At 51.4% G+C, this 70721-nt stretch overlaps 1 protein-coding gene across 3 annotated transcripts; it reads right to left on the reverse strand.

The window, feature by feature from the left end:
• Positions 1-7512: 7512 nt before the first annotated feature.
• On the reverse strand, positions 7513-59579 carry FERMT2 (FERM domain containing kindlin 2). 3 transcript variants are annotated; one of them, XM_082318141.1, is made up of 15 exons: positions 59287-59579; positions 40636-40869; positions 27342-27476; positions 23668-23700; positions 23003-23228; positions 22766-22868; positions 22319-22426; positions 20353-20487; positions 18252-18301; positions 15434-15558; positions 14101-14207; positions 13515-13736; positions 10552-10676; positions 10187-10328; positions 7513-8874 (listed from the first exon to the last, which is right to left on the reverse strand). In XM_082318141.1, the coding sequence occupies exons 1-15, from the start codon at positions 59441-59443 to the stop codon at positions 8701-8703; spliced, it is 2076 nt and encodes a 691-aa protein (XP_082174267.1). In that variant the 5' UTR covers positions 59444-59579; the 3' UTR covers positions 7513-8700. The 3 variants fall into 3 exon arrangements, with proteins under 3 accessions (XP_082174267.1, XP_082174268.1, XP_082174269.1); XM_082318142.1 differs by lacking the exon at positions 23668-23700; XM_082318143.1 differs by lacking the exons at positions 23668-23700; positions 27342-27476.
• Positions 59580-70721: the final 11142 nt, after the last annotated feature.

The raw sequence follows: 70721 nt of genomic DNA on the forward strand, positions 1-70721 counted from the left end.
TGTCCAGGCAGCGATCCCTCCTCGGTCCCAGCTGGCAGGCGACAGGGAACGTGCTCATCTGTGCCACGGTCATCCATGGACCATCTCACCCAGCCATCCCTTTTCCCTCTAGGTGGAGTTATTCCACATCAGATTTCATTTCACTCCGCGTCCGGACCCGCTCCGCAGAGCGGCCAGCCAGGTGGCGAGGTCCCTGCCGCCCTGCCTCCATCCTCATCGCTTGGGCGCTTCCCGGGAATTTAATGATGTGAATTTAACACAGGCCAGTGTGTCTTGGAGGGCTTACGCCTGCGTGTTGCGTGCGTGGGACGGGAAGGATGAGCTGTGCTCTGGTCTGCGTGGGCAGGGGGAGGATGGGGGTGGCTCCAAATGAAATGAGAACCGTAATGCAGGGACGTACCATGGGCTCTGCGGAGCATCTTCCCTTAATTCTGCTTTACGAGCTTCTCTTCTTTCCTCTTACCTTGTGGTGTCGTTGGAGGGGAGGCAGGAAATCCTGCAGGGCTATTTTTATACTCTGGGTTAATTAATGGCATCGTTAAGGGGCTGGGATTGGCTTGGCTGCAGAAAGACAGTTTGGGAAGCGTCGGTTCCAGATGTGCTTATTCCCAGGCCAAGTGGACATCTGAGATAGCGCGGGGTTTGGCTGCGGGTGCTGGGGGAGCAGTCGGGGCCGGACTCTGCACCGTGCGCCGCGGCCCTTCGTCTCCGCCACGTGCTGCCGCTGCCGGGCTGGGAAGATCAGTCCACTCATCTTTTAGGTCATTGAAAGCATTTTCTTTTTCTTTTTTTTGCAACTCTGAATAAAAGAAAAATGTTAGAAGTGCTGGCCTAGTGCTCTCCCTGGTGCTCAGCTTGTTCCCCCACCAGCGACGTTCCCTGCTCTCAGCATCTTTTCCAGTATCCGGCACTTCAGTGCTTTTGAAGATTTAACACCCCCCTTCTTCCCCCCGTCATTTCCCTGTCGATCTCAGACATGTTCCCATCCGCTCCTTCTGTTTATGGGAAGGGGAAAAACATTCAGGAGATAAAAGAGCCACTCCTGGCCGTCACCGGGACCCTGCGGCGGGGCGGCTTGCCATCGAGTTCAAGGGGAGCCCCTCGGCTATAAGTCCGTGTCCTTTGAAGTGCCTGACACATGATTTTCAGCTGCGAGACGATGTGAATCAGATGTGGTCCCTCCAGACGGCCATCCGGGCCGGGGCACAGCACGGACGGGGCTGGAGGTGGCCTGGGGACGGCTCTGTCCCTTTGGCAGGACAGGCAGAGATGGGGACACCTTGGGGTCTGGGCTGGCCGAGGGCGTTTTTAGCATCTGTTTGCTTTGGGGGAGCATCTTGGGGTGTTCGTCGTCATGGGGGGAGCCAGGCAGAGGGGTCGGGCTGGTCTGATTGCCGGGCCAGCACCCAAGCTCTAGGTAGGGCTGTTTGGGTGGTGTTTGGTCTCAGACCTGTTGCAGTGTCCCTCATCCTGCTTCGCTTGAGCCTGTGCGTGTCCCAAGCTCCCAGTGTTACACCTAGAGCCTTTCCAAGACTTTCTGGCCTGCTTCTTTCCAGGTTTACCATTCCCGAGAGCCCTCCTCACCCTTGCTGCCTCATCAGGGCCAAAGGAAAACAGCCAAAACTCTTTCCTCAAGGTCACCGATGGTGAACAGCGGCTCTTTGTTTGCCCTCCTGCCTAAATCTGTCGAGAGTCATTAGGGAAACCAGGAACCCAATTTTTCCCAAGCATCCCAGGTGAGGTCTGGCCGTCCCTGCCACCTGGGAGAGACGATACACACAATTACTGTGGGAGGGGGCAAGGGAAGGCTTCACCGCCTCTAAACACAGCCAGAAAGTCCCCTGAATGCACTGCGTGGCCCAGGTTGGGGTGATGAGCCCCCCCTCCTGCTCCGGGGCTGGATGTAGGGAGCGCGGCCAGGGCTTGCCGGGAGCTCCGGCCTTGCCTGACTGCGGATTGCCTTCGGGATGCTCGATATCGTGAGTGCAAAAGCCCTAAGAGGAGCCTGCAAGGAGAGGAGCCCTGTGGGGAGGTGGCTGGGGGCAGATGCGGGTGGCTGGGAGCTGGCTGCGGGCTCCCCGCTGCTGGGTTTGCCCCTCTGCTTTCTGCCCTGGGCGAGCAGGCAGCAGAGCCAGCTGGAAACGCGGCCGTGGATGGTGTGAGCAGGACTTAGACGGGCTTATTCTGCGGGGGACCAGCACCTCCTCTCCCACCGCTGTGCCAGCAGGGCGAAGCTAACACCCGAGACCAGCGGCGGTGCTCTGCCCCGGGATTAAGGAATTGCACAAGAGGAATAGCAGAGCTGCCGTTGTCCCATCCCGCAAGCCCTGGCCGGCGCAAGCCGGGTTTGGAGGGCAGTGCGGAGCCCAACTTTACTTTTTCCAGACTTCACTTTCTCCAGGCATCACTGCAATTCCCCTGTGGCCCCTTATGCTCGCCCCCGATCCGATCCGGTGCCTCCCTCTGGGACATGGCCCTGGGCAAGGGACGAAGGGGAGCGATTCCCAGCCGGGATCACTGGCGTGAGTCAAATTTCTAACCCAGATCCTCTCCCGTTTCTTTTCCGCCCCCTTTCCCAGGCAGGAAATCAAAGCCCAGCTTGCTCATTAGGGGCTGACCAGCTGCTGACCAAAAGCCAAAAAAAAAAAAACCCCCAACAACCCAGAGCAAATGCTTTATTTGCTCAAACTGCTGTTTTCTCAGAGGAGGGGGAGTGGGAGTCCTCCAGCCGGAGCCTTCCCACCAGCCGGGGATCCGCAGCTTCGCCGGGAGCCGACAGCGCAGGGGAGCTCCGTTTCCAGGTCTTTGTCTTAACTATGGATCAAAGGGAAAAATTCCTGAATGATTTCAGTATCTGACAGGTTCCTGCATATTTGAGTCACTTTAAAATATGGGGTTGGCCTTTCCGAGTCATTTGGGCTCTAGGAAAATATTTTGATGCTCCTGTGTCAAGCTAAAAAAAGAAACCCCCCCCGAAGTGCAAACGCTGCAGCCTCTTACACGGATCAGATAAAATCCTGATCAAACCGATGTCAGCTTCCCGCCAGCTTTTTGGGGCTGGATTTGGCACGTTGGGTTTTTTCATTCTTCTTAACCCGGTGTTTCCCATCCTCTCCCTCCCCAGCCCATCGGCATGGTTCCCCCGGGCGAGTTTTCGGCTCCCCACGTGGGGAAGGTCCGGGTTTGCATCCCCCAGGCATCGCAGACCCGCGGCCTCGATAACACCCTGGGAAAAGTTCCCGTTTGCGTTCTGCAGTTATGAAAACCAGACGGGGAAGCTTAAGAGAAACCAAAGGAGCAGTTTCTGGGGGGAGAGACTCAAGCCTGAAATATGTCGAACAGCTGGAGGGATGCAGGGGATTTCAAAGGGAAGGCTGGGATGCCAATCGAAACGGGAGCAGGCGTGAGCCGGGCCTCCTGGACCGCATTGCACTGGTGCTTACGGGAAAAGATGCAAGCGGGGAGGCACTCTTTTTTTTTTTTTTTTTTAATCTATAACATCCAGCAGATATTTATAGATCTGTTATCTCTTTAGTGCCTCGGTGCCACAAATAAAAGCATACAGTGCTTTTATGATACTTAAAGCAAACAAATAAAAACCCCACTGGTTTCCAGAAAGGTTTTGAGCCGTGTGAGCGTGGTCACCGATCAGTCTGAATTTAATTAGAGTAATGAAACCGCTCCTGCCGTCCGAGTTGGTGCCGCCGCCGAGGGCTTTGGCTCTTCACCATCCCTTCCTGCATGGGAGAGGAGGGTTAATGCGCTCCCGGTAATACACCCGGGCAGCGAGGGTTTCTCGGCAGCCGGGCCGAAGCAGGCAACTCACATCCGCATGTGGTTTCGTCTCTGGGCCGGATCCTGACTGGCCGTGGCGACGCCTGGTCTGGGTTTCTTGCGTCCCTGGTCAACGCCGGGTAAATCCCTGGTGGCCCTGAGTGCCCTCGGGGTTGCCCAGGGCCCCTCTCCTCCGGCTCACGCAGCACGTGGGGCAGGTCGGGGTGAAAGATGCTGCGGATCCCAGCCCCGCTGGGCTCCCGGCGCTCGAGGGGCTTGGAGGAGCCGGAGGAGGCGGGGGAAGGCACTCGCATCCCTCCGGGTTGTGGGCACCGGGAGCTGCCTTTGCACCCAGCCGGCCCCGGGGAGCTGGTGCCGGCCACCCGGGAGCCCCTTCCCGGCCCGAAGGCTGGAAAGTCCCCAGCGTGCTTCCTGCAGGGCTGAGACGCTGAAGTGACTCATCTGCCTTGGTTTTATTATGGATTCATTTGATGAGCTTTCTTCAGCCCCTGCCTGCTGCAGGAAAGCCTCACTGCCGGGGCGGCCGTCCCATGGGAGACAGCTTTCCCCTTGCACCCTTGGAAACCGGCGCCGTGCTCCCGCGTGTCCCGATCACAGGCAACACCCCTGTTTGGGATCATTTTGTCTTATTGCCCCCCCAAAAACCAACGGCTTCCCCAAATGTCCTCTTTCTGTCGATTCACGGCAGCGGGACGTGCCTCTGCGTCCAGGCCGTGCAGCTCTCGCCCCTCCTCGCTGCAGGCGGCAGCCCTTGTTTTGGAGATATTTCTTTTTTGCTTTGGTTTTAAAACCTCCATAGGTCTGCGAATCTCTCTCCTGTACAAAACTCTGCCCGTCCTGCTTTAAAACCGCTATGTAACTTGCCCATCTGCACGGTATTAACTTACTTGGAGCTTAAAAAGCTGGATGAATCCTAGCCGACACCCCAGCCGCTACCTTGCTCAGACAGGCATGCAAATCCCCTGCGTGCATTAAGTGAAGCGGTTTTTCACCCTGGCAGCCGGTTTGCATCAGTGCCTTTCGGTGCAGTGATTTATTTTTTCCTTCCCCCCGCGGGGTCCTCGAGCAGGGTCAGCAAGGGAGGAGCAGCCATCCCCTGGCCCTGCCCGCTGCCCTCGGGCTGGAGTCATCCCAGCTTCGGGCACCTCTGCCACTTGTTTTGGTTAAACGGGGGTTTAGGCAGCCCTGTTGGCTCTGAACCTCCCTCCTCACCATGTGCTTATCGAAATAAGTGGAGATAATTATTTTTTCCCCCCAGTTCGTGGATGCCAGACGGTTACCGCTCTTCCTCCCCAAGGCTGAGTCACCGCAGGGGGCTGCAGACACCCACGGGCTGGTTTCTCTTTGGGTTTTGTTTTTAATTTGGTTTACTTTTTTGTTTACCCAAAAGGCTGAGCCGCAGCCAGATTTCGCCGCATCAGCAGAATAAACCTCCGCATCTCCCTTCAGCGCTGGCGCTCTGGGAACCGGGCTTTGCATTGCCTTGGCTTGCCAAGACCCTCCTCATCCTCCGTTGTTGGCTTTGATCCCCAAACGCCCCCGAACCCCCCCAGCCTTCGACGCCTCTCCCCAGCACACCACTGGAAACCCTCTGCACCCACCGCACCCTGGTTTCCCTTTGACTCGGCATCACCCCGCCGGCGATCGCTGATGAGTACGGGAGGAGCAGCAGAGCCAAGAGCTACGGTCCTTGCCCCCACGCTGCCTTGCCATCGCCGCTGCCGGTCCCTGGGGTGGGTCCTCCCTCCCCTCCGCGGGCTCTCACCGCCTCCCTCCCCAAGCCATCTTGCGACGTGCTCCTCCTGCTCCCTCCTTGCCCCCGTGCCTGTCCTCGGCGTGCGGCCCTTCCCGGCCACGCCGGCCAGCCCGGCGCTTGCCATTAGCTTTGGGCTCTATTTTATCTGGTGTTTCTCCAGACTTCAGGTAAACCACAGATTTTTTTTTTTAATCCCCCTGCCCCCTCCACTCCAACAACTCATTTTCAGTTGCATCTTTTCATCCCAGGAGAAAGGAAAGACAGCCTAGAAAACCCGGCAGCCTCCTTCGGATCACCTCGAAGCCCCCTGCGACCCCCTCGCTGCTTCCCAGCCTCCCGTGAGCGCCCGCACCGCTCCCCGCTTCCCACCCAGCTTCTCCCGGCTCCCGTCCGCGGGGGCCGCGCGGGGAAGGGCTGCGGTTGAAAGCAGCCTCTGCCTTCCCATGCCCCTTCCCCGACCTCCTCTGCTTTTCTGCTCAGTGTTTCCCTATCGCCTCTCCCAGCTGCAAAATCAAGCCCCTGATTCAGCGCAGCAGGCAGAGCCCTGTGGAATCAGCTGGGGATGGACAGACGGGAGGACGGATCTTCTCCCTCCACCTTTCCTCTCCACGTTACACCTCCTCATCCCGCATAACCTCAGGCTGTGAAATAGGAGGTAAATTTTTTCAGCGAGCCATCCCCATCACACACCCAGCTTTGGTGCTATTCCAGGCCAGGCACGTTTTTATTGCCGGGCCTCACCCGTTCCCGCATCCAGCCAAAATCCCGGCGCCGCCTGCCAGGAGCGTGCATGCCGCTCCTCCGTTCGCGTGCCTCCCGGGACTGCCTGGACTTGCCGGGCAGCCGGGAGCTGCCAGCACCCAAAAGAACAAGCCCACGGGCGTTGGGCAGGGCTGGGAGCATCCCTGGCACCTCCCGAGCACCCCTCTGCCCCGGCCGCGGTCCCATTTGCAGTGGGAGGAATTGCCCGGCACCATCAGGCCACCCCTTCCCCTGCTTTTATGGAGCAAGGATGCAACCTGTCCAAGAGCAGCTGGTGCAAAAAAATAAGAGGATCGCTGCAGAAACTCAGCAGCGATGGGGAAATGCATGATTTCCCCCGAGCACCCGCCTGCGAGGGAGCACATTCAGCTCACACCCGGGGAAGATGCTGCAGGCGTTGCTGTCGCCTGCCCCTCTCTGTCCCCCCGGACCCGGAGGCGAGCGGCCGTCCTCGCCCGCCGCTGGCACCCCGTTCCCATCCCTCCTCACCTCCTGCCGGCCCCGCTGCGGCTGCGTGGGATAACCTGAAGCTGGGAGCTGGACCAGCTGTGGCCAAGCAGCATCCCCGGCCCCTCTCCGGGGTGTTTTTGGGCACGGAGCTCTCCCGGTGGGCAGCGGGGTGGTGCCGAGGGTGAATCCCTCGCAGGCGCCTCTGCCTGGGCAGCATCCCTATTCCCCCGCAGCCGCGGCGGCTCTGCCGCTTGCCCGCTCCCTGCTCCATGGGCAGCGGGCCGAGGGGCCTCCCTGGAGACAAACCCAATTTCATTTCACTGCCAATTGAAAGACTGAAATACGACATTTTAAGCCCAGCTTGCCAATAGGTTGATTTTCCTTCTCACTACCAAAATTGAGCCCAGGGTGCCGAGGCTGTTTTACACCCCAGCTCCATCAGCAGCCTTCGAATTAGGTGACAGCAGGCTACGGACGGCACAGCACCCTTCCCCGCATCCCCAGCGCTGCTTCCCCGCTACCTGCCTGCGCGGGGATGGGGGCCAAGGCTGCTGCCTTGGACTCTCCTGCCCCATCCCTGTATTTTGCTTTGGTTTTCGGTGGTATTTTGTTTCGGCGAGCTCGGGATACGGCAGCGGGATGGAGCGGCGGGCTGGCATCACTGGCAGGGGGTGGCTGTATCATATGGGAGCTACTTACGGCCCTGCCATAGCGCGGTTGAACCACAAAAACCAGGAGCGGCAGCTGAATATTAAATAAAAGATTTGACTTTTATTTAAAATAAAATGCATTTGTACATAGTCTTGAACCAACAGACTACAGGAACGCAACGCTGGTTATTCCTCGGCATTAGGTGGGGCAGGAGACGGCTCCCCGTTAGCGTTAACGCCGCGCGGGCTTAACGACCGCCGCGGTCCTGGCCCCAGGTATCGGTTACGGAGGGTGCTGTGCTGCAGCTCTGAAATCCTATTTAACTTAGATAAAAATTTACTGGACTGAAATTGGTTTTTTGGGGTTTTTTTTTTTGTTTCTTGGTGACTCCCCTTATCCCTTACAGGCATACTAGAGTTCATGCTGATACACCAGAGCTATGCAATATTCTAGCTGGCTTGTGAGACTGGTTAAAAAAACTGTACAATTTTATAAAATTTGTGTTTTTTTACATTAGTTACACAAAACCTATACTTCATAGACCTTTACTTCATATTGTAATGAAAAAGTTTGCATATCATAGGCAGAACAGTGACTATGCTGGTGAATACTAAAAGTGTCATAATACAATATGGTGTAAAAATAAAATAAAATTAAAAAAAAATATATAAATGATTATCAAAAGGCAAGTTAACAAATAAAACCAAGCTATAACAGACTAACAGAAGATCATTTTCGAGGCCACGCACAACTATCTTCAAAGTCACGTCAGGCACCTGTAGCAGTCCCGGTGCACGTAGTGTGAAAGGAGCGATGGCAGTTCTACTTATGGGAAGGACGACTTCGAAAGAGGTCAAATGTACAGAATAAAAAACACGCACAAAAAAAAAAAAAAAAGAAAGAAAACACTCATGCATTAAACATGATAAATAGACTTCATATAGGTTAAGCCCTGGATGGCTTTACAAGAAGATGGCTTAGAGTTCTCTTAGAAAATTGGCTATTTTAAGTCAGTCAAATCTTATGCTGATCTGCCCATCAGATTCGGTATCTAAAGGCCAGCGGCCTGGCCCAGATACGGTCTTGTTATAGCGAATTAACAGAAGTGCTCATTAGTGCACGAAGATTAACTGGTCAGGTAATGCAAAAATTTTCATGATTAAAAAAAAAAAAAAAAGATACATTTCAAGCTTACTTTATTAAGCAGCATATTTCAAAGAACAGCTTTTGAAAGTTAAATATTAATATGGCCATGGGGTTTCCTCTCGGTGTACAGTACGTGGGACTCACACCCAACCACTAGTCAGTTTGTAGAACATCTCTTCATCTAAACTCTCGTTCTGATCTTTCGCTCGCGTTGACAAGAAGATGTAGCCGCCGATGAACTCGTGAACCACTTTGCAATCCACCTCCGTGCAAATGAAGGACACCCGCACGTCATCTGCAAACTCCACCGTCACCTAGGGGGCAAAAACACAGGGCTTAGCCTCACCGGCGCCTTCCCAAGGGAGTTACGCTGACGCACGCTCTTCTGTTTTGCCTTATTTTAATTTTCTGCTAAACCAGATGCCTTTTCCGTTGCCTAAGCAAAAACCAGCGATGTAAATGATGGTTTGGGCTCCATGATCCTTACAGATCCTTTCCAACTTGGGATATTCTATGATGCAATGATTAGTGTTGAAACGTTTAGATACAGAAATACCTTTTATTGCTTTTTACAGTTATTTTATTCTCCCGTGACTCAGCGATAATTACCCAGCGTGCGTGCACCTCTGGGCAGTGAGCACCCAGCGCCGTCCCCTTTGCTTCAGGTGAAACAGAGCCCGGGCACAGACTTGCCGAGGGCTGGAATTGCTTTCCCGTTTTCCCTGCGAGTGTATTCTGGCTGCGTAAGGTGGAAGTTTGGCCGTAGAAATGCTTTACGGGGGCTGGGGGAGCTCGTTTTGGAGTGACTGAACAGGCTGTCTGCTTACTGATGGCCGTTATTTTTTTGTCCCCCCATCACTGACAGCTCTGCGGGAGGGACGGGGATTCCCAGCAGAGTATCCGAGCCGAATAACTGGGATATCGGGGCTTGCAACTAGGTCAAAACAAAGACTCTGCGGCAGAGGGGAAGCTGAATAATTTCTCCAGCCACTCTTAGCGGGCCGCAAACCGCAGGAGAACAGCCCTCACGTATCCCCGGCAATTTTCGTCGGCTGCCGTGCTGAAAAGGACCACAAAAAGTCTGTGCATCCACACGTAACGGCTGGGTAAAAGCCCATCTCGGAGCCTGGGGAAGGGTCTGCGCTCGCTTTTCATTGCTTGCATGAAAGTCTGAGCTGCACTGCAAATAAAACAAATTTTAGTACGGATAAGGCCCAGTACATTTCTGTTACTGGTTAGGATCAGGCCTGAGCATCAGTTCTGAAGTTTGATTTTATTTAGCTGCCTTTGAGTGGGTGTTCAGAGACCGGAGAAAATTGTTACGCATTAAGCATGTAACTGGCTGCGTTAAAGAATTTTAATTCTTCTTTTTAAGGGTCATACTGAACTCTACCAGCAGTGAGGGCAAGCTCTGCTAGATCTCCAAGGAGGGTGGAAAAGGGACGAGGAGCAACTATATTACATTAACGCAGCTGGATGGGCCACGCTTTAGGAACGAGTGATGTGAAAACCTGACTTTTTAAAAAAGCCGACTTGCAAAGTCAACTTAAAAAAAGCCCCGAGAGCCCCGTCCATCTCCCGTCACGGGAGCAGGGGAAGCGGCCGAGGCGTAAAACACCGGCTCACCATTTTAATCTCCCAGTTCACGTTCCACTGCTTCATGTTGCTGAACCGCCAGGTTTTGACGGCGTCGCCCGTGCTCGCGTCCATCCGTATCAGGCGGTTGTAGGCGATGCCGATCAGCTCCTCCTTCTTGCCCCCCTGGAACCTGCAACACGGCGAGGGATTAATAAATGCGCGCCCGCGATACGCGGCTACGCGTGTTAAATTCAGCAGTTAACTTATAAAATCGGTTTTATAAGTCGATGCAATTAATGCTTTTAATTTCGGTTCTACTGCAACACCCACAGCTAAGGATGTGCTGCGTATTTAACATATTCCACGTATTTATTCCTGAAATTCCCCCTGTTCTGCCCAGCAGACCCACCGACCTTGCAATGAAATGCGTGATGCCGAACTCCGGCAGCGACTGCCAGGCTTGAATAAATCGCATCTTCGCCTCGATGAGACTCATCTGAGCAACGTTCTGGTGGGCCTCCAGGATGCGCGCCGTGATCTGCGGGCGGCGAGACACACCGGCTTTAGGCGAGGGGGCTCGTTAGCGGCACGGCGACCGTCACGCGAACGGGTAACGACTCGGGAGGCATTTGGGAGCCAGCGCGGTTACGAACGATGCAGATAATCAATAATTTCTACCCTGAGATCTTATTTCAGTTACGACCGCTCAAAGCCTGCGACCACGGCTGATAAACGTGGAGCTGCTTTCGCTTCCTATCTCCAGACATATAAAAGCAAATATAGATCTGAGCTGTCTGGAGGCAAAGAGCCGCTCGGGCTCGTTTAGTTTAAGACGCGGGATGTGAGCAAACGGTGGGGCAAATTTCTGGTGTAGGGTTTCTAGTTTTGCAGCATAAATCACTGGGGACCGTTACAAAAACCAAACAGGGCCCAAGTTTCTCTGGGGGGGGTGGGTGGGTTTTGTTAGTTTTTTCATTGCTGCTCTCCAAACCAAAGGGGTTCTAGACTATTTTAAGTTTTATCTTAAATTTATCTTAATTTTATTGTTGCTGTCACTTACCAAGTCTCTTACATAGCCTGGCTGTAGATGGCAAGGCGAAAAAAAAAAAAAAAAAAGAAAAGGAGGCAGAAAGAAAAAAAAGCAATCAGAAATACGGCAACAAAGCAAAGAAAAAGTGTAAATAAACTGCAAACCAAAGTTCAAGCAAAAAAACCACATGCACAATTTCTTAGGCAGAAAAGCAGCCAAAGTGAACGTAAGGACGGAGAGGGGACAAGCGAGCAGAGGTTCGCCCCTCGCGCCGGCCCTGCCAGAGCTCCGCCGCGGTCCCGGCTGGCCGGCATCGTGTAGGGATGGTTTTGGTCCCGCTGGTGGATGAAGGGGAGGGTGAAGCTGCCGGCTCAGAGGAGAATTTGCGTCCTCACGCTCCTCTCCATGCCTCTACACAAACTCAAACCCTCCTCCCCGCAGAGGATGCTCAGTAGCTCACTGTGGGCCGATAGCTCAATGGCTCCTTTTATTTGAGATAGGCAGAGAGGCGCTGGGGACGCTGCTCGGGGTGACAAGCGGCTGGAGGATAACATCGGCTCGGGGTGACAAGCGGCTGGAGGATAACGTCAGCCGGAGCATGGGGGGCTGCCGGGAGGTGGCCTTGCCCCGAGGGTGGACAACCCCGGGGGCTTCCTCGGGATGCATCTGCCCTTGCAAGCCGGCTGAACACCGCTCCGACACCGAACCCCAGCAAGGCACCCGAGAGCTGTGAATACCTTTATTTTTGGGTTTTTTGGGGGTTTTGTTTGTTTGTTTGTTTTTTCTGCATTTAGGATTTGGTGCACCCCAAACCCAACCTGCCAACCCTACGCTGCCGCAAGGGCACCTGGAGACAAAACCACCACCGAGCGGGTCTGGTGTGGGACCAAGCACCTCCATAAATCCTCCAGCAAGGCCCACGGCCAGTTCCCATTTCGGCACCGTCTGTGGGCTGCATGACCTCCTCCTCCTCCTTACCCTGTGCCGGCCGCGGAGGGACCCTCGCGGCCGAATTCCTGGCATTCCCGCAGCCTCCATCCCTCCGTCCCTCCCTCCCAGCCCTGCCGGCAGCAAACATCCTCAGCTGCTGCAAGCTCTGCCTCTGGCCATAACAGCAAAGTCTAAATCTGCTCTTTAGCCGATGTCCATAGGGGACCCGGTGTTTGCACCGCGGCCGCTGGCCCGGCTTGGAGCAGGGCGAGGGCTCGTGCCCGTCCCCACGGTTCGATGGAGGTTGTTTTTATAACGAGGATACCTGCATGGTAAGCAAGTTCTGCGAGCTAATATTTTTCCAGGTGCCTCTATTTTACCGAGTTCAAGCCTAGAAGGTATTATATATGTTAAAATGGTATATTTATGCAGCCTCTCCTCCATCCAAGTGGATATAAAGGCTTATTCAGAAGAATAATAAGGGCTATATAAAATATAACTCCACTGCCAGGAAATCATCGTGCTGTGCCAATAAAAAGTTATATTTTTCCTGCTTCTTTGACTCGCAGCCTTCTTCTGGGTTTAGAGAAATCGTATCTAGCCACAGCCAGCCTGAAGCACACAGGCTGCGAAGCTACAGCTGAACGATTAAGTCACCGAAAGGCCACGAAGCAATGCCTTACTTATTTTTGCCCCGTCCTGACATATAATGTCTTTCAGAAAGTCCTGCATTTATTTCCAGCGCAGAACAGTTCAGCCCTGTCATGCACGGCCCGAATGCAGCGTGGAGTTCAAGCACAAGTCACAGCAACTCAAAATGAAGCAATGTTTCAAGGACTGGCATTTGGAAGTAGTGGAAAAGCAAAGAGAGAAATATGCAAACCGCATTACAGCCAAGTCTGGATAAAGCACGGCAAGCAACTGCAACTCCACTGATCCTGAGGATTTCTGCAGGGACTCTGTGCAAGGGAAGGGGTTTTAATCCCAGCACCGGGGACTGATTTCGTCTCATCGCTGCTACGTCTGCGTGGAGAGCGACGGGGGGCAGCTGACCCACGCTTTGCTGCACCGTCGCTCGGTATCAGCAGAGGCAAACACCATTCCCAAAATGTATTTAAAATAAAGGTAAATAAATTTAAAACGTATTTAAAATAAACGGTTCCCCGCTGCTGAGGCTGTGTACGTGCACCGTCGCATAATATACAGCGTAATTAAGGTCGTGGGTGCCATCCCCAGGTGCTGGATCGAAACCACACGCTTCAGTTGGCATTTCATTTTAGTAACCGCGTGCATCCGATTAAGTGAGAACATCCAAAACACGGAGTGTTAAACACCAGCTACCGCCGAAACGGGTGCCCGGTCAGCCCGCTCCACACCAGCACCGGCACCGCGCCGGGAGAGCGGGCGAGCACCTACCTGCTTGTTCTTGTACTTTTTCAGGTAGCGAGGAGAAACCAGACACTCGGGGTTAATGTCGGTGGTGATTTGTTCCGGGATCAGCTGCGGGTCTGGGTTCAAATGTTGCATTTTCAGGAAGGAGAGGATGTTCTGTACTTCCATGCCGTAGGAACTGTCGGCCATCGTCTTGCCCTTGGAGGCCAGGCGGCAAGCGGCCATCCAGCTGGCGTACTGCGTCTCCTGCCCCCCAAACAGAGACCCGCGCCCGTCAGAGCGGTGGGGATGCCACCTGCCCCCCCCAAATAAAACTCCAGGGAGCCTTTATTTTCCTTCCAGCCCCAGGAGACTCGAGCGCACACAGAGACGGGCAGAAGCCCAGCCAACGTGCAGACTACAACTTGGACAAAGCCAAGGAAGAGCAGGGGCTGATTTTCTACTCCCAGTTCACACGCGTGCTCACATGCAACGCTGAACGTTGAGACCAGACACACGTGGGTGCATTTTGTGGGTTTTTTTTAATTAACACCAGCTACACGGCACATCTGAGCGTGAGCTGATGGTGGGGAAAGGGCAAAGAGAAGGCCGGTCCAAGTGATAAACTCACATTATCGCAGCGAAGCCAGATTTCATTCATTCCCTCTGCCACCGGAATCAGAAGTTTGATGTTAAACTTCTGACCAGAGATGTTCACGTCAGGGGTAACTTCACATCCTGCAATGAGGGAGACGCTGTTTAACAGGGGTGTGAAGAACTATGCTTTAAAAAGGGGGGAAAAAAAAAAAAGAAAAGAAAAGAAAAAGCCGAACACTCCAACTAAAGGGTGTCCAACAGCATCTCAGTGCTGCAAAGGTCTTACACCACATCTCCAATGGGATAAACACTACATAGCACGGACAAAAACGGTGTCAGATGTCTCTTTTTCCAAGTGACAGGAAAAAAGGGGGAAAAAAGCAAGACCTGATCGGAAAGCACTGCAGCGACAGCTAATGCGTGACCGCAGGATTCATCTCGTAGTTCTGCCTGGCCTTGCGAATGGACCTGATGGCTGGCAAATACCCCATGACCCTGCAATGTTCATGAAAGGGTAAGAAAAGGTGGCTGGCTGGGTGCTGACTCTCACCCTGAAACCCCTATACGTTATTTCGGCCAGGCGCGTTGCCGCTGTAGTCGGTGGCGAGGTGTCAGCATCCCGCTTTCGGTGTCTGGAGAGAACTACAAGCGCTTGTATAAACACCGGGGGGTGATGAACCAAACCAGCCAAGTTAGCTCAGGCACCGCTTCAACGCTGCCTCCGAGATTTTTTAAAAGTGCTGTCACAGCAGATGTGTCAAAAGCTCCCAAAAAGGTCCTGCGGGCCGGGCTTCGCTCTGACTGCAGCCCGAGGTCGCTTGGCATCACATCTGCTCCTCCCTCCACGGGGAAAAAAAAAAAAAAGAGCTTTCTGCAGTTCGGTGGCTGCCGGAGCAGGAATGTTTAACTTGACATAAGAAACGCCAGCAGCTGTAGGAATTTAAAAACTCATGTGCAAGGCTCGCAGGGAGTGCTTCACCAGAACCAGGGAGAGGAGGAAAAAAAAGGCAAACGGAGGAAGAGAATGGTTTGTCCTCTCCAGCGCAGCCTGTGCTCAAACTTATTCTCTGCTGTGGGAGTTTGTTCAGTTCTTTTCAATAGCCACAACAAAAAGGAGAGCGGCAAGTTGGCTCCCCATCGTATTGGGGAGCTGGCGGCGCTTCCCCTTGGGGTCACGGGTTCCACCTACTCGCTTTCTAGGAGTCTAAGTATATGCCATGCTATCAAACCAGCCACCCTCAGTCCTTCAAACGTATCTCCCCAACCCTAGGATGGCATGCCGAGAAGATAAATCAGTGGAAAACCAAGATGCAAGAGGAGCAGCCTGTTACTGGAATAAAATGCAACGGCGTTTACGCCTCTCTTACCTCTCAGGTTCATCTGGTGGGCAGGAGTCCCATTGGATTCCTCTTTGCTTTTATAGCAGGAGATCGAGGTATCTTTGAAGGTGCACCAATACGGCTTGTAGCCTTTCAATGTCAGCTTCTTGGGCCTGCCAGACAGGTTGAGGGACATTAGATTTGGTTTAAGCTCCTAAACCAAGCTGCTGCACTGGGAAACTCATTTCACCCTTGAAAACCTGGTGTCAGCAGCCCCGGGGTATGCCCACCGCCGGGACAGTCCCTGCCTGGGAGCTCAGCCACCACTCACCATCCCTTCACCACAATGTTGGGGCAAGAAATTGAGCTGCAATTGCAAATTTGGACTCTTCAGTCCCATGGAGGTCCTACTAATTTGGGGCAAGGTGAGGGGAGCTGGAGAACTGTATTATAAAAATGGACGTGTCCACGAACTGCTGCAAAATATTCCTTTTCACCTGCCGCATTAAAGTGGAAGCTCTTTTCTCGAGCTCTGAAAGGAAGCAGTACTTCTAAAAGCCTTGTCAGTCAAGCACAGGCATGAGTACGCTGCTTGTTTTCTTTTTAAATACTCCACATCAGAAAAGGCTTGTTTTTTTCCTATGGAAAACATGGATTTTGCCCAACTGCAGAAGCAGCGATGGCCCTGCAAGCCCCCCCTGCACGGTGGTACCCTGAGCCTGCTCATCCCACCACGAGCCCAGGACCTTCACAGAGCTGCAAGTTTCTGATTTTCTTAAACCCTCTTAATTTCTAAACCTTACTCAAAGGCTGTATCTGCAGTTCCTCCCTGCAACGCATTCCTCGTATCTCCATCCCAGAAACAGCTGCTCAACCCTCATCTGAAGGCATCAAATACGCAATGACCCCAACTGCTTGTCCCTGGGGCTCTGCACTTTTCGTTTCCAAGCAAAAGCGTGCTGGGGGCTGCTCGGGGAAATTAGGGAGGTGGGGGAGAAACACGGTGTCAGCCTGAACCCCGCTGCTCCTACACCTCTGACGGACACCTGAGCTCGGGGCATCTGCTGCCTCCTCCTGCCGTTGCTGGTTTGCCTCCTCCTAAAGCCCTGGCACACAGCCCTGCCCCGGGCAAACTTTGCAACCACAATTTCCTTTGAAAGCTGCCTCCCAGTACAGAAGAAGTCACCAACCTCCAGCCAAGCCATCTGACACGTGCAGGTTTTTCCAGCCTTTGCTTTGCATCCTTCGCTAAAGATGCTTTAATACATCGTTATTGTCTGGAGCTTTTTGGGGGGCTCCTTTAAATTGCAGGCAGGGCATTTTGGCTGGCACGGGCAGGAACCTGGCTGGCAGGGGAGACAGAAACATCCCGAGTCTCTGCAGCAACACCAGGCACGTATAGGGACCTATATATAGGACTTTATATACAAGGCATACTAGGGACATATATTGCAGCTCCTCCCCAATGATGTGTGACAAGAGGCACATCCAAAACTGGACCAGCTCCTAACATGACGTCATTTATGTTGTGTTTCTGGCAGTAAAATACCGCCTGGCTCTCATTTTTAGGAGCAAACGGCAATTCTGTGCTTCCCCGCCGCGGCAGGACAGCCTCAAATCCCAACCTCAGCGTTTGGGCTTGCACCGGGCGAGGAACCGGCAGCTTCTTGCTGCTCCATCTCCTGCCCCACCAGCTGGCACTCCAATTTGCAAGCAATTAGCTCCCCGAGTCGTGCCTAATTTTATTGGCAAATAACCACATCAAAGGAAAGAGCAAGTTTTTTGTTTGTTTGTTTGTTCAAGGGGGGAAAAAACACCCACTCAGATGCAGGGCACAGGCTGCAGCCCTGTAACTTTGCCCCAGTTAAGCCAGACTGCAAGCCCAGATGGACGCAGAGACCTTATTACTTTGCCGTCGGAGAGGGAGAAAGAGTTTTTCAGAACAAAAGTGGTAGGCTCTGGCTCCAGAACTAAACAATTAATAAAATAAAGGCTTGTTCCAGAGCTATTTCGCTGCCTACTGCTTTTCTTCTAGATCCTATAGCTATGCTATGAAATCTCATCATTATTTCCAGTTTCCAGAACTTTCACCGTAACCCTCGCCGCAGCAGGCAGTAAATTGCAAAAAGACGGTCGCGGCTGCCAAAACGTTACTCCAAGTCCAGACGCTGCCGTTCCCGGTTTCCACATACCACCACCCAAGTCAAAGCAAACTAAAAAACCAAACCCTAAATCCCGAGCGAGCTGGAAGAGGAGCACAGGCAGCTTAACCTGCTCCTTTTGGCACGCAGAGGGCAGACGGACCGGGATCCCGGCTCTTTGGAATTCATCCAGCCTCTTGCAAACCAGGAGAAGTATCTGAGCAAGTTTTCTAGGTTTCACTCCTAATTTTAGGATGGCTTGATTACTTCATGGGCATTAATTGTGTTACGGAAATATCCTGACACGCGCTGCTGGCTACGGGGATGCAGCAAGCTCTCCCAGAGGGATGCAGCAAGCTCTCCCGGTGGGATGCAGCAAGCTCTCCCAGAGGGATGCGTACCTGCCGGACTGGTGATAGTGGGAAAACACCCTGGGTTTTATATTTATGAACTGATCAACTCCAGTATCGAGTATTTTGAATAGTGTGAAATACGTTGTGACCGTGCTACGGGATAAAGAAGTAAAATGTTTTAATAGCAAGAGATGCTCTGAGCTGTGGTATTACGCAGCGACTGCTGGGTGGCTTTTCACACGAGGTAACGTCGTGGTGTGCAGCAAGAGCTTAAGGCCAGGAGATAAAAAATAATGGATATTAGGCGGTGGGACCATTAATTATTCATAGACATTACCAGTTTCACAGGCACCTCTTCCCATCAGCACTTACTTGAAGACTTTAATGTAGTCGGCGAGCTCCGGGATGGAAGTGATGTCACCCTGAAAAGAAAAGATTATCCCGTTCACCCGCCGGCCGAGCGGAGCCGGGGTGGCGGGGCCGGGAGGGGAGGGAGGGATGCTGCGCAGGGGAGGCAGCGGCGGCAGCTTCACCCACCAACATCGGGGCTCGGGGGTCACGAAAACGCTCCTGAGAAAGCCTCACCCGCTTCACGGGGGAAGCAAGCGGAGAAAAAAATCTATCGCCCAGAAGCGCTGTTTGGAAACCAGAGGACAAGGTTTTATTTTTCTTTGAGGAATTCCTGCTGCCGCTGGAGCCAGTTCCCACCCGCGAGGTCACCGGCGGTCACACCGGCTCCTGTTCGCACAGGGATTTTTCTCCTCCCTTAGTTATTTCCTTACGCTCCCAACAAAAGGAAAAGATGCTGCTCTGCACCTCCACGGAGGACTGGGGAAGGGCTTTCTGACAGTCTAGAAAGGTTTTTTTCCCCCCCCAGCTTTTTTAATATCGAGTTTATCTTCACATTTTGCATGAGCAAAATATACAGGGCGGCACCTTCAAGTCCCACGAGCTCAAACGAAAGGATTTTCGAAGGACGGAAAAAGCAAAGACTGCTCCACTAGCTTGCAGTAGCAAGACAGCTTACTTTCTGCCTGCCATGAGCAATGCTGTTTATAGATACCACGGGGAAAAAAATGAAGAATCTAAACAAACAATCCAGTAATTGCCCATTATCTGTATTCAATTACTCGAATGCATCTGGAAATGGCTACTGCTAGCAACCCCTACGGAAAGGGATGGAGTTTTTTTGATGAATCATTGTCGTCTTCACTCCCGTCTGGCAGGGACTGTTCCTCAGTACTGTGCTTCAAATCGGGTTTTGCAAAGAAATTATAAAAGACCTCTTGGCGATAAAAACTTGCCGTTATTTCTGTCGCACCGAAGCAGCGCTGCTCTCCCCGCGGCGACGGGTTAATATCGTAAACCTCTGCCGGTATTAATGCTAGGAAAGCAGGCCAAGTATGGATGTTAACTTCAAAAAGACCCTTTGTAAACACTTAAAAAAATTATATGAAGTGTAAGACTGGAAAATTTCAGGGGTTTTAGGGTTTGAAAGAACTTAAAGTGAAACTCAGAGATGGTATAAATGTGCAAAGTGCCTGGAAAAGCTGTGCTGTGCCAAGTCTGACCAGACCTCCTCCTTTTCCTGCAGTTTAGTTTTTGGGCTTTACATTTTTAAAGGTGGAAAACCAGTGTTAAAACAGCAGATGAGAAAAAAAAAAAAAAAAGAAATCCTCTGAAATACAGTCATAGCACCCTCCAGGCTAAAATCCAGTCTAATAAAAATAGGGTTTCATAAGCGTAAGTTATTTCTGAAAATCACAGCAGCTGTTTTAGGTACTGTTAAACTTTGCCATAAATTAGAAATGGTGGAAGAGAAACCTCAGCATGAAGAATTCAGTCTTTTGGAAAGTCGGTAGCGAGAACAGAAACCAAATTAATTTTAATTTAGTTTTCCATTATTTCACTAGGAAGGTGGCTTGGGGCAGGGGGGAGGTTCAGTAAGATCCCAGCTCCTCTGGGACTTCTCCAACACCATTTGGTCTTATGATCCCAGTAGGAAAAATGCAATATTGCACCTGACTTCTGCAGCAATACAGAGCCGGGCACGCGGGACGGGCTGAGCTCTCCTTGCTAAATTAACTGCAAACACCCCAAAAATACAAGGCCGTCTTACAGCTTAAATGAAGCCTTTGGTTCAATACGTGAACGTGCTGAAAGAGGTTTTTATGCTGTGTTGGGCTCGGAGCAGGCACTGCCCGGGGTCCCCTCCCACCAGAACCACCCCTCGGTATTTTAAAAAATATTATTTTAAATAAAATATGATCGGGGTCTGTGTTCTGCATTGCTCCACTGGGCTGTGGGCAACTTTCTCGTGCTGTAAGAGCAGGAATAGAAAAAAAGGGAGAGGAAGGTAATAAAAAAGTTGGATGCCTGGAAAAATTCCCAGCTCGGGATGATTATTCCTGGCCTGTGCGAGGTGAGGAGGGGACGCGCAAGCACCCTGCCACCGCGTGCCTGCAATCCTTACCAGGATCGTCGACGTTTTGCCACCCTCCAAAGTAATTTCCAGATCCGAGAGCGCAGCATCCACCTCATCCACCTCCTTGTCGCTGTTGTTCAGGTGGTTTTCCGAGGACATGATGGACAGCTTATTGATGTGGTACTGAAAGGCAAGCCATAGCATTTCACCACGATGCTCCTGCGATCTGCTGGATGCCGTGGGCTCGTCACGACATAGCTTGGGAAGCGGGGTGGAAAACCAGACCCATACCCTCTGCGGGAGCAGAGCCTGGCGAGCGCTGAGACCTGAGCGCAGTCGAGTCAGGAATGACCACCTTGGCTGTTTTTAGGCCAAGGAGTCGGTGGTACGAATCCTGAAGGACTGCTCTGGACCCTGCAGGGCAGCGCTACTCTTTTCACAGCATCATAGACTGGTTCAGGTTGGAGGGAACCTCTGAAGGTCATCTCGTCCTACCCCCTGCTCAAGCAGGGCCACCTACAGCCATTGCCCAGCACCACGACCAGCTGGTTTTTGAGTTATCTCCAAGGACGGAGACTCCACAACCTCCCTGGGCAACCTGTACTAGTGCTCGGTCACCCTCACAGTAAAAAAGTGTTTCCTGATGTTCAGAGGGACCCTCCTGTGTTTCAGTCTGTGCCCGCGGCTTTTGGTCCTGTCCCTGGGCACCACTGAGAAGAGCCTGGCTCCATCTCCTTTACAGCCTCCCATCAGCTATTTACACACATTGACAGGATCCCCCTGAGCCTTCTCTTCTCCAGGCTGAAGTCCCAGCTCCCTCAGCCTTTCCTCAAAGGAGAGATGCTCCAGGACCTTCATCATCCTCGTGGCCCTTTGTTGGACTCTCTCCAGTATGTCCATGTCTCTCTTGCACTGAGGAGCCCAGAACTGGACCCAGTACTCCACGTGTGGCCTCACCAGTGCTGAGCAGAGGGGAAGAATCACCTCCCCTCGACCTGCTGGCAATGCTTTGCCCAATGCAGCCCAGGACACCATTCACCTTCTTTGTCCCAGGGGCACGTTGCTGGCTCATGGTCAACCTGGTGTCCACCAGGCCCTTTTCTGACAAGCTGCTTCCCAGCTGGGTGCCCCCAGCACATACTGGTGCCTGGGGCTGTTCCTCCCCAGGGGCAGGACTTTGCACTTCTCCTTGTTGAACTTCATGAAGTGCATGTTGGCCCGTTTCTCCAGCGGGCTGAGGTCCCTCTGGACAGCAGCACAACCCGCTGGCCTATCAGCCGCTCCTCCCAGTTTGGGAGGATGCATTGCATCTGTTTTTACCCCAGAAAACCAAAACATCCATAAAATCTCACATGACGGACCATGCCCAACCAACTCTGAACTGCTCAGAGAGGTAAACTGAGTCTTTGTGTTTCTGTTTTTTCTCTTTTTTTTCCTAGGAGGGGCCCTATGAGCAGACAGCCCTGCTCTTGCCGGGGACGCTCCTTCTGCCTCCTACAGCGACAAGGCGCGCCAGACCACACGTAGTAAATGGCCTGCCATCCGTCTTACAGAAGTCAATAGCAGGTGTAGTATTTACGCCAAATCACGCTGAGTATTTCATAAAACAGATAAATAAATAGTTCTGGGAAACCCACAGATTATCACCAGCTGTTTGGGGGGCAGCATGCCAGAAACACAGTTCAGTAACCTAGTGTACTTACTGGGTTTTTTTAAAAAGGGCAAAACTAAAAGTTAAGATAGACATAAACATATTTGGTAAAAGAAGGTCAAGTTCCTTTTCATGAGAAGTAACCAGCAGCAAATATTTAATTTACCTAATAAGCTCAAGTGAGGATTAGGAGACGGGAAATGATCTGACTTCTACCAGCACGAGAAGTCCAAGCTCCCACCAAAACCACCGGTCACAGCAGACTTCACTTACCGTGTTAATCAATATTCATCAATAGCGAAGTCTGCAAAGCTACAGAACCAAGTTTATTGACAAACGTAAGCGTATTGGGCTGTCTCCTACCTGCAGCGCCGCAAACATCATCATTTCTTCCTCCGTGCACTCGATCTCCTCCAGCAGAATAGCCCATTTGGACTGCTCGTACAGCTGGTTGATCCTGATCGCGTCGTACTACGGCACAGCGCAAAAACACGGACTGGTTGTAAACCGTATGAGCACGGTTCAAGACAAACCGCTTCATCTTTCACTTCAACGCAACACTTTAATCTGAGACTGAAAAGCCTCTGCCACCGAAGCGGAGCGGCTCTCAGCAACCCTTAGAGCATCTCTAGCAATACCTAAGCGTTAGCAAACCGGTACGTGGGAGCACGCAAAGCCAGGTTTGATGCCTGCAAGCCCAATTTTCAAAGCGATGGAAGATTTACCAACACAAAAGAACATTAGAGATAGAGGCATCCTTTGCTCAAAGCCTTTGCCTGCAAGATGCAAGTAAAATAAATAGCTCTGTACCTTTGGATTCAGGTCAAAAAAGCTGTAGTACTTGAACCGGAGCAACAAAGCTTCGTTTTCTTTCACCTCCTGCTCCATAAGAGATCGGGACGAATCCAGCCATCTGTAAATTGTCAACACGGGATAACACACACAAAAACCTCCGGCAAAGTCGCGATGACGCTTTCAAGAATGCAATTTAAAACCGCGTATTGAAAAAAAAAAAAAAAAGAAGAAAAAAGCAGAAAAACAACTCACCCTTGGTTGATTTTGGCTTTATCGAGCAGCGCCTGTGGCTTGTACATTTTTGCTAAGGACTCTGGGGAGGTGACGGGCTGGCTCACGGCCAGGATGCCCGGGTTGCCCTCCGACAAGGCGCTGTCCCCGAACCAGGCTGAAGTGGGTGACAGGGGACTGCCGTCGTGAGCGTCGTAGGTCGGTGTCATCGTTTTGCTATACAGTCCTGGGCTTGAATATATATTTCCTACCGGTAAGAGGAATAAAAGCTGGGTGTTAGCTCACAGCCAAGCCCTGCCTGCTCCCAACCAAGCCAACTCAGACACAAACCCGAAGCCAGCGGATGAAAAACCTTCCCTTTTTTTACCATTTTTTTTTTTCCCACAATGGGAAAACACTGCGCTGCTTTTTTTCCCATGAAAAGCTGCCCCTCTTTCTCAGCTCTTCTAGAGCAAAACTGATGGAAAACTCATTCCAGCCCAAATCCATGGGAAAAGGCGCTGGGAAACTCCTGCCCCCTGCGTTTCTGTGGCACCTGGGACACGAACGGCCCCCGACTTACCGGTATTACCTGTTGTTTAAAGATTTTGGAAGTCAAAAGTTTTAGAGGAGCAGGAAAATAAACTAAGGGCGCGGCCAAAGAGACCAGAGGCAGAGCGCAAAAGTCCTACTGAGATGGAGCTCACCTTTGACGGGGCCGATGTAAAGAATATCGGTGCCTATAGAGAGGGAAAGAAGAGGGAAGTGAGAAGGCGAGAGAAAGTCACTGGGAGAGTAGGAAAGGATGGAAGCCGAAAATGGGCGTTTTCGGAAGAGGGCAGAATAGCACAGGTGAGGTTTAACCACCCAAACGGAGTGTTTGCAGCAGCGCCGGTGGACTCGGCAGGCAAAGCAACCAAAGTGACTTCACGGTTATTTTATTCATGTTACAACAAAAGCCGGGCACGGAAACACGGCATTTCACGGACGGAAAAGCTTGCTGAGACGGCCAAACAAATTTGATATTAATATGCTGAGCAAGTGGTGCGATTTGGTGCAAAACTGATCCCGAAGCACACATTACTCCCAGGCCTTTTAAAGCTTTACAGCTTGTACAGACTCAAAGCAGACAAAAAAACCCCTTTTAAAATTACAAATTCGAAGAGAAGAAAGTGGACCCAGCTTGGTATCTCATACCCCAAAATAGCTGCGAGCTGAATAGTCCCTATTCATTTCATGGGAGCACTGATTTTTATGCTAAGAATATAAAATACGGATTTTTCAAAATAAGGGAGGTTCAACGACCGTATCCTAATGTCAGTAATTCCACTGCGTATGTACACCGGGCAATGAGCTCAGCATCATTTGCAGGACATAAACCTGCGCACCAGTACCGAGAAGGACCGATAACTGGCTTTTTGGGAAAGAGTTGTGTCCTTTCTAAATCACGAGCCTGTCCAGACGTGCAAGTCGATGCACCCAAACTCTACCTCCAAGAGCCCTGGGAAGGGTGTTGAAGGGGCGCGTGGCAGGGCTGAGATGCCAGAAGCAAGGTCTTCTGTGCCACCTCCTGCTGCTGCCCTGGACCACCCCCTCGGGCCACCCTCCAGCTCCTCACTCCAAACCATCCCTCCTCCCCGCATGCCCAAGAAATGACAGAAAGCTGAGCTAGACATCTGGAAAAATCGAAGACCAAATCAAGAGAAAAACCTTTCCAAACTCTCCTTTTTTGCGGTAGGTATCTCAAGGAGCAGTACAAATGGTTTGAATCAGCAGCATCGTACCAATGACAGCCAACGGCTTGGTTAGGAAATTTAAATAATACAGAAACGTGATTCCAAACTGCCTGATAGGATGGAAAATATAAGTGAAAACTGGATGCTTTTAATGCTCCTGCAAGTTTTGCCAGCATCCTGGTCTGGATTAATGTTTTGACAAAAAGCCCGGGGACCGGTAAGCACCGTGGGAACCTGCCACCAAGACAGACCCAGAAAACTGGGTGGGAGCAAAAAAGCTGCAGAAATGATGAAGGGATGAGATATTCACCTTCCAGCTTCACACTTGCGAGAAGGCCAGGGGTGACTTGGCAGGTACTTATACCAGGTACTTATATTTTAGGAGCTGGACTCGCTGATCCTCATGGTCCCTTCCAACTTGAGATATTCTATGATTCTACAATTATAAAAGCAGCAGAAACATGCTCTCCCCACGGACCGTTGTTACGTTGGAGCAGAGCAGTCCAACAAGAACCGGCAATAAACCACCATCACCATCCATAAACCGCATCCCGAAAGATGCTCTTGCCTCCTCCTCATCTGCCCTTGCAGCGTGCCAGCCTCGACCTTCACGTGGCTCAAGCAGACAGGGCTGAGCATGGACTGGACCAACCACAGCAAAACCCACTTTTTGCCCCAAACGGGGCAGGTTTTCCCAGGGACATCCCTCCACATCCCTCCGTTCGAGTGCCTGCTCCAGGGGAGCAAAGCTTCCCCTTGGATGTTCTTCTCAACACCTTCTCCAAACGTCTGAAACATCTCAGAAGAAGTTTCTCTTAAAAAATTTGCCCGAGGCAGGCAATGTTATGGAAAGTTCCAGTTGAAATAGCTATAAGTTTGGCTAACTTATAAACAAGTGAATACAGGTCTTCTAATGGGAAGTGTTGGGCAATGTGTACTGCGGGTGTATCAACAGCTCTGCCTACAGTGACTTAAATGGGTTTCACTGCCAGGTACGGGATGCCCGGTGACAAAACATGCCCGCTAAATCCACACGCACCAAAATAAGCAGATCCCAAAATATTAACTGGGTTTACAGAAGCATTCAGCACACCAACTAATGTTGGAACACCGCTAGAAATGGTTTATTCAGACTAAAAACATGACTCCTAACTAATGGGACCTAAACTTCACAGGTAGCTGCAGTAAGTAAACCTGCAGCAAAAGCAGTTTCATTCACATGGAAAATAAAACCAGCATGCCATTTCAAAGTGACTCACTGAAAGACCAATAAATAAATAAGATTTTAAAAGATTTTTTGTATACATTTCCCCCAAAGCGGGCCAAGTATTTCCTATTAATCTAATGGAGATGCTCTCTGTGAACACTGACTTTTGGAAAGGCTAATGACCGCTTTTCAAGATGAAAATGCCAAATGAAAATGAAAATTGACTGGAGGCTTGCCCAGTGCAGAGAAAACTCCCTGCGCCAGGAGTGGGAGAGGACTAGCCCAGAAGTATTTTTAAGTAACTGAGAGGAGAAAGAGCGAGACTGGAGCGAAAGAAGGATTATTTTTCCCTTGCTACAGACCCGTGCCGACGGTTTGCTGCAGAGCCCATGGCTCACATCACTTTGGCACGGCAGCTCCTCGCCCGTGCTCTGCGCAGCCAAAACCTTTCTGCTTGCAAGCCCAGAGCCACCAGTGGCATTAACCACACTGCACGACCTTCACTTGTCCTTCAGTTAATTTAAGACCAATTAATACAAGTTTACGGAATTCCAAGATATTTTTTTTTTTAGTTAAAGCTGCCCTGCTTCCCTCTCATCGCTGGATTTAAAACCAAAAGCTTTGGCAGCCAGACACGTCTCACCCGCCCGGCAGCGTGCATCGCTGCGGCTTTCTCCGCAAGTCCATTTGGGCTAAAGTGCTCCCACTTGACCGACTTTATGGTTTAAGCTCCTGCCATTTGCCTTCAAACACCAGACCTCCGGCAGCCGCGGAGCAGAGCCGAACACCCGCTCCGCTTGCAAACACCTCCCCGCATCAATTTGCTGCCTGTGGCAAGAGATGTTACACCGTCAGCGACGTTACTCCGTTAGCAATTCTCTTAGTAGCTCTGCTCAGGTTCTGTAAGCCAGGCTGGCAACTACCCCTCTCAGCAATAAAAGGGGTTTTTTTTAGCATTACGATCTACAGCTACGCCCTTAACATAAGGCAACGCTACCGCAATTAATAAAATACTGTTTTTGCTGGGCTGTAAATAAAGAGTAGAACAGTGGTACTGCCTAAAACACACCTGGAATTTGACATTAGGAACGATTTTCCATTTAACTCCTTTCTTAATAGGGTAAGAAAACCTTTCAGTAACACAATCTGAGTGTTAAAGTGGTCACACTTGGTTTCTGTTTTATTTTATGAAGTCTGGCGTTGGTCTGCTCCCCTCTATGCGTGACAGCTCCAGGCATGCATCTGTGCAACCGCGACCGAGTGCTGCAGCCCCGGAGGATTTGTGGAATTTATCTGGGGTCCGTTTCTCGCACAGACCTTAAAGAATTAGGTCAGACCGATACCGCTGTGCTGTTTTTTGCCCCCATTTTATTATCTGTTTGCCTCCTGCCGACCCCCTCCCTGCAAGCCCATCCTCGCAAAGCAAGCCCTGGCTCACCAGACCCTGGCGTGATCAGCGGACCCTCCAGCTCGAAGGCATCATCTTCACATTGATCATCCAACTTCTTCTTTTTTTTCTTTGACGGATCTCTGGGTTTCCTTAAAAGGGAGAGCTCTTCTGGATGCCTGATGTCTGGGGAGAAAATGGACCACTTTTACAAAGGCAGGATGGAAAAAAAGGGGAAAAAAAGAATATCCTTCCTTTAGGAACAACATCCAGCAACATGCAGTATCTCCCTCGGCTGATTTTCCTGCTTTGCAATGGTTAAAAATCAAGTTAGAGAACATTTTCCCTGCAAGCCTGTTGGAAACAAGCACCGTCCTTGGCGGGAGAGGTAATATAGCATTTGGGGAAAATGCAGAATTTCCCAGGCACAGCCACTCAAATGCAAATACAAGCACTGCTAGACCCTGTGACAGAGCCTAGTACCATTCCCACCCATTATCTTAAATATAAATAATATAAATATAAATATAAACATAAAAATATAAATAATTATATATATTAATCAGCATGTAAACCCCTATTTAGGCACCTAGGTAACAGGCCAGGTACTCTCACTTCCATAGGAGCAATCCAAGAGTCAAGCCATTTATTTACATATCAGACTGGAAAATTTTAGAGCCCATATTTAAGGCACCCACTTTTTAAAGAGATCTTGGCCAAAGTGTTTCCTGTTCGCAGCAAATCTCTCCCATTTCCCTGCCCAGAACCAGCCTGACTAATTTTAAAACCATGTTATTTAAGACAAAGAGCATCACAGCGTGTTTGTGTTTTAAGCCATGGGAGTATGGGGGGGTGATGAAAAAGAGAATTTTAGGGCCGTTTCCCACTAAAGTGGTATTTTGGGTTTGCTTCTGCCTGCTGCAGTCACTTCCAAGCAGGAAGGAGCTTTCTGGGAAAGCGGAGCCCACCGTCCGTCGTACCCGAAACCACCGAGGGACCGGAGGGGAGCCCAGAGCCCCTCGCCAGCGCTGCAAAAACCAAGAGGGGAGAAAAAAACCTCCATCTCCTCTAAACTGTCCTCAGTCGATATGTGGGAACTGACCTGGAAAAGCATTCACCTGGGCACGAAGCCATCCTGTTGCAATGATGAAAGGCTGCAAAAAGGTCGGAGAGCTTTGAAATACAGCTTGGATTGGAAAAAAAGGAGACTATGGGTCATGCTTGAGCCTGGAAGGAAGAGCTTTGGAGCTCTCCTCTGCAGCTGGCTGTCCATGTCCAAGCCCCTGTGTTGTTTCTAGCTCTGTTTTTTGCATGTATCGCCTGAAAATGCTCAGCTGCATGGAGACGTGCAAAGCTTTGCCTTCGGGATGCCCTAAGGAAAGCAGCCCCCGGTCCCATCCCTGCCGCACGTCGAAGCCTGCAGCTGTAGCTGCAAGGGAGGCCTGGAGACAGAGGAGAGGGAGCTGGCTGCATTGCAGCCAGGCTGTATTTTCCCACCAAGAGGAATGCTGAACGAGACAATAAGTCATTATCCTAACGAGGAGAGGTTACAGGGTTTGTATCTCACCCTGGCCCCCCGTGCAGCTGCCGCCGCCGCGCCGGCAGCAGTGGGAGCTTGCTGTACCCTCCCAGCCATGAGAATATAATGAATATAATTAAAACCTGGAATTTGGTCGCTAGCACGTGACCCGAGCGGGACTCATCCCCACGGCAGACGCCTCTGCCCCGACTCACGCCCGCGGGCGCCAGCATCTTTCCTTACTGCAAATAAGCAGGGAAAATGTCAGGAGCTCTGCTCCCCCCTTGCCCCATCCAGGGACACACCGGGAGCCCATTAACCAGAAGTGCTTTTCCACATTTGTCAGGGGATGGCTGCCATTATAAACACTACACTCCAAAAATTACATTTTTTTTTCTTTTTTTTTAATTTATTAAAGCACGGCTTCCCTGACAGGTCCCATCCCCGGGCTTCGCTTCCCACTTTGCAGACACGGTAGCGTCCCGGGGCCGGCGCACGGGCTGTCCCCTCCTGGGGAGGACACCGCGACAGCCTCCCTGCCATGCTATTTTAAAGAATAACCTGTGCTTTGCCCTTTTTTTCCCCTGCTATTTTAAATAACAGCCTCTGCACTACCACCAACCCCGCTGTGCCTGTCACATCTGGGGGATTTGATTTTAGGCAACCTCCAGGGATGGATCCCGCTAGCCCCGGCGTTCCTGAATCCAGAGGTTGGGCACCTCTGGATTTAACTGTCTCTCGTATCGCGGGTCTCCCATCCCAAGCCATCATCCGGCACAGCTTTAATTTAAGCTTTAATTTTATTCCTAGATTTATATCTATTTATTTATATAATATCTACATATTTTATTTATTTATATAATATCTATATGCTTTATTTATTTTTATATATAAGCTTTATTTAATGTAAGCTTTAATGTAACACCGATTTATTATTACTACCTACACATTATCAGGCCAAACTCCATCCCTGTACCCACTAACCGACAGTTAGTTTCACCGCACAACTTTTTGACCATTTCTAGCAATAAATACCTAGCGTATGAACCCAGAGAGCTATTCGCATTCCCATTTATCACAGCCAGCTTACCTCACGAAGCAAAAATCTGCTGGGACAACCAGGGTCATGCGCAAGGGACAACACGCAGCAGAGCCGAAAATGAGGAGTTCCCCTGGTATTTTGCTAGCAAGGTTTATGCTCTGATGTTTATTTATGGTGCATTAGCAACTGATACAGCCTCTCAGCTGAAATCATTCAGAGAGGCCAAGAGAAGGGCTTCGGGCCAAGCTCAGCTCCTGAAAGCAATCTGTTGGAGATGGCCCAAAGCTTGACCATCTGATTTCAAAGCGACTTTTTATAGTCCCTCAGTTGTTCGTGACGCTATCGTCGGATTACAAAGGGTACGGGCAAGTTTTCGGCAGCTGCTTCGAAATAGCGCAGGGCCGCGGGGCACGGCAAAGGCAGCGGCATCCTTGCGATGCCAGAGCATCCCTGCTCCCCTGCAGCCGAGCACGCTTCCCACGGATAAGCTGCAAATTTCTCCCCAACAGCGGTCCGCTGGCTATACCATCATCTCCCAGACTTTACAAACCCACCGAAGCCAACCGAGGGTTGCAGGGGAAATTTAAAATAAAGCCCACCATGCTAAACAGCAGAGAGCAGAAAAGCAGCAGGAGCGTGATGTTGCTTTTATTTCCCACCCCAGAATTCGAGAAAAAGCGAGAAGTAACTTTGCACGGTTTCTGGCTGCACGTTTCAATCTTTCAGTAAACTGCTGCTGAAAAAAATGTTTGCCGCTGCTTATGATTAGTAAGCGTACAAAGGGTCTTAAAGTGTGTTTTGAACCGAGCCAGGCTTGGCAGACATGGTGTTTAGTTACTGTAGCTAAAGCAGAGCCTATCCCAGTATCCCAGGGTGTAAGGCCTTGCAGATGGTAGGACTCCAGTTAATTGGAAACTGGGACAAGGAACTGCTCCAGAGTCCCAGCCCCTGTTTTCTGGCCATAAGAGAAAGATCCTTAAAACATCCAAGCGGTGCAAAAAAAATTCAAGTCCTTTATATAGGTTTGGGCTTTTTACTGTGTGCCACTGCATCTGGAGAAGCCCATGGGGTTGCTGGAGCTGTTCACCTGGGGTAAAACATCTCCCCAGAGTTTGACTTCAGGCCCAAATTCCCACCCGAAACCCTCCGCTAACTATTTCATCCATGTTTTCCAGCTGAAGCCAAACTGCTCCTGCCAAAGGTCACTTTTTGAAGGAAAAAGGGTCTGTGAAATGTGGGTGGACCAGGAGAAGTGCCCTTCTCAACAAGGCTAATGTGTTGACTCTTCAACTGATGCCTTGGTGAGGGCTGTGTTTGCTTTAAAAGAGACTCCTTGTCTGCATACACGAGACAGATGGCACTGGCAAAGTCTACTAGAATTAACTGTAAATGATCCTTTTAGCATTTTATTTCTACTTATTGTGTAAGCGCGTGAAAACCCAGCTATCCAGCCTCTTACCGAGCCTCCCCGGCGTTGCTGGTGGCAGCCACCAGCAGAAACCATCTGCGACAATACATGGCACACTCCGTACGGAGGGGAGAGCACCAAACAAAATCTGGTCCCAAACCATTTTTCAGCTGGATCCGACTGGGAACCGTTCATATTTTGACATCTCCTCCAGCCCACGCTGGACCAGCTGCAGCCGCGGCTGAGCCCTAACATCGCTGCAGCTCCACGTCCACCTCCCAGCAGAAGGGCTCCGTCAAACTTAGGGGATCTGTTGCCCAGAGAGGTGGGAGATGCCCCATCCCTGGAACCATTCAAGGCCAGGTTGGACGGGGCTCTGAGCAACCTGGTCTGGCTGAAGACGTCCCTGCCCATGGCAGGGGGTGGGACTGGGTGGCCTTTAGAGGTCCCTTCCCACCCAAACCATTCTGTGACCCTATGATTTTATCAAGTGAGGGAAAAGCCCTTTGGCGAGGGGAGCACACACATATGCATTTCATAGGCGGTATTTCAAAAATGCGACCGGGAAGGCAGCTTTCAACCACCAAGAAAAATTTTTCCAACTGTTGGATGAAGCCAGTTTACTCCCTACAGCATCTTCTTTTCCATCTGCCTGCAAAAGCCCACTTGTGCCTGTGCTTCGTCCCGCTGAAGACAAACCCATGGCCTTTTTTTCCCCGTGTAATCCCTTATTTCACATCCAGCCCCTGCACAGCTCACCCAGCCCAGCTGCGCCCATTCATCTCCCACCCAGAGACGAACAGCAGAGCCGGGATGAAACCCTCCTTCTTCACAGGACACTGCACCCAGAAAACTGGCTTTAAAGAAAAATATCCACCTTGCAGGGTGTAAAATTCACAATTTATCCTCTTTTGCATTGAATCCACCAAGTAAATCTGGCAGCTGCTGCATCTCTGACCACCGAGGTGTATCGCAATGGGAAAGCGACTGTGGTCAGAGGTGGGACTGAAATCCATGTTTTTCAGCATGGAAGAAGGGGTGATTTTCTGCTTTGTCCCCATCCAAGATGCAGGGCCCCCAGGCCCCACCAAGCAGCACTCCAAGGGGTCGGGGGGGACACAGTGACGATTTCGGTGCTCCGAGGGACGAGCTTTCACTCCCACAAGAAATCAGATTTGCGGTTTTCTTGCATCACTTACGTACCCAACACAGCATCATCGACTGGAAGCGCTGTCTATGTACCAACTTCCCCAAAATGTAAAATGATGGGAAATCACGCTAGTTTCAATATTCAGTGTTGATATATGAGAAAAATTAATTTTCCAAAGAAGCTCTTAGCATCCTTTTTTCCACCCTATTTCTGGCTCCCTTAAAAGGCCAGAGAGCTCGTTCACCTAGTTAGCTCTTGAAGCATAAAAACTCCATAATTTTACTTGTAGCACAGACAGCATTTAGGAGAAATCCTCTCTTTAATGCTGATCCAGTTACCCTCCGTTAGGAAATGTGTTTTGAAGTGGGATATTTCTGCACTGGATCACCGCTGTCTCGAAGCAATGACTCATAAAAATTACAGCCTTTGCGCATCGACATGACGATTCTTAGGAAAATGAGACCTCAAACCCTGCTTCTCTCCCGTTTCAGACTTTAAAAAAAAAACAACCCAACATATTTTTTTTTTTTGAATGAGTGAATTCTATGAATGGTGTTTCTTGAATTTACAGAATTCCTGAGTTTACAGAATTAAGTATCCGACTTATCTTCAACATAAATTCACTCCAGATAAAGTTTTGCAAAACAGACCAGAGGCAGAAAAAAAAGAAAAAAGACTTCGGTAACTTTTGAAGTGCCTGGAGATAAGGCCGTGGTTGTATGGGACACTGGGCAATATCTGATGGCGGAGCAGGTCCTCACCCCCTTAGCACAGTTTACTGGGTTTGTACACGCACCTACATTCAGAACATTTTATTATGGGTTCTTCAGCTGCCTGGTTGCTTAAATATTTATTTGGGTAAAAGCCAAGTTCTCCACTTGCTGCCCCGGGCCATGCAGCTATGTCAGGACATCCCACAAAGCCTCCTGAGATGCCCAACGAGTGCCACGGGCGCAGATCAAACTGGGGCTGGCCCTGGCAGGGGCTTTGCCAGAGCCTTCCCAACTTCAGCGTGGAAAACCCAAGTGCCTGCTGACTTACTGACTTGCTGCTGGAGCGATGATCTGCAAAACCACTCGAAAAATGAGGTTTGCAGCGGTGCGACCGCTGCTTGCAAATGCTGTCTGTGCGAGTGGTACCCACAGCCGAAATCAGGGACCATTGGCCAGGAGGGACCCAGGAGGAGGAGGAGGAGGCAGCCAGCGGCGATGGAACCAAGCGTTATTACAAGGCTAATAAAAAGGGCTGTCGGAGAGACAGAGTCACCAAATGCTGAGTGTCTGGATGTTTTTTACACAAGTGGGATGAAATCCCCAGACTCCAGTTATCCGGATGCCTCTGAGAGCACAGACAGCACTTAGAGCCTTGCCCCCGAAGTGTCTGAAAGTCGAATTAAACTCAATTAAATTAAGCACCACAAACAAAAGAAAAAATCCACTTACACCCTCAGCATCGGACCATAAAGAGCAATCAGAATAATCTTAAGGAAGGCGGTGGCATTGGGTTTGCCAGCATCTCCTAATGTCTTCAGGATGCAAGTCTATTTAAAGGGTCTCTGTCAACAGCAGAGTAAGGATGAAAAAATTCACTGACTCACGCGGTGACATACAACCTGATGCTACTCGACAGGCAGAACAGGGACCAGGGTGGGGAGGGGGGAGAAAGAGGAATATTTTTTTCCATTTCAGTCACTTTGCAATTAAATCTTGTTATTTCGCTTACAGTCCCAGTTTCTGGTGTTCGTCTGGATCCTACACAGCAGCTGCGGCTGAATACAGGCAAGCAATAAAAGAGGAAAAGAGTGAAATGAAGAAGTTGGCAGCGGTACACTTGGGCCTCGCAATTTAAAAAGCTGAGTACATTGCAATTTGGCCGACTCTCTAAATGGTAAGATTTCCTTCCACACCCATCCCCTAGACATATTTAGAAATAGCTGCGCTACTGCCAAACCTCGCTGCTCGTGGCAGCAAAAGGCAGCAAACCCTTCCTCGGCATTTCTCCGGGTCTGTCTCTGTGCCGCTATGCGAACGCCGTCTCCAAGCATCTTCACGGTGCTACTGAGCATCCGGAGACCGCATCACGAGATGCTGGTGTCACCCCCCAAATATCCCCCGAGATGCTCACAGGCATCTACCAGGACTCTGTGTCAGCCCCGCTATTTTAGGAAAAATGCTACTTTATTTTCCAGCGGGGCATGAAGGAAGAAAAAAAGGTTTAAAGAGCTTTGCAATGGGGGTTTGCAACGGCGAGGAGTAACTCCAGAGAGCTTTGCCTCCTGGAAAGCAACCGTGCCGGGGCTGCGGCTCCACGTGCTAACCGGCACGGGCAGAGCCCTGGGAACGCTGTGCATCTCCGAGTACCAAAGGGTTTCAGTTTTGCAAAAAAAATAAAAAAAAAAAAAAAGAAAAGCAGCTTTTTATAGAAGTTTTTTTGGCAACTGAGGGCGTGGAAATATTACAAATACTTCAGAAGTCAGAGGACGTTCTGTACTGGAGTGGAGACCATTTATAATGAAAAAAAAAAAAAAAGGTAGGGTCATATTTGGCGTCTAGACTGCTGGATGGTGTTGCCTTGCTTGGGCTGGGCTTGCTTCACGCCGCTCCCAAATGCCACCATCACCTCGTCTCAGGTTGCGTTGGGTGGCTGGAGGCTGAAGCAAGGAAGATGGACTGGCTATCCCTGTCCCATCAGTCACACAGCCTCGGGCACCGTGTTATTTTGGGGCAGGGAGAGGCAAGGGGAAGCAGCCCATCACCCTCACGGGACTCTCCGCATCCCATCCCTCCTCCGCCAGCCCCACAAGCTGCCCGGGATGGGCCCACCCTTACCCTATGCAAGAGGGGTCCCAATTTCCCGGCGTCCCTCGCCCCCGGGGAGCTGGGGACCGGAGCGGGACAGGGTGCGGGCACGGAAACTGCCGCTGCTCGACACAGGATGCTCCGCAGACTTCGTTTTCCAAAACAGGTGATTAATTCACACAAAGTTCTTTGAGGATTACGAGGCAGGGGCTGGGTGTGATGCCCTACCAGCCTCCGGGGAAAAAAAAAAAGACCTGAAGGGAATTTCTTCATCTTGCACAGCCTCAGGGCGGGTAAGGGAGGGAGCAGTCATGAATTTTGGAGTGCTTCCTCCCGGAGCTGCCTCCTCCCAGCTCCGCCACCACGTCTTCCTCCCAGTGCTCCCAGTTCCCACCAGCACCAACTGCAATGATCTCTGCTCCTCTACTCAGGCTGGAGGGCAGCGTAGGCCCCAAATCTTCACAGCCAGAAGAAGAGAAGGATGCAAGCTTCCCAACATCTCCCCTCGCCCTGCGGTTCTGCAACGTACGCTGTTTCCCCCCGAGAAGCGGCATCGCCGGGGCAGGAAACGCCGAGGCATGGGAAAAAAACCTTCACACTTGCATCTCACTGTTTGCTTTTCCTCTCCCACGTGCCCACACAGCAGCAGCGGATCCTGCCTGGAGTCCCTTACTCCTCCCAGGACACAGGGAAAAAAAATACAGGCAGCAGCAGGAGAAAGGGGATGCTGTAAAGAAGCAGCTTAAGGGCATGAGCAGATGCAAGGCGTCCGCTGTCCTGGAATCAAATGAAGCCGTTGTGGAGGAAAAGAGGATTTTTCCGCTTGTAGGATGATGGGTTAGCGGGAGCTCTGCAACGCAACCGTTGTGGAAGAAAAGAGGATCTTTCTGCTCGCTGTTATGTAGACGGGTTAGCGGGCTTTGCAATGCAGCCACATCTCCGATCTCCCCAAATCCCACTTTCCAGTGAGGATATTCCCACCCACACCAATAAAGCGTTGATTGCAGCCACATCAAATTGCATTTGTGTATTTGATGGGTTGCCTGCTGGGCAGAAATATCTCCCCAGCGGGACGACGAGAGGAGGGGGGCCCGCGGGAGCCCCGCAGGCAGCACCCCATCCCAACCTCCGTGCTCCGCTGCTGGCCAGGCAGGCAGCACAAACCCCTGCTATTCCAAAAAATAAAATAAAAAAAAAAAAAAAAAAGTGAAGTTTTACTTTCTCTTTCTCTGGTCTTTAATTGCAGATCAAAGCTGGCCCTTCAGGCCGGCGCCGCCTGCCAGCAGCTGCTCCTGGGCAAGCTTCCAGGCCAGCCTTCGGGTGAAGGCTGCCTATCCCATCCACTGCCTCGCTCCTCTCCTCCTGCCTGCTCCTGCCTGCTCCTACCGCAGGCAAGGTCAATCCGTGCCGTTAACCCTCCCGACTGGTTGCTGTGGGAATCGAGGAGCTGCAATCCAACGACTGGGAATGAGATTGGGTTTTTTTCCCAGCTTCGCACGACCTCCAAGAAAGCGAGGGATGTGCGAGCGGCTCCAGCATCTTCCCACAGCCACCTCCGGGCTGCCCCCGGGAGCCGCAGCCCTTTGCAGTAACTTCACTCTGCACAAGAACAGAGAGTCTTCTTTAAAAAGCAACCACGTACTGCAACGGTGACACCTCTGGCTACAATTTAAAGGGAATATAAGAAAAGGCACAACCCTAAATAATTCACCCAAGTGTGTTCCTGCTTGCGTATAGAGGATTTTATAAATGCAACCAGCTAGAGACCTGGCAACATGGGGAATTACTTAAATTACTCATTAATCATGCCATATGCTAAAATTACTGAAGTGTGCAATTAGATGCTCTGGGTGAAAAGACAGCAAACAGTTATAGCCAAAATATGAGCAACTCACAAGCGCAGTTCTGTCGGCTGGACGTTGGTCCGGGCCATGCTGGAGCCTAACTTTAGAAATCAAGGGATCCGCAGAGACAAGAGCTATGCTGTTAGAGCAGGGACTTCTTCTTTCCCCTCCTACCTTGAAATATCTACTCAGTTTTCCTTGGGGAGACAACGAGCATGATTAATACGGGGGCTGAGTGCTCTCAGCGCAGAGATGCTGCGGAGGCCAGGAAAAGGTAATGGAGAAAAATGGGGCAGCATGCACACTAACCTGGGGGGGAAAAAAGAGGGAAACAGGCAGGTTGGGAAAGTGTTACAGCAGGGTCTGCAAGACCCCAAGAGAGGGTTGTGTTGGCTGACAGCCGCCTGACCATGAGCCAGCAGTGTGCCCAGGTGGCCAAGAGGGCCAATGGCATCCTGGCCTGTATCAGGAACGGTGTGGCCAGCAGGAGCAGGGAGGTGATGGTGCCCCTGCGCTGGGCACTGGTGAGGCCACCCCTCGAATGCTGTGCTCAGCGCTGGGCCCCGCACCCCAAGGCGGCCATGGAGGGGCTGGAGCGTGGCCAGAGCAGGGCAGCGAGGCTGGGGCAGGGGCTGGAGCACAAGGCTGGGGAGGAGCGGCTGGGGGAGCTGGGGGGGCTCAGCCTGGAGAAGAGGAGGCTGAGGGGAGCCCTCATCGCTCTCTGCAACGGCCTGAAAGGAGGCTGAAGCCGGGGGGGTCGGTCTCTGCTCCCCAGGAACAAGCGCTGGGACGAGAGGGAACGGCCTCAAGCTGCGCCAGGGCAGGGTTGGGTTGGGTATTGGGAAAAACTTCTTCCCCCAAAGGGCTGTCAGGCCCTGGCCCAGGCTGCCCAGGGCAGGGGCTGAGTCCCCATCCCTGGAGGGATTTAAAGAACGGATAGATGTGGTGCTCGAGGACATGGTACAGATGGACTTGGCAGTGCTGGGTTAACGGCTGGACTCGATGATCTTAAGGGTCTTTTCCAACCTTAACAATTCTATGATTCTATGAAAACGAAAATGCAAGCTCCCCAGGCTGCCACCGGGAGCTGGGATGATCCCACCACCCTACAGCCACTCCAATTTTTGGCAAGCTGCGGTGGGCACCGAGGTGCGGGCAGATATCCCCCAGGCCTTCCAGGAATGAAACACCCTGTGCGAATTCAGCATGACACCCCTGGGATGATTTTGCATGCCAGAAAGCAGCGGTCCCTCTCGCCCGGCAAGCGCGTGACCTCCTGGCTGAGATTAGCTCCTGCCTCCATCGGTGCTCGGCTCCGGCACCCCGCGCTTGAGGACGTGTCTGACCCACGGCACGGCACCAAGGTCACATACAGAGGAAGAAAGGACAGGCAGTGACCGGGATTTGCATAGAGTGGTTTGGTGTTTGCCCCAAGTAGCTCTTGGTTCCTATATATCATATATATAAAATATAAATAAATAAAAATAAATATATATGTCATGCCACTACGAAGCTCTTCCCTGGATACCTATTATATACAGCTATAATAGCTGTATTTGGACACCTATTATATATAAATTTAAGTATATAAATTAATGTAATATAAAAATTAAATATATTATATATAAAATATATACATTTATATATAACTGGTGTCCAAATACAGCTATTACATATATACCTATGTATAACAGGTGTCCAAATACAGCTATTATATAGACACCTATGTATAACAGGAGTCCAACTACAGCTATCATATAGACACATGTATAGCAGGAGTCCAAATACCCCTATTATATCTATATCATATAGGTGTCCAAACACCTCTGTGGTCCAGGGAGGAGCTTCCCGGCCCCTCCAGCTCCAGCATCGCCACCTCCCTGCATCCCAGTCCCCGCTTCCCTCGAGCCGATGTTGTTGTATGTGTCCATCCTCCCCATAGCTCTGCTCAACATCTGGCTCCCAGTAAACACAAAGACAAGGGCTAAACAAGATTTAATCCCTGTATTCAGCTACGTAGTTTCTATCCATCCTCAAACAGCTCAGGCAGGTTAAGAGTCACTAAAAGGAGAGTGAAGCTTTCAGCAAAAATCCCGCTTTCCCCCAAATCGGGAACATTTATTTCAGCACGTCGGATGCCAGGGAGGGGGAGTCAGAAGCACCCTCGACAGATGTGTCCCCCCCGCCTGCTGCAGAGAGCTCCTACCACAGCTGGGCCGCAGCTATCAGAGTGGCTTTTCCCCCTTCCACATCTTTAAATATTAGCATTATTCCGCCGGTTTGTTCATAAATACACTGAGAGCCCTAGAGTTAAATAAATAGCTGCTTCAGGCCCATGTAAGGTTCTGACTGCTCTGCGGCGTCAGTGAAAGATCTCGTTACGTGATTAACTGTATCACAATTTCCTGACGTGACTCACTGTCCGAAAGATTCATCAGCAACCAAGAGGACGCCTCTGACCTCTCTGTCTGGCACAGCATTAAAAATGGCAATGGGAGACAGGGGGGAAGCAAAACCAACGGGGAAATAATGCTGGCTAAGCCTTTTCTATTTTAAGGAGAAATTGCCCAATATTTATATTTAAAAAAAAAAAAAAACAGGAAAGAAATAGCAAAGATTCATAATCAGCTATATATACCGACCTAACCACAGATGCGCCGGAGGCTGTGCCGTAACACCGCACGTACGGCTGCGCTCTTCCTGCCTCACGAAATAACTGGGTCAGCCAAGAGTAACCCTAGCTGCTTTTTGAGAGCAAAAATAGATTTACTACGGCCGAGGTCGGGTTGCAGGCTCCTTTCGGAGGGGAGCAACCGGGAAGGACACCGGTACGGAGCCCACGCCGAGCACTTGAGTTCCTCGGAGCAGAGTTACCATCTCCTAGGGGTTTTTTTGCAGGGGACAAAGAGGCACCGGCTTCTGGGATAAGAAATTTGTGAAGATGGGTAAAAAGCGATGGACAAAAGCAGCAGCCTGGGACAAGCTCTGTGTACCCGGTAGGAAACGATCCACCCTTTCTTCTGGGGCTTCTTCTCAACAAGGGAAAGGAGCACGAAGAGGAGCTGGGGAGGAGAGTGGGAGACTTGGTTCCTTCCCTCCACCAGACAGTTTTACAGTGAAGCATCATCACTTAATCTCTAATATGATTTTCCACTGGAAGAGAACCCACGGAGCTGGCAGGTTTCCTATTTCAGGGTTTGTTTTTCATCTAGCACATAAATTTGCAGAAATAAAATTACGACCCAACACCAGCAGCTTCGCCTCGCCTAAGACAAAACTGCAAACAGCCTCGCTAAGAAACAGAATTCAGCACCAAAACCATATTTCTTCTTACGTTTGCGGTACGATCGGTCCCCTTATTTAAGTATTTACACATAAAAGGTTAGATTCGCGAGGGAAAAATAGTGGATACCCAGGCTGCTTGATGCCCAGGTGACCGCCGGGTGTTTGAAGCTGGAAAATAACATTAATTTAGTAAGTATATGAGATGAGCACACATGCCGAAGGACAAGCAGGAGCCAAACCAAATGATGACCTCCCCACGGGCGGCTGGAAACTGGCGGCTTTCGGCACTTGCTACTTACTGAATGTTTTGCAGATGTCAGAAACCGCCTTGAAGACCCTGTCCGAGAAGTTGACTTTCACCTTGACGTACTTCATGTTGGGCAGCTGAAGGCGAAGCAGCTTGTGTTGAGGTGTGAACTGGAGCTTGGCATCAGCCTGTATCCCATATTTGTCCAACGTCCAGTGCGTTTTAAGGAGCCAAGTTTTCTTCTTTTCCCACCACAGCGCATGATCCGACCAGTCTTTCTTGACATCTAGAACAAAGAAACCATTTTACTATTTAAAACCGGGACCAGAATTAGCCTTCAAAAGACAAAAGCAGAAGTTCAAATGCATTTAACCAAAAAGCGACTATCGATCCAAAAACGCCGGCAGCCCTTTTCACATACAAATAATAGCTTGTATTCAATAGCATCTAGAATCCACCTTGGAGATAAAAGTAGGAAAGAACCCAAGAGGAATAAGGATGAGACACAACGTGTCCGTGGATCACTCAGCCTGGCAGCGATGAAGCTGGAGCATGAAACCAAAGGGCTCATGAACGACCCGACACCTTCCCTGGGAGGGATTTTACACAGCTTTTTAGGTTAACTATCAATTCTTGCGTTTCCCCATCCCCACCTGCGCTACCCGGAGGTGAGCCCAGCCACCGGGGCACACGCGGAAGGCAGAACTAAGAGGAGGTCTGCAAGAATTCAACACCGTGTTTTCTCCGGGTCTTTCAGTTTCTACAAACAAAACTGGAAAATTCCCAAACGAAACTAAAAGTCACCTCCCAAAGGAACAACAGTGCAAAACCCAACACCCACGTCTCCTTCCAGCAGGGACGTAACCATGGGGTCTTTGAAGGTCATGTCCAAGCCGGAAAGCATTTGGGGAACCAAAGCATGGTGATAACCCCAAAAGACAGCTGCGGTGCAATATTTTCCCTAACACCTGGAATATTTTTTGCTAACACCTGCCTTGCTCTCCCCGCAGCCCCTTGCCATTCCTGCAGAGCATCTTCCAGTCCGACAACCACCGACCGGCATTAATGGTGCAACGTCCCCCCACCACGCAGGAGAAAGGGAAGGAGAGGGGGAGGGAATCATCCTTGCATCCATGCATTTTGCAAAGCTCTGCTTAGCCTAAACCCTCCATCTCCAAAAATACTGACCAGGGGTTGTGTCAGCATCGACGGCGGCAGCCAAAGCTCTCATTTCAAAGGAAAAACCAAACGTTTCCACAGGATGGCATCTGGGCAGGCACATGAAAACCTCAAGAAGCTGCAGGACAAGTTACAGCGCAACTTTTGCACTTGATATTGCAAGTGATAGAGTTACCATTAAGTTTTGAGCTTACGGACTTTAAATGAGGATTATTTTAATTTTCATAATAAAAAAAGAAGCTTGAAAGCAAGGCGCTTTCCAGGTTAAGGCACCGGTAATAAAATAATTCAGTTTTCAGCTCCAGATCTTCCTCAGATCCCAGATTCCCAACATGAAACATCAGTTTAACCCAAATTAAAACTGCCAGCTGACGTTGACTGCAACAGCTCCTTCCTCCATCCTTCGGCATCGCTGCTCGTGCACGGCGGGGCACCAGCCAGAAAGCCAGGGGCAAACCCAGCAGAGTCCAGGGGCGAAGCCCCAGCAGACACACCACCAAGCAGGCTGAAGGTACCGAGGAATACGCTCCAGGACAGAAGAATTATTATTATATTGAAGATTATCCCCACCAGCCCCGTCTGAACTTCATCAAGATGAGAACAGTGTGACAAACGAACTTTTTGCTGTCCCTATCTGAAAATGGGATCTTGATCTCAGGGTTACTGAGAAAAGCCAGCAGAAGCTTTTTTTTTCTTTGAACTCTTGGTATAATGGCATAATCATACAGCCGGAAAGTGGAAACGTTCAGCTAGACTTTTCAACAGCTTTGTACAATCAAATTAAACAAAACCAAATATAGAAAAGCATGCGAACTTGCACAAGCCTTGGCTACTCTCAAAAAAATCTGAGAAATCATTACAATGGACTTTGGTAATGAAGTCCAACTTCTGCCCTACTGAAAGCTGAACAAATTGGTATGGAAAGTCTGGGGGGAGGAAAAAAAAAAGGCATTTTGAATCACTAACATTGATGCCTAACAGAAGGGGATTTGGGTTTACGCTGCAGATTAACCTTTCAGGCCATGGCACAAATATGCACAGCATCGTCTTTTGGCCTGAGAGCAATTAACGCTTTGAATTAACAGTGAGATGTTGGCTATGGCCAGAAAGGTAAAGGTCTGCGGCTGCCCCATGGGGTAGTTATATATAAAAGAGCTTGGCAAATGTTTAGCAGCTGACTTGTGGGGTTGAGTTTAACATGTTGACAAGAAACCTTCGGTGCTTTGCAAGGCAGCTGGTGTGACCCAGGGCTTGGAGCAATCCTTGCACACCGGGGAATGCCAACTGCCTGGTTAAATCTGATCAAAGGTCTATAAATCTTCACCAGGGTCCCAATTCTCGAGTTACTGATTCGTTCGGGTTACAGCTTTACGACAAGGCTTGTTATTTCAGCTCAGTCTTTTCCCATTTACTACTATCAGTCGCAGGACTGGGCCCTTTGGATTTATGGAAAGCAAGCTGAGAGCCTAGGTAAGTCTCCAAGAGCTGCAAACTCATTTTAGAGATCCCAAACCTCGAATTCAGAGGGTTACTACAGGTCCAAAACCACGCTGCAAATCTCAGCGGAGGTGTTTGCAGATTCAGAAGCTCCTCTGAGCTGCTAAATGCTACTTGCACATCCCTGAGCTGCTATTTCCAGCCATGAAGTGCACCGGCCTTACGGCAACGCTGTCACCCAAAGAAGCAGAAATGGTCAGAGCCGGCACGCGTTCATCAGCGTCTCAATCAAAGAAAATAGGAAAATCATAGAATCATGGAATGGTTTGGGTGGGAAGGGACCTCTAAAGGCCATCCAGTCCAAGCCCCTGCCATGGGCAGGGACATCTTCAACCAGATCAGGTTGCTCAGAGCCCCGTCCAACCTGGCCTTGAATGGTTCCAGGGATGGGGCATCTCCCACCTCTCTGGGCAGCCCGTTTCAGTGTTTCGCCACCCTCATCGTGAAAAAGAAACAGGCTTGTTCAGTGGAATGGGAAAATCCACCCATATTAGTCTAAATCAGGCTGATTCCTGCTTATGGCATAGCGGGGGGAGAGGAACACCAGAGCCACCAGGATTTAGGTGTCCTCAGTGCAATAAAATAGCATCCTCCCACCACCGTCATCTGGGGCAAAGGAGAGCACAGAGGGATCCTTGGAAATAAGCTGCACACTTTTGCTAGGGTCACAGCAAATCATGGCCACCGATGCTCCCCTTCCAGGCAAGGAACCTGCCAGGTGAAGGCTGCGGAGGCTGGAGCCGTCAGGATCAGCTGGAGCATGGGTTGGGGACAGGGAGCTCCGGGAGCCCAACCCCAGCAGCAGCGCCCGCGGGAAAGGGAAGCACGGCGCTTCCTTCCCGGCATCAAAAATAATCCCAGCTCCCCGCTTCCTCCACCTCCCCGCGCAGCCTGATCCGAAACCTCGGCTGCTGGGAGCCCGGGAGGGCTGGGGGACCTGGCTGTTATTTTTTTTTTTGAGGAAGAACCTGGTTTTGCATTTGCCTCCCAAAACCGTGCCAAGAGGCAGAGACGCGGCACGGGTGACGCCGAGGACATTTTGTACGTGGAGCAAACTTGCTGTCCACCTTGAAAAGCTGTTCAGACAGTCCTGCAAATGCACGAGGCATCTTAAATCACCCAGACTGCTGCAGAGACCTCTGTGAGGACAGAACATTATGAGAAGAGACGAAGAGCTGCTCAATAAAGTGTTTTAAACCTTAAACATCCCTAGCTTTCAATTCATGCCGGCGCCTCGCCACAGTCACATCGCACCAGCTTGTCCAGCATAATTGCAACTGCAGATTTTTATTCCCACAGTTACCACTCAATTCGCATCTAGAATTCAAGGAGCAGAAAATAAGTCTTAATTGAGATGCATACGAAGTGTATTTTCATTCTGGGCTTGCTACTGCACAGACCCACACGTACACAATTCCCATTTAGGCAACACCACTAAATTTTGGTGAAGTGCGAAGACCGAGGCGGCCCCATCCGCTCTGCCTGACGGCCCCTTTATCCCATTTACCCCGGGAGCCGGCTGCTCCGAACGCTTTCCCTCCGCCGATCTGTGGATTTTAAAAGGCCCTTTTCTGCTCCACTTCTGCAGCAGCTACTGAACCTCCCTTCTTCAGAAGCATTATCGTCACTTGGCAGGCTCTCCGTGCGAGCTTATGACTTACTAGCAATAGTATACACGTCTCCAGCATTACATAAACACTGTATTTGCCTTGTTATTTCAGGATATCCCCTATTGCAGATGGGCCCTCCTTCCGTGCACCACTCAGAACAAAAGAGCCCCGATACAACCAAATAAACCCCTTTTTTCCCCCCCACCTCCCTGGCAAACAGTTAAAGCCCACTAGATGGATGTTTGGAGAGCAGGAATCTCCAGCAGTGGTGGGCTCCACCTCTGGGCAAGGCTCCCGCGGGCTGGCACCACATCCCCTTTCACACACACATCCCTGATTAAATCCATCGGACAGCAAAGAGCCTACAAACGCCTCCATCACCTTAACATCGGAGAGAGATTATTAGAAAGCTCCTGGAGAAGCTTGTGTAGGTACGCAGGGAACTTCTGCAAGCCTGGCTGGTTTGCATCCCGGTTTTTCGTTTGATTTTTGGAAACAAAGATTTGCAGCTGAAGCTGGTTTCCCTGCAATACTCCTCCTCTGAAGAGGAGCGGTGGATGCAGCCAAAGCAGAGGTTTCAGCTCATTTCTTAATTATAAGTGGTGGCTTTTAGAGCAACAGATTCAAGTCTTCAGCCCTCCCGGGGGAGCAGTGCGGAAGGACCATCCTCCTCCGGTACAGAACACGGCAGAACCAAAGCCCCTGCATCCAGCTGGCTGTGTTTCTATAGGAGCACAATTAGCACAGGAGGCTTTTCCCCAGCGCTGAGCGTGCACCAGGGGTGCCTCGAACGATGATTATTCCTGCTCTGCTCTGGTCACGCTCGGGAAGTCGAGGGAGCAAAACACCTTTCCATTACCTACACAATACCTGAAATTGCTCTACATATATATAAAAATATATTATGCATATAAACATGCATATATACACACATCACATATATATAACATACATGCATATGTTATATATACACACAAAAATATGCATATATAAAATATATATACACGTGTCATATATACACAGACATGTTATACAGACACACACACACATATATATAAAAATTATATATATATATAATTATATCATATATATATATATAAATATATATATGATACGGTGCAAGGACCGAAACCAACTCACAAGCCAAGCATTTCCTCTTGCAAAAAGTGATTTTTGTACTTGGTAATCTACCGAGGTAAAAAAAGGCTTTCCAGCTTTTCAATGAGTTTGGGTGCAGATGGGCTGAAATTGGTCGAGGGCTTTTATAAAGAAGGAAGAAAAAAAAAAAAAGAGGGGTTGCATTTCTTTTTTTTTTTTTTTTTAAATTAATACGCAATACACTTTTTATTGAAAAAAAATAGATGTGGACAGCACATTTAAAACCCTGACTGCAGGCAGCTCGAGAGGCAGTTGGGAGATTAAAGTACCCTTAAGCTCAAATACCTGCTGATAACGCATTAATCCAGCGCTCGCAAGCCCCAAGGAGCGGCCAGGGGCTCTCCAAGGCAGAGGCTGGGTGTTGGCTGGTTACACACCCCTCTTGGGAAGCCGGCGGGGAAGAAAAATCTCCTTCAAAGGAAAAGAGACCTCCAGCAATAAATAGGTGGGGAGTGCTTCGTGGGTCCTGGGCGAGCGCCCTGGGAGGGGATGCAGCCTCCCCTCCGCCCTCCCGTCCCCTCAGGATGCACCGCCGTGCATAGAAAGCAAGGCAGAAGTATTTAAAAACTTGAAAAGGAGAGTAATTTAAGACTAGAAGTAAAAAAGAGGAGAGGAAAAAAACACCCAAACGACACCAAAAATCATTGCACGTAACTTCATGTGGTTGCTTTGGTAGGTTTTCCTTTTCCACATACCATCAAGCAGTGTGTGTCAATGAGGTTTGAAGGCATATCTTCACATCACTAAAAAAACCCGAGAATACTGCAAATGTTCCCGAAACATTTCGAAGTACCAAAAAAAATGGGTAATCCGGTGCATGGAGCAGGACGGAGGCGCTGGGATAAGGGCTGGGACAAGAATAAAGAAATGTTTTACAGCCAAGAGCGCTGCTGAAGGTCCCACTCCAGCCAGCGCCTGCTCTCGTGGTCATTAATATTATTTACTTTTCAGAAACGACTGATACAGCCATTAAATCCCGCTGCGTTTCCTTCCCCCACCTGCGGACGCTGGTGCGGGGATCGGCTTCTGCATCTCAGTGGATGGGATCCAGGCCCACGTGGTTTGCTGGGGATGGCTGCAAGATCATCGCTTGCTTTTGAAAAGTCCTCCCAACCTGTGCAGGGATTGGGATTTCATGGGATAGAGATGCGCCCAGGCTGCAGGGCTGGCCCGTGGACCCTCTGCGACCCTACAATGCCAGAGAGCTGACCGGCTCATTTTAGGCTAACATCGTTGCAGTCAACAATAAGGCAAAAAAAACCAAGCCAGAATTTAAAAAAAAAAAATTATAAAAATATATTTTCCATATATTTACAATTATTTATATATATTATATATAATATATAAATATACAATATATAAAATATATAAATATATATGTAATTTATAAATATATTTTTATATATATAATTTATAAATATATTTTTTATATATATAAATATGGGTACAGATACGTGTGTCTACGCATACATACACAAAGCTGTACCCATATTTTATGGGTATGTATACACACACATATATATCTAGATATCTGAACCCATTGCTCCCTGTGGGGAGGGACGGGACATCACCGCCTCACTGCTTGCGCTGACCTCTTTAAACCCAGATTCCTTCAAACATGCCAAAGCCACTCCTTCCAGGACAATTATGGAAAAAAAAAAATTAAAAACAGAGCTGTTTTCATTTATCTTGACTCCAACAGAAATGCTGATGCATTTTGCTGGGCGTCACGGTCGCAGTCTTGGGGCAGAATCTATTTTTTAGTGGGGATTTGAGTCTTTTGGGGTATGGTGCGGACAGGAGGAGGCTCCCCTCCACCCCCCAACGGGGATTTAATTGCAGAGCAAAGTTCAAAACAGAACAAAAATCCTTCCAGCCTCCGGTCACAACACTTGAAAAATTATACTTTGAAACACAGGGATAAATATCTTATGAAATTATTTTCAGACTGCTGTAATAAAGCTGTAGCCACGACAATCCAACGCTCTGGGTACTAACGAGATTTAACAGCGGGTTTTAATCACGTGCCCTCTACGTATTTGACACAGACTCTGAAAAACACGATGGACATCAGCAGCAGCCACCTGCGGAGGGGCTTTTACTCACCGGTGAATGCAAAGTGGTACCCTGAATTTTCCTGTACCTACCACCATGGGCAACTATCACCACTATTTTATCCCACTTTGTCTTCAGGAGAACAAATGGTCAGGAGAACATCTACACACACCCACAGAGGTGTCCAACACACATGATCTCTGCTGAATTTAAATCTAAGGAGAACATTTCTTGCATGAAAAATAGTTTGACTTGTTTAAAAAAAAAAAAAATATGGAAAAAAACCAGCCTTGTTCCCAACGCTGTGATTCCCGTGAGCGCGACCGAGCGCAGGAGACCTCCCTCTCGTCCCAGCGTGGCAGAGGACGCGGATGGTTCACCGCTGTGAAATCCTGACGTCAAAGCACGCCGTGTAGTTGCAGAGAGCTATTCAAAAGCAATGAAAAAAAGGAGGAGGGGAAAAAAAAAAAAAAAGAAAACAAACCCTGTGGAGGACACTGAGCCCATCAGGACACAATGCTGAACGCAGATGTTCAACGTGTCCTCGCTCAGAAGAATTATGGAGCATCTTCTGCTAACGAGGGAACGTTCTGCTGCACTGCGGGAACCAAGTGTCCCTTTTTTGGGTTTATAAGTGAGGTTTACAAGGGCAAGCCCATGTCTCGATGGGGCAGGGACGGTAACTGAAGCACCGAAGAGGTGACAAAAAAAAATGCAGCGGTCAATCTTTTTGATGCTCCAAACCCTCCTCCTGAAGAGCCCACCATGTACACAGCCATGAGGCACGGCAAACCCCCGCCCCGAAATTTCACTGCGTCATTTCTAAATCATTGGTGGTGTTTTATAACCCAGGTGCGGAGCAGGGACCCTGTACAAGCCCACACCATCGATGAGCATCTTTGCAAAAGCACGAGGCTGATACATCGAACCCAGCTGCCCCCGAAATGATGCTCCTGGCAGCGCAGGGCTTCGCTCCTCCGTGCTCCAGATGCTCAACCCGCGGGATGCGGAGCCTTCGAGCATCTCTGCACGAGCCAGATCCGCACACAGGCTTCGGGAAGAAGAGCAAATCCCGACAAGCCTGAAAGTTACTTTTTTTTTTTTTTTTTTCCCCCTCAAGTAAACTGTAGGAAGGAAGCTCTTTGCAGTGTTAATAGGATTACTCAACCAGCACTTGGAAATTTAGTTCATTCAGATGTGCTGGCAGTATCTACTACTTGCACTGCTAGTACTGAAACAAAAATACCCCCTCCTCCTAGGGCTGAAATGATTTCTCTCGTGCCGGCCACACCGACAAGCACCTTTGCCCTGAATGGATGCCACCGACCTGCAGAAAGAACAGCAAAACCCCCTTTAAATTTGCTTTACACCTCTGATGCTACCCCACAAACGCAAAAGGCGCAGGCAATCCGTACCACAAGCTGTGAGCCGAGCACATGGTGTTTGCCCTAGAGGTACCTACATACTTTTATTATGGTTTTATGCATAAATTTATTATACATATATCTATAAAATAAAATCTATTTTATTTCTCAGCATCTACTGCAGCAGGAGGTCTATGGGTTTCTCCAAGCTGCTCACCAGCTCAGTGCAGCCATACCCGACCCTGTTTAAACCCCTGAGCGGGCAGAGCAGTTCTGCAGCAATGCTGAACCCTGCCGAAACGTCAGGAAACCCTCTGGGGGAGCCGAAAGCCGGGGCCACCTCGGCCCCCCAACACCCCACGCTAACACGCGCCCATCGGCTCAGGAAGGTCTTTGCAAGCGCCGTGCAGACTTGCGTCAAATCCTTGCACCAGCACTCCAGAGCAATTTGGCTTGCTCACTTTTCTATGGGAGGGAATAAAGGAAAGCAAGGGTGGATTACTTTTTTTTTTCTTAATATTTTTTTTTCAAAACAGGATCTTTACAACCTGATTTTGCCGACTGTTTCCCCCCACTCATCAAGCACCCCTCCAGTGGAGGCTTTCACTGGCTGCTCCCCACCTCCCATGGAATCACGAGAAATGGCAGAAAACTCAATTAAGCAGTGCGGTTTCCATGATTCATCCAGCACAAAATAGGAAGCATCAGACAGAAACACAGCAGCAGAGGAAGGAAGGAAGGAAAATCACTTCTCCAGGGAGCACTCAACTGCCTTGACTACCAGCCCGGGTGCTCCCTCACCCTCCGGCAGTGTATCACACCTCCCTTCCCTCACCAAAAAGGAAAAGTGCCCCAGGGTGACGGTGCCAGCAGTCTGCAATCCTGACTCATCCCCCATGAACGTGCAAGGCATAACGGAGCCGGTCCCTGCCAAAAAGACATCATACCCAACAACGGAGCCAGAGGACGTTTGGCGGGACGGATGCATACGGCAGATAAAGGAGGATCCAACGGGCAATCTGAATTCCCAGCTTCTCATCTGAAGCTTCAGCGTCGCCAGGCAATTCCCCAAGTGCACCTTAACGCTGGTTATTCTCTGATAAAAGCTTAGCCCTCCGGAAAGCGAGGTTTGCAACCCTCGCGATGCCTCGGGCAGCCTCACCCCACACCAAACCTGTGAGCCAGCGTTGGTCCCTCTCCTGCAGACCAGGTGGGATCCTGGTCTGCAAGAGAGGGACACCAAACCTTCCAGGTTTCACCCAAAGTGCATTCCCCTGGGCAGAGTGTAAGCCATGGGGACGGAGCCTCATCCCCCCGGCAGCGACAGCAGCCAAAAGTGCTTCGCATGCACCAGCCTTCCCTTGCATGTCTTGTGGACATGCTCCCGGCTCAAAGCAAGATTTGGGGTGAAGCTGGTCTCTGCCCTAGGACCTTTGCAGAGCTATGGGGAGATGCCACACGGAAGGGACGAAACCCTGCCATTTTTCTTATTTGTTTCTGTATAAGTTAGCCTAAGCTCACTGATGCACACAACACACTTTTAAAGGGCTTTAAGACCTCTAACCTTGAGCTTGGGCCCACCTCACCCATCACACAACCAAGCTCGGGGACAGAAGCCACACGGCAGGACACGTGGGGTGGCAGAGAAGACAATTTCTGCCGCAGACGGCTCTCGAGCTGGACGTCGTGTCGAGCAAAGCTCTGTGTATTATCAGCGAGGAAGGGAAGCTCAGCAAGACAGGGATATAGCTCTTCCCAGGCAATTTCATAAAACGCAGACTTTCTAATTGAATTTGGAGTTTCGGCAATTAACCCTTCCAAATGTACATATGCCTGCAGGGAGGAGGGGAAAAAAAAAGAAAACAGCCACCAAACAAACATGTATAATCGGCTGGTAAGAGATTAAAATGTAATAATTGGCAAGATGAATTTTTGGTTGCTGTCTAGTTGTTTTGCAAGCTAAAAACCACCCGAGGTTATAAAGGGGAAGGTTTATGCAACTGCTGGTGTGCCTGTTTGCCTACACCCCCCGCCCCAACACTGTTCTGAACCTGCTGTCCAAATCCAACCACGTTTTACTGAAAATTGGAGGTCTCCAAGATCCCAGCTGGTCTGCAGGAGAGGGACCAACGCTGGCTCGTGGACCTGCCGTGCACACAGCTCCTGCCCGAGGTTCGTGTCTGAACGGCCACCCAGAGCTGCTGCAAACTCGCTGGAAAACGGGCGAGCGCAAGAAAAACCAGGGAGCGCAGTTCTCCGAAAATAAAAAAAGAAAAGAAAAAAGCTTTCCTCTGGTTTGCTGGGCACTTTTCTTCCCCTGCCCCATCAGTTCTACCTGGTAGAAGCTCCAGCCTGGACCACTGACACCGGAGCAATGTGCAAAAAGCAAACCTGGCCAAGAAAACTAAGTTACTGCAACTCTGCTCAAACTCGTTACTTCTCCATCCGGCGGGAATTTGCGGTTCTCAGTATTTTTCCGAATTATAACACTTGAAAAACCCTGAAAGCCACCAAGAACATTGAGAAGCAAATCCCACCAGCTGAAAAGTTTTGCTCGGGTTTGTTTCCCTGCCCCTTTCTAAACTATCACGATGTTAATTCACATTTCGGAACGAGAACAAAGAAATGCATCTTCTTTAGGATGTTTTAACAGTACGAGACCTTTTCCCCCAAGCACGCCCAGGGCTGGATGCTGGGCTGAAGGCGGTGTGCCATGAGCTCCACGAGTGCCGTAAATCTCCTTCCTTCCCCTTGCCTGTAAGAAAAAACACCACCACCAAAAAAAATAATCCCCTAAACACCCAAAATAGGAGCTCGCAGTGGCGGTGTCACCGGTGATGTTGAAACAACTGAAGTTTGCAGTGCAAATACTCCCTCTGCTCCTTCCCAGCTCGGTAAACACTCCCCATATCCCCAACTTCATGCAGTGATCCACAATCTTTCCCCTCCCCCCCCACCATAATCAGAGACCAAGGGTTAAAATCCAGGTTCCCGGTTTGCTTTTTATAAAGTCCCGTAGCGGGTTTGCAAGAAGTTGCTCATAAACCCGCAGCGGTCTGCAAGCTGCAGACTGGCGACTACCAAATGCCATTTTTCTAAGCCAAAAATCAGAGACGGGGCAGGATTTTATGCCGGTACCCAGGGTGCCTGCTATGAATGCAACCATCACACATGTAACAGCACAGAAAGAGGGTTCAGAAATCCCTGCTAGGGAACACCCGGAGACATTTGGCTTCAGTATAGAAATATTAAACTATTTTGAGTACAATTTGTTTGGGTTTTTATATGGTTGAAAGAAACTCAGCCAGATGCCTGGGCGAAACGCAAGCCCTGATGGAGAAGGGTGGGGAAAAGGAAAGGATGGCTACGGGGGGGGGGAAAAGAAAGTTAAAAAAAAAAAAAGGGAAGCGTGTGAATGCGATGATTTCTATCATTTTAGCTCCCTCGGAGTGACACGAGCGTGGCGAGCGCAGCTCCCCACGCCGGCTTCCCCGCGCGCCTTATGTCAAATCGAAACCTGAGGGAGCTGGAAGAGGAAACTACTGATTTGGGCTGGGTGGGAGCAGCAAACCCAACAATTTCCTGTCTGTGGTAGACAAACCCCGGCTCTGGTATTCGCGGGAACGCCGCCGCCGCCGCCTCTCGCCCCGCTCTCTTCCCCCTCCGACCGGGATCTGTGTCATTGGCCCCGGCTCTTTCGAACCAAAGCGGATGGTTCGTAGTGAAAGAATTAACAATAAAATAAAATAAAAAATTAATTCCAAATAAAATTTGGAAATTTTAATTTATTCTTTTGCTTCCAAAGAGTCATCGCCACTCTGGGGAGAAATATTAATCGCCATGACCGCAGCTTGGAGCTGCCTGCGTACGGCTTTTACCTGCCCCCGCCCCAAATTCCTCTGGTCATTGGCAGTTCGGATGAATATTCCACTTCGGCTAACAAAGAGGACATTATTTGAGCCATGATCCTGCAATTTGGCATGGGCCTACGTGGAAGCTTCCTGGAATCAAAAGCTGGATGTAAAGTAAAGAGCCAGCCCCACACAGATCAATGTGCACGGCCAGAGAGCATCTGTGTTAATAGGCACTTGCACATTTTCACTTAAATGTCATTAAAAATGTGTTATTCGGGGCACAAGGATTCAGCACAGGTCGCTAGCGAAGATATAAATCAAGTGGCAATGTGTAAATGCAGGGTGCATTAGCAGCTCCGTTGGTCTCCTTGAAGATGCTGCTGAAGCGGGAGCATCCCTGCTGGGAGCATCCCTGCTGGGCAGCGGCTGGCACCTTCCAGGGTACCACTTCCACCTCAAAATGGCCCCAAACCCTGCCAGGTTCTGGAGCAGGAGGATTTTCCTGCTCGGCAGCGTGCCAGATCCCCTCAGATCCCCCCAGCCTCTGTGCTCACCATCCCACCTCCCGCCGGCTATGCAAGTTTTGCTGTTTAAAAGCCGGGGATGAGGTTTCCTGGGGAAATCTGGAGCGGGGTCAGCGTGGAGCATCAGAGGAGTCCCGCCTGCCCAAACCGCAGCAGCCCGAGCTGCCCTCAGCAGCAAACACCGCCACCATTTATCACATTATTTGAGACAACCGCTCACCACCCTGCCTCCAAGGGAATACAAACAGCTTCTCGCAAGGCTCCTGGCGTATTAAATGGCACTCTCGTGAACGCCATGTACTTGCAAAGCAATACTGAGGAGCGACCGAGCGCTGATTTTGAAGCAAAACATCCTTCTCGTCTCGCCCGACAACTGACAACCAGACGAGTATCTGCAGATCTTGCAAATGAAGATGCTCAGCCGTCATCCTGGCGGCACAGACCGGAGAAATGCCCTGACCATACTCCAAGCACTAAGCACTGATGCTCAGATAAGTATTTTTGGAAAGCGTGGCTACAATAAAACCCCTTCCTTTATTTTCTTTAGCCTCCAACCATTTCTATTGCCTCCTTTACCAGGTGGTCACCTCGTGAGCCCCTACCCAAGTCTCCTTGGAGAAGTGCAAAGCAAAAGGAGCAAGTCACCTGCAAGACAGCACTGCAGGCTCATCCTGCCTTGTGTTTCGAACAGAAATGGGCTGGGGCAAGGACTCTGCATTTCTCTTTCTTACGCAGCCTTAAGCTGTTTCAAAGAGTTCATTCCAGTTTCAAGGCAAAGAATTTCTCCAGCAAGTCTCAGGATGGCTCGAAGCATTTATAAGCACTGCAAAACCTCAAACATAAACCTAGGGAAATCAATGACGCTGCGCTTTTCTTGGTGTTTTATTCATAACCCTTTAAGGGGTCCATTAAGAAAAAGATTTTCCAGGGAGAACACTAATATTTTCAATCGATCTTGTAAAGAGTATAGCTGAAGTTATTGGCAGGATAACATGGGCAGGGTCCATTCGATGGTGAATAGAGCCCCTCGGGTGAATCTCAGACACGTTTGCAGGCTAAAACCAGCACAAGAAAGAGCTCGATGTGTCACCTAAAACAAACCCCTTTGCACGTGACAACTCCCGTGCCAGTCCTCAGGTGACAACCCACCCTCTCCCAAGGGATGCAAAGGAGATAGCGGAGGAGCTGCCGACGGGAACAATGGTGGTTAAACCAGTTGCCTAAACCCTTACTGAAGCTGTGATTGACAACAAACCGCAAGGCCCTAGAAGATGTCATCACCGCCTGCCGTTATCAGCCACGCTCTATCAAGGGCAGGGGGTTTGCTTTGACATTTATCCCCGCAGCGCCCATCCCGGCTCGATAAAATGGCGATGCCACCACGCCACGGGGCAGCGCCTCGAGCTGTCCTCCCGCCTTGGCCGTGGCGAGCGTTAACGCCTTTCGGCCCAGAAGGACTGCTGTAATTCCAAACCTAGCTGGGTTTTTTTTCATTCACTTAACTATTTTCTTCAGGTACAAAGCCCTAAAGGCGCCCAGTCCTCCCCCAGTGCTCCCAGTGAGCCCCGCAGCTGGAGCCCACTGCCACGCATATACTGCCTGTAAAAGAAACCTAGACAGAAATCTGCATTTCCACTGCAAAACTTCTATCCACGGACTTTCTGAATCTCCTCAGTGCACATTTAGGTCATCTGTCTTGAGCCATTCCTCTGCCAGCCACCATTTGTCCCCCCTTCCCTCTTTCTGTCAGCTATTCTTTTATTCCCAGTACCGTATAGAGCATCCCCCCAGCGCAATCCTGCGTGTAACGTATATCCCACAAAGCTCGCCCAAGCACATTGCCAAAAAGCAGGGTTTTTTTCTTGCATGTGTTTAAAACATCCTTAAGTTGACAACAACAATAACCTGCGTTCACTTCCTTCCTTCCTCTGCTCCCAGTGATTTTAAACCTCATTTTTTTTTGTTTGTAAGTCAATAGTGGCAAAATTCCTAAAAACCCCTGGGTGAGCACCAGGAGTTTCCAATACAGACCCCAACCCACACGGACCAACTAAATACGGCTGCTCTTAAAACCTCAGCAGTTTTTTGCCTGTTTTTCAGAGACGGCTGTGCCAAGCTCACGGCACGGCTCAATTAACGAAGTGGCTTAATCCAGTGGGGTGATAAATAACAGGGGAGCGACCAGGTCATTGCAATTCACTTGAGTAACCAGAATCCCTATCTGCCACTTGGGTTTCTTCCAATCCCTGCCTGCATTAGTGACGGATTTTAATTGCCTATTCCCAAATAGTCCGACCGCAGCCGCTCTGCGCAGGCAAGGACGGAGTCGACAAGATTTACTGATACCTGCAGCCTTGCAATTAGGGAGGGGAGACTTTCCTGCGCTCCTCCTCCGAGCACGGCACCCCAACACGTGTCCCCCGTGCACCCCAGCCCTCTCCAAGGCAAAGGGCTATTTACTGCGGTTGTTTTCTCCTACAAACATCAGAAAATACTCATGTAAATCTAGATTTTCCCTTTTCCAAGCTCCCCTCACTGCTGGGAGGAGGGAAGGCAATTTTCCCCCCGGCTCACTGGTGGCTGAAGAGCTTCTACCAGCATCCTACAACCAGAGCGGGGCCGGTCTGCTGCAAATTCACAGCGATGCCCTAAACTTCAGTGAAACTCAGGGCAGGCCACAAAAATCTGCTTTCCCTGCCCTCCGGCAGCACGAAGCCTACGGGAGGTTTGTCCCAAAGAACGGATCCGGCAAAGCCCTGCCCAAGGCACAGCCCCCCCCCCGACACGACGCGCAAGCGGAGCAGGCCATAGGGGATCCCCGAGCTGCAAGAAAACTTTCTTTTTTAAGACATTTCATTAAAACTCACAGCAAAAATCTGCTTTGCAAAAGAATAATTTTTTTTAATGCTGAGAGTTGTTAAAAAAGGGAAACGAACACCGGCAGGGATAGAGGAACGACGGGAAGGGACAGGTTAAAAACGCAGGGAAACGGTTTCAACACAGAAAAATTGTAAAATTAATATATCTGGAGACGAAGCAGTGGCGGAAGCTGGATGAAGGAGGGCATCGAGGAGGCACACGAGGGCGAGGAGCGAGTCCCGTCCCCCCCCCGCTCTGCTAAACCCGACCCTGATAAACTGGCAGGAGCTCAAAGAAGAGCCATAAAAATAATGAGAGGGCTGGAAGGGCTGACACGCAGGAAGATTAAAAGGAACTAAATACGTATAGTTTGGCTCGGCGACAAAAGCCAAGGGGAAAGGGAAGGCAACAGCCGGAGATATCCGCGGGTCTTGACCGTCCCGGGGAGGGGGGCACCAGGGCTGAGCCCCCCAGGGGAGCACCGTCCCCGCTCCCCCCCGCCGGGGCCGGCGCTGCGGCCGCTGCATTCCTTCCCTCTAATACAATCCCTAATTTAACAAGTGGAGAGGATCCGGGCAAACACATTTGGGGGGGGGGATGCATTACGTCAGGCGCTAATTTAGGTCCTTGCTGGGCTTCGTCCCCGTGCAGGCGCCCAGCTTTCGGCACACGAGTCGGCCCCGGCTCTGCTTCGGCATCTCCCGGCCCCGACACCCAGCGCAGCTCAAAACCGAGGGGAGCATCGCTTATTCATTCCTGATCAACGGGATGATTTTTTTAATCATTTCTAGAAAGCTGTTATTTTTTTTCCTCCCTAACCACTGAGTGCTCAACTTCAGCAAATCTTTCTGCAGCTCCAGCATAAAAATAACAACAGAAAAAAAAAAAAAATCAAGTTTTCAGAGAGTCAAGGCTATCTCCAGCACGAGACCCTTTGATGCGAGCGCTTGCTTCCTTTCGAAACAAGCATATTTATATCCGTCTCTTCCTTCCTTTAACTTCAGATAATTAATAAATCAAAACCTAAGCATGGTATTTTTTAAAGCCGCACAAGGGCTTTCCGTTGAACCGGGACCTGCAGGCGCAGCTGACAGCTCCGCTACTCCCACAGCTCCAGGCACGCGCGGGGACCTCGCAATTAATATTTTATTTGTGTAATTACAGTCATCAGCCCGGACTATTCCATTGAGTAAACACACCCAAGCCATAAAGAGCTGATAAAAAGCCAAGGGGGAGGTTTGGCGGGGCAGAGCTCCCCGCGGCCGGCGGGTCGGGGCGCTCGCTTTCGGCGAGGATCGCGCCTAAGCTGGCTCCTCCGCCACAAAGCCGTCCCGGCGGCTTCGGCCGCGCGTTCCCACGCGTCCCAGACAAACGGGCTCTTTGTCCAGGTGCGCGCCCGAAGCCACCGGACACCGCGGTGTCCCCGGTTCCAAACCCAAGCCCCTCCTTGCCCACGTCACCCCGTTAAGCACCCCACACTCGCCAAGGGCCCTCGGAGGCGCTTTCCTCATCCAAAGCAGCGCGGAGCCGGCTACAACTTCAGAATTAGATTTTTCTGTCAACTGGAAAGCACCCATAAACACCCCCCACCACCCCGTAAATTAAGACGTTTCCCAGCTCGGTGTAAAATCCGGCGTGCAAAGCAGCCGGCGGATAGGGGCTGAGGCCCCGCCACAGGCAAACCAGCCCCGGGGTGTAAAATTTTGGCTAGTTTTGGCCCAAAGTGGTAGTACAGGGCACTGGCAGGGCAAGTGGGGGCTTCTGGGTGGAGCAGGGAAGGGTGCATGGGGGAGAGGGGCAGCCCGGGGCTGGGATGGGGTGCTAAGGCAGGGTGCTGGGATGGGGTAATGGGGTAGGGACCTAGGGCAGGCAGGGTGCTGAGGCAGGCAGCGTGCTAGGCAGAGTGCTGGGACAGGGAGCTGGAGTCTAAAAGCACAGTACTGGGTCAGGATGATGGAGCAGGGTGCTGGATGCTCTAGCACAGCACTGGGGCAGGGTGCTGGGGCAGTGAGCTGGGGCAGGGAGCTGGGAGCCGAAGCACAGCACTGGGGCAGGGTCCTGGGTGCTGGGAGACTAAGCACAGCACTGGGGCAGGGTCCTGGGAGGCGAAGCACAGCACCGGGGCAGGGTGCTGGGTGCTGGGAGGCAAAGCACAGCACCGGGGCAGGGTGCTGGGTGCTGGGAGCCAAAGCACAGCACCGGGGCAGGGTGCTGGGTGCTGGGAGCCAAAGCACAGCACCGGGGCAGGGTGCTGGGTGCTGGGTGCTGGGAGCCAAAGCACAGCACCGGGGCAGGGTGCTGGGTGCTGGGAGCCAAAGCACAGCACTGGGGCAGGGTCCTGGGTGCTGGGAGGCGAAGCACAGCACCGGGGCAGGGTCCTGGGTGCTGGGTGCTGAAGCACAGCACCGGGGCAGGGTCCTGGGTGCTGGGAGGCGAAGCACAGCACCGGGGCAGGGTGCTGGGTACTGGGAGGCGAAGCACAGCACCGGGGCAGGGTCCTGGGTGCTGAAGCACAGCACTGGGGCAGGGTGCTGGGTGGCGGGGCAGGGTGCTGGGTGGCGGGGCAGGGGGCCGGGCTGGGCGGGGGGTACCGGGGGACTCACCGAGCTTCTCGACGAGGCGCAGCATGACGCCGCCGATGTGGATCTCGCCGGTGACCCTCAGGGTGACGTCGCGGCCCAGGTCGGTGACATGGACGCTCAGCTCCCACGTCCCATCGGCGTAGCAGCCGTCCGGCATGCGGATCCCGTCCAGCGCCATGGCCCCGGCCTCCTGCGCCGCCAGCCGCGCCTCACCGCCCGCCCGCCCTCCCGCCGGCGCGGCTCGGCTGGGCTCGGCTCAGCAAGGCTCGGCTCGGCACGGCTCGGCTCGGCTCGGCACGGCACGGCCCAGCCCGCCTCCGCGCCCCGGGGAGGGTGGGATGGGGGCGCGGTGGGGCGGGATCGGGGGGTGCAGCGCTGCCCCGCCGCCCCCCAGCCGCTGCCTGCGGGGCCGCCGCGGGAGGAGAAGGGGCGGGCGGCGGGAGGGAGGAGAGGGAGGAGGAGGAGGAGGAGGAGAGGGAGGAGGAGGAGGAGGAGGGGGATAATAATTAAAGGAAAAACGCGCCCCGCGCTGCCGGGCCCCTTGGCCTTTTATGGAAGCGAAGGACGGAGCAAGCGGGGCAGCTCCAACATCCGGGACTCGCCGGGGGGCGGCCCGGCCCGGCCCGGCCCGGCCCCGCCGCCCGGGGCTCGCCGCGGGGCTGCGGCCGCTGGAGCCGCGGCCCGGCCCGGGGGTTCCGCGGCCTTCGCGGGGGGACGGGACACCATCAGCGTCCTCCGGGGCCGCTGGAAACTCCGTGTCCCAACCACGCGTGGGTGCTCTGAGCGCCTTTCCGTGCCAGCCTCGCCCACCCCGCTGCCTCGAGGGCTTATTTCTGTTTTAACGCTGGCCGTTTAAGAGCCCCTAATCCATAAGGAAAGCGTTTCCCGTTAGGCAAACCCCTTACCTTAGCATCGCAGTCCGTGGCCCGCACCGTGCCCGCGCTGAGGCTGGGCGATGTGCCGGTTCCCTCCATCCTTATCATCTGTGAATCTAGGAAATGGGAACTGTCTTTAAATAAGAGTCTGAACTGGCACAAATGGAGAAAAAAAATAAATATTAGCCGCTTCCTGTAGCTCCCCACCCAATGATACATACATCCCGCCAAGGCAACCGGGCTTCCTGAAAAACCGTCACGCGGAAGGAGCTGCGTTGCTGAGGTCCGGCGCGGTGGTCGGTGGCAGCGGGCAGGACGCGTCCCGCACCGCGCCGGGCGATGGGAAGCCGCATCCTGACAAAGCCGTGCCCTCCCCGGCTGCCTCCGGGATGGCGGTGCCAGCCCAGGGCTTTCTCCACGAGCACCGTTCCCACGCTGCGAACGGCAGCGGGAGCATTGCCGGCGTGAAGGCAACAAAAACCTCTTAATGGGGATGATAAAGTCTTGCCACCTTTCCACCTTTGCTGTTACAATGGAGATATTTATAAAGGGCTGTTCCTCTGTTTTCCCATATGCATTAATAAAAGCTTTCCCAAAGTTGCTCTGGGCAGAGTAAGCCAGGTTTTACACATAAACAGCACGGAGGATTTGGGCTAACGTGGCTGATGCTGCTGGAGGGAAATTGGGAAACGCTGCCCCGAACGGTGGGAGGATGGGCAGCAGATGACCTCCCCCACCAAATCCTGCCGGGGCCTTAATCCCTGTCAATGTAACCCCCAAACTTGGAAGCTGGAGCGTAATGGACAGGGTGACGGCTTGGGAGGGCAGGGGAAAGCTGGTCTGTAACAATAAAGCTTTCACAGATTGTATCTCCGTGTTCTTCCAGTGTAAAACAATAGGGCGATAAATAGAAAGGGTTACTCTCAACCCGAACGGTTTGGACGAGGTTCCCAGCTGATGCAATTCAATACGGCTCCACCGAAGCCAGTAACCTTTTAGTGCAGCTGACTGCACGCCGTGGGGTAGAAGCTGCTGGTTCCTTGTGCTCTTAAAACTATTTGCAGAGTTTCTCTTTCCCTGAGGACGGGGAAAGCTGCTCTCTCTGCCCTCTCTGTCCCAGCCGGGGCCGGGCACTGCCGTCCCCAGGGCTCGCCTTTCCTCCCGGCGCCGCTGCTCGGCGGTGGGTGTGCGGAGAGGCGGGCAGCGGGATCTCCAATGCTCGGTCGAGACGCAAAGCAAGGTCAAAAATGTACCGGCGAGGCTCTTGCGTCAGAGGCAGCCAAGTATCCCCGTGGCTCTTCCCACTGTTTGCAAGAAGTCCTCGCTCCGTACAAGCAGCAATAGCCAAATAAGGTGCCGAAACGCAGGGCTGCTTCCATCGGGACAGGGATGATACCTGCCAGATCCGTGGGCAGCACAGCTCCCGGCCCGCCGCTCCTTCTGCCTCTGCTCCATGGAAAGCCGGGGCTTTTCTGATGAAATGACTCAATGGGCATCTTTGGGAAATCAGCAATGAAGCTGAGCTTCCCTGTCATGGGTTTATTCGACTCGTTTTGCCGTTTTTTTCATTCGTGATCTTTTTTTGGGGGGGGGTTTAAACTGTTATGTGCAGTTGTTGAAACCAGCTGGGTTTCCTGCCTGGCTGCTCCGGGGCCACGGGCAAGCCGGTCAGACTGGCTCTTCCCAGGGTCACCAGCCATGGAAATCTGCCCTGTGCATTTGGGTGCCTCGGCTGGGTGACTGGAGCACGAAAAGCAGCAGGACTGAGCGCCCGGCCCGTCTCCATATACAGAGGCAGAGAAATTCCCCAAAGCTCCCTGTAAACAAAAGCTCCGTTTCCTCAAATGCTCCAGCGCGGCCGAGCGCGACGTGCTCCGACCTGGAGGCGGGCAGCCCCTGCTCAGCCCCCGTCACCCCTCCGGTTCACCCGCGTCTCGATATTCCCCATCTGCAGCTTCTTCTTTGACAAGGGCAACGTTTAAAAAGAAAACCCCAAAAAGGAGAAATGCAGACGCCTGTTTTTCCCCCCAGCACTTTTTGTGTCTCTAACACCTCCCTGCCTGTGTGCTCCTTTACAACCCGCTGCCACCGGTACCGCTCCTCTTCACGTGGGGTTTGCAAGCTCTCTACTTCTCCCCGAGTTTTACTCTGAGCTCTTCACAGACATCCCTTAAGCTACGGGGGACTTGGAGCATTACTTGGGTCCCTTTGCAAAAATGCACTACTAGAAATAAACTTGGGCAGCGACCGAACAGCAGCACAAACCACTTATTGCCTGCTCCCGCATCTCTGGCACCGCGTAACAGCAGATGAGAGAGGTTCAAACCACCTGGGTGGTTTTTTCCACGTGTCTCTTCATGCCCTTCCACCTCGAAGCGTCTTTTGGATGTAGCCGAGGTTCACTTTTCACAAATGACCATTTCCCAGCAGAGAGAAGGTCGCGCTCCTGGCAAAGGAAACGTGCTGGGTATCTCCGCTTCCTTGTTTATTCCCGGCCACATTCGTTCTTCCCTGATTTTGTCATTTCGGAAATGTCCACGTGACTTGGCTTTTCCTTTTTTCTGAACGTATATGCAGAGTAACGAAGCTGTCACAGATACGTATTGCACAAATGTGCAATCACCTGGTATACGCATAGAGTTATCCAGCATCCTTGTAATGAAAGGATGGATAATATTTGGGATTAAGGTCTTGAAGAAGCGCTTGAGGTGTGGAGGTCTAGTCTTTCTAGATTGTAGTCATTCCCTCTTGTGATCTTGCAAAGGTTATTCAGCATCTCCATACCTCACTGCCCAGCAGGAAAATCATATTTGCTTATTTCCCTTAGGACACAACTCCAGCGATGCAGTCCCGCTGCTTTGCTCGTGTGTAGCCCTCCTCCAGGCTCATCGTCTCAGCTGGATGTAATGTTTGCTTCTGATGAATGAGGTCAGAAGGATTCCCCAGGAGTTTGTCTCATCTTTGGGCCTGTATGTAACAAAGCCTCAGCACCCTTTTCTGGGGAGGTTTGTAGCTGCTGTGGTGTTTTTGGGTTTTGCCACCGGCCGTGGGGGAGAATGGAGATGACAGCGGGTATCGGAGCTGGAGGGGTATGTGGGGCCCAGGGTTGAACACACAAGGCAACACCGCGTGTCTTCACAGAGTTTGAGGGCCAGGAATAGGTCTCTAGACTCAAGTCCTCATGTCTTCAGGATGGGACGTTTTTCCTAGTTACTCGAAGGAAAGTTCAGGCAACCTGATGTGGAAATGCAGCTGGGTGCTCTGGGCAAGGAGTACTGATGCCAAGATGGGTATCCTTACCTCAAACGAGAGCCATCGACCTTAGGAGGGCCATGTGGCCAGATCTCTCCTCCTGATGGCCAAGGACACATGGGATGAAGCCAGGGACCAAGATTTGAGACTGTCACAACCATCCAGCTTGGTCCTTCATGCCCAAAGGTTACAAAATACATCCCTGCAGCTGGAATAAATCCTAGCTTGCAAGAGATAGATACGCTCAGGTAAGAAACACGGAGCCAGAGCGAGCTACCGCCTCCCTTGAGAAGTCAAGCCAAGGTTTCGTTGCCCTACAGCTACAAAATCCCATCTCATTTCCATTCTGCCTGTGCCTAGCATGAGCCACGATGCGCTGGAGCCTGCTAGGCTTGTGCCGCAGGACAAACCCCGCTGCAGGGCTCTTCTCTGTCCCGTCTTCACCTTCTTGCCAGGAATTGGGGTCAATTAAGTTCTTGAAGCCTCAGGCTGGGAGGTTTCTTTCCCAGCCTCTTCCTCTGCAATCAGCTCTTCATAACAAATAACCCCTGGCTCTCCTGACTCGGCATGTGTCAGGCATTAGTTTCCTGTTGACATTAATCCCTGTGCCGTCATTTATCTTTTATCCTTTTCCTATCATGCAGTCGTGTCCTTCTGATGTTTCCAGCTGCCAGGAGTGACCTCCAAAGAGTGTGACTCTTGCCTTGGCCCAGAAAGGAGGCAACATGCCCCAAATCCTTCTCTAGTTGTCCCCAGGGTCAGAAGGGTCCTTGAACTTTGTGTCTGAAGGAGCCGGTGGGTCCTGGAGCACCCTCTTGACATCTGTTTTAGCTGGAGGGAGTTGTTAGCAGAACACTTGAATCCATGTGATGGAGAATGTGGTTAAATCCCAGGTAAATTCTCCAAAAAGTTGATTAATCCCAGGGCTGACAATATCCTTCCGGCTCCCTGTCTGCTGCTTAAGTGTCTCACAACAGCCATGCCCAGGACCCCTCTCCCGTTGCTGATCTTCCTCTGCATCGCCTGTGCCTGGCTCATGGCTTTGGTACCGCTCCTCATCCTCGACTCTTAATGTCACCTCATGACTTGCAGCAGCAAATCACGCTGCTCTTCATAGCCCGTGTTTTAGTAAAGGATGGGGCAGAAATGCTGCACCCGGATGCAGGAAGGTGTCCCGCTCAGTTGCTGCCATCCCCATCGGCCTGTCAACCAGCCCCAGGACCCCCAGTGATGCTGGAGCATTGCCTCCATCCAGCCCACCGCCAAGGTTTGCAAATCCTTTTGGCAAAACCTGTCCCAAATGTGGCTTTCCCTGGCCGCTTGCACCAGCTCTCGGAGGGTGCTCTCCTGCGGATGCTGCGGATGCTTTGCATGGTGCTGTCAGCAAGCTGTTACCGACAGTGTAACTCATTTTCTAGAAGCCCAGGGTGGAAAATGCTGTGTTTTGATGAGGTAACCCCAGAACGCGATCAGTCTCTAGAGTTTTTTGGCTAAAAGTGACTTTGAAGGGTACTTTACCGCACTACCGATTTGTACTTTCCCGAGAGAAAGGGGGAAACTCCAGCCCAAAGGTTCAAATATCTCACACCCCGCCTCTTCTCCTGTAATATACAGCATATTAAACCACTTTCTATTGTCCATCAGAGTTTTTGAGCCTTTGCCACTCCTGTTCTGGCTTTTCTCCATCCTATTCATTTGCCTTTACAAATCCAAAGTACAGGCTGCAAGGCTGAATTTCTCCCATGGAGCTGCGGCTCAAAGAACACCCAAATGTCACGCAATGCTCAATCACCATCCCTGGAGCTGGTGACTCTGGGGTGTTAGAAGAAACACCCGGTATTGTTTATCCGCTGCTAGTCAGCAAAAAGAAAACCCCAAAATCACAAATAATTCATCTGATGGCTCCGACACCATCATCTGCAGAGCCGGCCAGACAGTAGAAAGCATCTATTTGGAAGGGACTTAGTGGGAAGCAGTGGGGAAAAAAAAAAAATCCCCAAATCACACCATCAATTATTCATAGCTGCTATTCAGGCCTTTTCGGGGCAGCTGCTTGATGGGAAGCAGAGCTGCAGGAAAGCACCCTGTGCTGGCACCCAGCACCCTGCAGATCTCCCCAGGTCGATGAAGGAGGGGAGGAAAACTGCCCCCAGCACCCTGCGTAGCCCCGTCCTGTGTATTTGCAAAGCGGCAGCCCTGCAGCCGGCATCACCGGGTGCTACGGCATCACCGAGTGCTACGGCATCAAACCCCCACCCCGAGCCCTGGCACTGACGCTTCCCGTTATCTCTCCAGTCCCAGCTCTCCCCTCCCCAACGGTCTGGGGAAACTGGCTCCCAGCCCGCGGGTTTTCCCTCTATCAACGCAGGGAGCAGCGAGGCGAAGCTCGTCCGTCAAGCTTCATTAGGGGGCCCGAGGGCTGCGGAGGCGTAGGGCATCCCTTGAGACACGCCGGACCATTCCCACCCGTATGGATGCGCTCTGGAGAGGGGTCAGAATCAGTTCAAGACATGTGGGGGTCGAAGACAAAGCCCAGTGAGAGCAGATCCGTGCCCTGCTCAGGCCTGGGGTTTCACCACACCAGTTTTTCTTTGCAAGCATTGCTTGAATCCCCCCATCCTGTGAAAAATTTTGCTCAGCGTAAGATGGGCTTCCCACTGTTTGACCCCACGGCATTGCAAAAATCACCAAATCATGAAATGGAGTAGCAAATCCAGCCCTGGGCACTGGCTGTCCAGTGGTGCTCAAGGGACATGAGGATGGGGAGGGACTGGGATGATTTTTCCCAGTGTGGAAACCCCAGAAACCCCAGCCTGGGCCACCCATCCCCTCTGGCCAGTACTGGGATGCTCCCCACTGGCTGCACCCCCAACCTGCTTGGTGCCTGTGTCCTGGTCCCCATCCCGCAGCCCCAGAAAGATGCTCTGAAAATGCGTTTATTCTTCATCTCCCATGACCAGGGATACGACAGCAGCAGCTTGGGGGGTGAATGGGGAAACCCAGACACCCCCCAGTGTAGAGAGCAAACACCGGTGGGCAGCTGGGACACCCTCATGGACCATTTAGTCCCCAAACCCTGTGCCTCCCCTTTGTGTGGCATCCTGAGAAGGAGCCACGCAGCCCCAGGCTCCTCGGGGAGAAGATGCCCAAAGCCCCCAAGCCCAGCCAGAAGGAAGGAGAAGCCGGCAGCAACAGCCCACTGGAAAAGTCACCACTTCATTCCCATCGCCCGATCCCAAAAGCATCCAAAGCCTCGGGAATACGGCACTCGGAGCAAGCCAAGCCAGCGCAGGGAGTGGGGAGTTCCCCAAGGCTGCAAAGCCCCAAAGGCCAAACAAGAATAGCAGCAGCCCCATAAATCACACTCGTCCTATAAATCACACCCTCCTGATAAATCCCACCCCTGCTGCAGGAAGCTGCAAAGGCTGGAGGAGGAGGAGGAGGGCACCAAGGACGGAGCTGCTAGGGTTTGGCCGCCTTTGCTTATGCGCTGCTAGAGAACAAAAAGCTCCGAACAAGGGTTTTTATCGAAACGCACGTCAGAGCTCTGTGAAAGGCGGGCTGATAACAGGCGCCTGAGCAAAGGAACCGATGCGACGCAGGCACCGGGGGCACGTGTGCCTCAGGGGGGCAGTTGGCCGCGCAGCCCTGATGGAGCCGTCACCCAGGGCACTTTTGCTCTGTGTCAATCACCCAAATTTGCCCCAGACCCCAGGTTGTGGCTGCAGGGGGAACGACCCAGCATCGTCCCCTGCAACCACTTCACTTGGGCATCCGTGGGGCTCCCCACAGCCCCCCAGACTGCTCTTCTGTCTTGTTCTTAACCCAACACAAGCATATCCTGGCTCCTTTCGCTGAGTTTGGGGTGTTGTGAGCAGCCTCCCTGGGCACAGGTCACCCAGCTTCCCCGGTCACATCCAGGTATGAACGGCTGCAGCCAAGGAAATTGCGGCAATTTTCTCCCCATTTTACAGATGGAGATGCTGAGGCCGGACGCACGGCAGTGCCTTACAGCCACTGAGGATGCAGCTCCCTGCTGGAGCCAGGATTGTGCCGCCCGGGATGGCTGGTGTGGTTTGGTATGGTGGAAAAGCACAACAGCCCCTGTGTGCACGTTTGGGTCAAAAATAACCCCTTTTGCAGGGAAAATAACCCCTTTTGCAGGGAAAATAACCCCTTTTGCAGGGAAAATAACCCCGGGAGGCTGCAGAGAAACAGGAGGATTAGTGCACTGGCAGATGCTGGGCTCAGATTTCCCAGCCACGTCCGCATCTCTCCGCTGCGGATCGCTTCGGCTCTCAGTGCTGCGCTGAAGTTTTTTGAGCTGAATAAAGGCCTTTGGGGAACATCGAGCAGAAAACAAATGCATCTGTTAAAGCGGGAGGGAAGTTGGTACTTGCCTCTCGGACAGCGGAGGTGCCCCGTGTAGCTGCAGCAGCCAAGCACATTCGGGAGCCTGTTGCACCAGGGGAAGCTGGAGACGGATGATACCCAGACAGCTGGATGGTTTTGTGCTTTTTTGGCTTCAGTCTTCACCGGAAAGGTCGGATGCAAGCAGGATGGTAATGCAGTTAGTGCTGGAAAAACAGAGACAGAGCAGAGCGGCGTGGTTTAATAAGGGAGATGTTATTGAATCAGCTGGGTGGGATGAACTTCGCCTCCGAGCAGTGGTCTGAAGCGATGGGAAGCTCCTGTGGGAAGAAGGGGGCTTTCGGCCAGCCAGGAATAGGCAGCATGGGGAGATGCTGGGGATCCCCAAAACCCCACTGTAGCATGAAATTGCAGTGACTTGCAGGCTCCTAGAGGACACACGGTGGTCTGCAGCCAAGGGTGCTCTTGTGTACCTACCATTTCTGGTGCAGCCCTGTGTCCCCGGCAAACTGGGGACAGACGGGCTCGATGAGGTCCCCTCTGGGGACCCTGCTCCCAGTTCATCAGTGGTTTGTGGCGAGATGGGATGGTGACCGACGAGGAAAGGCTGTAAGAATTCAGGCTGTTTACCCCAGAGAAAGACAGACAGCCGATAATGTCTTCAGGTAGATAAAAGAGGGTTTATCTGAAGAGGGAGGGATGGAAGAGGGCACAAATGCTCTGTTCCCCGTTTCCACAATGGATAGGCAAAAAGCAGTGGGCAAATCACCTGGAGAAAGGTTCAGGTTAGCTCTTCGGGGAGACTGTTTAGGTGTAAGGGAGGGAAGGACTGCAGAGGGAGGGGAATCACCATCGTCAGAGGTTTTTAAAGCTGAGCCAGAAAACATGTGTCCCGGATGGTCTATGCGCTTGCTCTGTGCCAGTGGGGCTCTCCCACCTTCTCTGAGCAGAGAAAGCTTTCGGCGGCTCATTGCTTAAACAGGAGGATGCTGGAGCTGCTGCCGGATCTACAGAGCAACAGCTTCATTCTCTCCGAAGACGGGCTTGAAATTAGTGCCGTGCACAGGCTTGGTCCAGTCCCCACTTGCAGGTAAATCTCTGTGCTCCACTGCGTGCTGAATCCAGCCCTGAGGATGCCCCAACCCACCACGCGCCAGAAGGATGGCCGTCCGCTCATGTCCTTGCAGCCGCATGTGGTGAAGACCTCAGGATGGAGAGCACATCTGTCCTGGTTTCGGCTGGGATAGAGTTAATCTTCTTCCTAGTAGCTGCTATAGTGCTGTGGTTTGGATTTAGCGTGAGAATAATGTTGATAACACACTGATGGTTTATCTGTTGCTGAGCAGTGCTTACACTAAGTCAAGGACTTTTCAGCTTCTCATACTGCCCTGCCAGCGAGGAGGCTGGAGGTGCACAAGGAGCTGGGAGGGGGCACAGCCAGGACAGCTGACCCCAACTGGCCAAGGGGCTATGCCATACCGTATGGCGTCATGCTGAACAAAAAAACTGGGAGGAGTTGGCCAAGGGGGTGCGGGCGCTGCTCAGGAACTGGCTGGGCATCGGTCAGCGGCTGGTGAGCAATTGCATTGTGCATCACTTGTTTTGTATATTCTTTTATCATTATTATTGTCTTCCCTTCCTTTTCTGTCCTATTAAATTGTCTTTATCTCCACCCATGAGTTTTACCTTTTTTCCGATTCTCTCCCCCATCCCACTGGGGGAGTGAGCGAGCGGCTGGGTGGTGTTTAGCTGCCTGCTGGGTTAAACCATGACAACATCAGTGCTAGACCATCCCATGGGCCACCCAGAATACCAGCAACACAGCCCAGGTGGGAGCAGAGAGGTAGCAAGTACTGGGGGGCCAGGACCCTTCACCCCTGCTGCCGGCTAGCACCGTGGGAAGCTGGTCTGGGGCTGCTCCTGAGTGCGGCAGGATGATCATGGAATCATAGAATCATCGAATCATGGAATGGTTTGGGTGGGAAGGGACCTCTAAAGGCCATCCAGTCCCACCCCCTGCCATGGGCAGGGACATCTTCAGCCAGACCAGGTTGCTCAGAGCCCCGTCCACCCTGGCCTTGAATGGTTCCAGGGATGGGGCATCTCCCACCTCTCTGGGCAACCTGGGCCAGCGCTTCACCACGCTCAGCATAAACAATTTCTTCCTTAAATCTGGTCTGAATCTCCCCTCTTTTAACAGCAGGCACAGAGCGGGCACTCAGTGCGAAGAGTCAAGCCCAGTCACCAGGGCAAGAAACTACAGAAATCAGCTGGGACTTGGGAAAGAATTAAAAAAAAAACCAGCCAGAAAATAACCCGCTGCATTGAGAGCTGACTTTGAGGTTGTTTAAACATGGCAGAGTATCAGAGAGCTCGAGGAGCTGGATGTGTGTACAAGAGGAAGGTAGCCGGAGGTGGGTGCCAGTATTTTCTGGCAGTATTGGGTTGGAAATATCCTTCAACTCCTTAGATAGCAAGCCGGAGATTACGATGCGAAGGAATGTACCGCGAGCCGCTGCTGTGCACAGCCGTGGGAGGGTGGGAGGAGAAGCCAAGCCCCATGGCAGCGTGATAGGAAACAGCCTGGGGACGCACAGGGAACAGGAGAAAATCAGGTCAATGCTCTGAAGTGGCTTAACAGGCCGTCGGGAGGCTCTTGGGAAGGAGATGGGTGCAGGGGGAGAAGTGTTGGGTGAGAGGAGGTCTCCATGGCGCGGAGATCATAGAATCACGGAATGGTTTGGGCGGGAAGGGACCTCTAAAGGCCATCCAGTCCCACCCCCTGCCATGGGCAGGGACATCTTCAACCAGACCAGGTTGCTCAGAGCCCCGTCCAACCTGGCCTTGAATGGTTCCAGGGATGGGGCATCTCCCACCTCTCTGGGCAACCTGGGCCAGCGCTTCACCACGCTCAGCATAAACAATTTCTTCCTTAAATCTAGCCTGAATCTCCCTTTG

The sequence above is a fragment of the Platalea leucorodia genome (genome assembly GCF_965183815.1).
Source record: "Platalea leucorodia genome assembly, chromosome: 7".
Taxonomy (NCBI): Eukaryota; Metazoa; Chordata; class Aves; order Pelecaniformes; family Threskiornithidae; genus Platalea; species Platalea leucorodia.

Excerpts from the sequence above, each read along its gene's own strand:
- FERMT2 (XM_082318141.1), bottom strand. The coding sequence starts at position 59,443 with ATGGCGCTGGACGGGATCCGCATGCCGGACGGCTGCTACGCCGATGGG. Across the intron at positions 23,701-27,341 it reads GCTGATCACGCCAGGGTCTG|GCACCGATATTCTTTACATC; the intron begins GTGAGCCAGGGC and ends CCCTCTCTATAG. Across the intron at positions 22,869-23,002 it reads AAAGCCAAAATCAACCAAGG|ATGGCTGGATTCGTCCCGAT; the intron begins GTGAGTTGTTTT and ends GACAATTTACAG.